Source organism: Diadema setosum, chromosome 12 (assembly GCF_964275005.1).
Source record: "Diadema setosum chromosome 12, eeDiaSeto1, whole genome shotgun sequence".
In the NCBI taxonomy this organism is placed as follows: Eukaryota; Metazoa; Echinodermata; class Echinoidea; order Diadematoida; family Diadematidae; genus Diadema; species Diadema setosum.
In genome coordinates, this window is record NC_092696.1 from 17,137,586 (window position 1) to 17,190,134 (window position 52,549).

A 52,549-nucleotide genomic window follows, 5' to 3' on the forward strand; every position below is an offset into this window, starting at 1 on the left:
ATCATAGAATACCCCCAATTAAATCTTCTGATTATCTTTCAAAATAATTTTGGAATTCAACAACACTAAAATTAGTTAACATTAAGAAAATGTCTATGATCCACGTACATGCAATATTTAATGATCTCTTTTCACTTCATTTCACGTCACTTCATTTTAAATACCAACTTGAATTTTCTAATTTTGCTGATTAACATCTATTGTGCATCAACCGCGATGCAATCCTAAACAATGACCAGAAAAGTTTGTTTATTCGGAGACTGCAAACTATAAGCCCTGCTTTCTAGCAGTCCCATCCATTTCCAACGATTTTGATCCCCGCGATACTTTTCACGAAAGTCACATCTACACTGCATTTCAGTGCACAGACTTTTCCTTGGTTATACAATGTTGCTTTGATTTCATGTCATTATGTGTATTCAAATTTTATTTTGTTGGAAATAAAATAAAAGAAGCGAAAAGCAAGAGGGGGCTTGAAAATAAGCTAGTTGCTCTAGCAATCCTCCGAGGAAAATACATGGCGTTTTCCCCCTTATTTTGGGTGCTTCTGGCTTTATTCCGACGTGTTAGGGCTTATCATGCTTATTGTAGCGTGTTCCTTGCTTCGAATAACACACCCAAGGGAAGAAAAAAAATGAAGGGATAAGGGGGTTGGTACATGAGAGAATCACTCAACTTTCTGAATAAGTAGGATAAAGAGTGGGGAGTGCTCTCAGATCTGTTAATGCTATATTCAAGCATGTTTTTTCGTGTTCAATGAAATGTTGTTGAAGTGTAGTTATATAATCTTTCAAACTTTTCCAATAACTCAGTTTCCAGTTCCACTTTGCGCATTAGAGAAAGTTCATTCGTACAAGCAGATATGATTTTTTTTAATTCACTGAGAGAAGTATCCGTGATGCAATGACTATTCCCCTGTAATCCTTATAAATGGTGCTTCCATTACATGCAGATTCACCAGGCAGCAAGCCTGGTATTTAGCAATGATGATTAATAGAAAAAGGTTGTCAATGCATTCGATATAAAACAATGATATATATGCCTGCCGAGGTGTCAACTGGCGGACTATTCTGGTAACCTCTATATACGCAAATTCATTCATTCTTTAAACATGAATTCCATGATTTGTCGACAAGCTTATGCATTATTATGCCGCTTGAACACGAGTGAAATGGCCAACCTAGAACACAGAAAGGTCATTTGTATAAAGATGTGCACATGAGCTAATTGAGGACTGGCTTATTGTGTGGCGAATCCTTCAAGAAATGATAACTTGCTGGAATGATGGGTGACGAAACGATTTCTTTGGCTAAGGAGTATACAGGTGGTGGTTTTAGAGGATGTTGGTTTCTGATCCAATAATGAGCAGAACGAGGAAGTGGCATACAGACGTTGATATCTAATTTCGTTTTGCCTTCTTTATAAGATTCCGCCGTTATTTTCAGAAAGATGTACCGTTCTCTAGTAGTTGCATGCTATTACTCAGTATGGTATTGAACAAAGCGGTAATCTTCCAAATGAAAAATTAGTCCAGCATCCGTTAACTCGTGAAACTTTACAGCAAAAGCCTATTAGAACCATGCAATCTCTCAATCGTCCTATAGCCTAATGAGCTTATGGGCCTACAGCTATACATTCCGATAGTAGTGCACCGATAACAGAATATCATGCTCGGCATACCTGCCTTCTGTGAGATGAATAGTCTGGTCAGAAATCAAACGTAAGATAGGGCTGCAAAACTCTCTTTATTATATCACACATGTATATATATATATATATATATATATACACGTGTGTGTGTGTGTGTGAGAGAGAGAGAGAGAGAGAGAGAGAGAGAAGTCACAATATGATGAATAGAAAACAAAACAAGCCCACACAGACAAAACACAAATATTCGGTGGTAAAAATCATGGTTTACAAAAATGGGAAAATCGCATACATGGGGTGCGCTAATTGAAGTTTCAGTAAAAAAAACACAAAAACAAAAAAAAAACAAATAAAAAAGACATTAATAATATTTTTTTTTTTCTCGTATTATCCATGAAGAAAGAAACGCACGGAATATCATATAGAAATACTAGAACATCCTGAGTATTATGATAAGAGGCAGGAACGAAAACTTTGAAGATTACCATCGAGTTTAGCATGCAGAAACCCGAATACTTCTTCGGGCTTTCTCGAACTTCCAGACGTTTATAACATGAACATATCCCATTGGCCAATGTATGAGACGACGATCATCGGATGATATATCGCTCGCGTTGACTTTCAGGTTGATAATTGTAACATGAACTGTTATGGCCGTATAAATGCCAGCGACGACGTGCTCCTTTACAAGCCCACCCATACTGCCAGCGGGGAGAGGCTGCGGGGTCTACTGCACAGACTATACACCATCTGTGTTCTCTGTGATGGGCAACACGATTGGACGATGCAATAATCAAAGACAATAGGCTACACGCGCCATGGATCGCCTTTCTGTCCCCCCCCCCCCCCTTAATCCGAAAACTCTGCTAACACCACGATCCCGTTAGTTGAAGCATGAGCTACTAACAGAGAAATAGTAGCTCCATGGTTGAAGCTATTAGTGTCCTTCAAGTTGCCTCGTTGCGTTGATGGTATTTTGCTCGACCGATCTCGCACGATTAAAATAGGTGCCCACAAATAGAAGGCTTTCATGGATAGGATAATAAGCAATAATAAAACAGTCATATACGACAGTCCCTCCCTCCCTCCCCCCCCCCCTCCCCCCTCCAAAGAAAAAGTATAAATTAATGTTATATCCTTAGACGATTAACAGACTGATCTCAACATAGAACAGTTTACTTAAATTCTGTCATGGTTCTATACACTCAACTGGAGCCTGAAAGCTTGGCAATGTATTGTCTCTTTTCCATTAAATAGTCAAATTTTGCAATATTTATTATGTGCCTTAAGTTTAGTCTTCGTTTCATACATCATAAATGATAATTGCGATTTGAATTTGATTTTGATTCATTGGTTTCTTTACAATATTATCATAGAAAATTGAAACAATTTGTAATGACCGCGAGGGGTACATTAGTGTGTGAGTGCGTGTATGTGTGTGGTGTGCAAAATAATAATACAAGGTACGCTTTAGCGCGCCATAAACACACACACACACGCACAGATCTGTAAGATTTATACACAGGAATTAAGTCCATATCTCAGCATGTTACCATTCGTCTTCCGAAGATTCCCTAATCCGAAAAATGAAATAAGGTTCGTCATATTGATTATTCCGAAGATTCGTTCATCCGAAATGAAATAAACGGAGGTTCGTTTTCCGAATAAGATTCGTTATAATCCGAAAACAAATAGGATTGGTATAATTTCAAAGATAAGTTTGTATGTTACGAACCTTCTTTTCGTTTCCGGACTAACGAAAACCTTTCTACACACTGAAAAATAAAGGTTCAAATTTGCACCCTGGGGTGCACATTGCACCTTTTATTATGTAAGTAGAAATCAAACATCTTAATATTATATTCGTACCTATAAGATGAATGCATATCCATCAGAGTGTAAGTTTGATCTTACGAGTAAAACCTTGGTACTTCGTGGGTCCAAATTTTCAATTCACAATGTATTAATGTTTATGGTGCACGTTTGCACCCTTGATTAGCACAAAACTGAGGGTGCAAATGCGCACCCCTATAGGTCAAAAATTCAGTGTATTACACCTCTAAATTGCTTATTGTGGTGCAAAGTTGCACCCAATAGGGTGGTTGTATAGAGACAATTTGGAGGTTCAAATTTGAGCCCGTATTTCTTAGTGTGTATTTGTGTTTCGGATTAACAAACCTCCGGAATAGCGAACATCACCCATCGCATCTCATCCACCTATAGGACCATTTTTTTTTCTTCAAAATATCATAGCGTCATTTTATGCAGTATAGTCGAGGGTGTTGATTATACCCGAGTTAATCCTTATAGAGGAGGTTCAAGAGATGGAGGCACAAGACAGTGTCATGTCTTATTCCCTTTTGAACCCCTCTTCGAAGTTGGCACTCAAAAATATTTGAAGTCTGTGTCATAGAGAATCTGCTTCATTATAGATAGAAAGAGTTATTGGTTATAATTATGTCTCACGCGTTGCAGAATGACCAGACACTCTCTGAGGAAGATTATGTCTTGATGATGGTAACAATACATTTTGCCATCACCTAACATACTTACAAAAGATGACCGATATACATAATGGTCTTGTGGTAAAGGCATGGGGATGCGCGAGTAGATATTGCGCAAAGGTAATAAAGAAAAAAAAAGCAAAAGCAACATTACTCGACTGGGCATGTTTGGCAGCACTAGTCTATCATACTGATCCTTAAATATCTGTATTTGAAGATTACCACATCAGTTTTATCTGTCAGAAATATGCAGAAAAGTGATAAAACGGCTTTCCAGGAAGATACAGTTTTAAACACTTTCACAACATACAGCACTCATTTACATTTTTGCAATTATTTCTGGACGGGATTGGTTTATGTTTTTAAGTTGTATCTTCCGTTGACATTTCATTATTTTCATTCAATTAATAAATTAGTAGAATATAGCCGACATTATATTAATTTTATGTTAAAATGAATACTGCTCAGAAAGACGGCGGCTTCAAACCTTGATCTTACAAAGGCACAAAGTGCACCTGTGGATCATTGGTAGAATTCTTTTTTGCAACCCTATAGGAAAACTGACAGCATCATTGAATAGCAGCCATTAGTTGAAACACCATGTTGCTCTCCTTAGTTATCCTATCAAGCCCAGGCGAATTTTTGCTGCAGAATTTATCATCTCGTTACTGTCAAATTGACACCTCTGAATTTTATTTCTCATGTTTGGAGAAAGATTAGATGGGACTGGTAAAATTTCAAATGTATGTATATTTTGTGTCACATAGATTTGGTTTAATTATTGCGTTTGAAAATATCATGTAATGATGGAGATAAAGATTTGAAATTAACTGAATCTACACAAAATCAGAAAGAATTATTCACGCATTGCCACTCTAAAAGAAACAGAAGCTTTGATTATTTAAAGTTTGATTATCAATTTACGAATCAAAACATGAACATTTAAGAGGGTTTTGAAGACAATGTATGGAACGGAAATTAATTGAATATGAAAAATTAATTATTACTTCAATGAACGACGTTGTTTTTACTTTATTTTACTTTCCGAAAAAAAAAAAGAGTTATTCAATAGTATCATGATAAATAGATACAGGACTTTTCATTAATTAACAAATCGTTGGAACGTTATGTTTTTGGAACTGATGGGTTTGGAATTGACGTGGTGATGTCATTCAGTGTTTGTAGAGCGCGTCAAAAGAGGGTCATGGGAACCAAAGAAATGTATCTTAAAATTCCATACGCTGGATTGGCGCATTGATGTCACAGGACACTAAATTTCAATTTTGAGGACGTCAGTTCGAATCCTTTGACAACAACGGCTGTGCCTTATTTGTTGTATGAGTGGCATAGTCTTGTATGAGTGGCATAGTCACGATATTTTTTTTTCTGTTTCATCCTCCCTGTCAATTCTTTCTGTCAAGACTTCCAGCTATTAAGTGGCACCTTTAATATGGATTGTTATTTACTTTATTGTTTTGTTTGGTTGTCATGTGAAATGATTCCAAAGTGAGAATCGAAGCGTGGGAAGGAGATCAAACTTCAGCATACATATTTTGTCGATGGCTATCAGCGCATGCGGTGCACGTCATAATATTATTCATGTTAGTAGTATAATACAAAACTTATATTTAGAGTTACAGTATTAAACATGGTCGTGAATGAGAAGTGTCGGTTTGAAATCGGGTTATAGTTATCAGATATTGGTCTTTGGATGAATTTTATAGGGTAGGGGAGATGACGGTTCAAAAATTTCAACTCAAAAAGAAACTTAAGGAAAGATAAAAGACAAAATGACATTGCCATCAATGTTTTCTTGATCAGGGACTATTCAAACGTCATTTAAGAGGGCTGTAATAGGAAAAACATTATATGTAGCAGATTAATATAATGTTCAGAAGCGCCGACGGTTCAGAAACGCCGAGTGTTAAATCCCAAAATGAAACGCGTTTAGTCAGTTGAAAAGGAGGAAGACTTTAAAGTTAATAAGGCAAGTAAGCCTTATCAACGAATTATGAAAATACGAACGCCAGTTGGTCATTCAACACACCTTCTTGTTCACATGACCGTGACGTCACTGACGGAACTTACAGTATTGACTGATGCGCTGCGTAAAGTCAAGAAAGACGACTGGCTATTCTTGAATCTGTACGGAGGAATCACCTTTAGGTTTTCTCTTTTCATGGTATAGACCGTCCATGCTGGTGCTGAGTCATGACTTTCGAAGTAAGGATGCAGCAGACACTTTAAAGAGAGTGATGACCAAGAGTGGACAAAGGCAGCTTTACCACGTGAGACAAGTCCTGCAGTCACGCAACCAATGGGGGGTCTAAGAGCCCCTTTAACCCCGTGGTTCGTTAAGTCACAAGTCGATCCATGCACAAAACATATCCACGAGTCGAGTATCAAAGATAGGGCCACATACTGCTTTAAGTAGGCCTAAATGCCCTATTAGGAAAGCGAAAAGGTTGCCGTGGATTCACTTCAACCTTTCAGCTAGTCCACAGCAGGAAGGTTGCCAAAGGTTGCCGAACAGCCGCAACCTCCCCGCGAACAGGGTTACCGCAAAAAAAAAAAAGAAAAAAAAATGGGTTGATGCGAATCAGCGGTAAGAAGGGCTTACCGAAGGTTTTACTTTTGGCAAGGTTTTCGCAGGGAAAGGTTTCCACAGCGCAAGCCTGCGGCGGCCTTTTCAAATCACCTTGATGATAACAGAAGGTTGCCACAAGGGTGCCACCCTAATTTACATAGAGGCTGTTAAAATGTTGCTACAGAACAGCTTGAATAGAATTCAAGTTCTTTCGCTTATTTTCACAAACCCTATAGGGCCATGGCAAAACAATATAATTTGTCGCAATCGCGTAAATGACGCGCAACTTTTAATGAAGTTCCAATTAAACTGATCTGTGTAACAAAAGTGATAAACCGTGATAGATTATTTAGCAGTTGCATCCATCCCCTTTTAAAAGTGAGTTAACTTTAAATTCATGGATTTAGTATTCTTAGATCGCTGCCAGTTAACATCGCCTTGCGAGGTAGCCCCCCTTTCTGATTTAGATGGATGATTGTCCCATTTTTTTTTTTTTTTTTTTTTTTGTGGGTAGAAATATATGTACTGTTTTCTTTTTCCTTGCTTGTGGGGGCTTTTCTTTGGGTTGGGTTTTATGTAATGTGAGTGTGTGATGCGTGTGCGTGCCTATTGCGTCGAGACTTGGTAGTTGTGGCGGATCCAGAGGGGAGCGCATCGGGCGCCCCCCCCCCCCCCCCTCTTTAATTTTTGTTAAAACGAATAAAAAGAAAAACTGGGGGTCGCGTGCGCCTCCCCCCCCCCCCTTTTAATTTTGTAAAGGCGCCCCTTCTTCATGAAATTCCTGGATCCGCCCCTGGGTAGGTTTGTATAAATGTAACATCTTCGGCTTTGTCAGCTCTTTTTTTTTATGCCAACTTAGAAACACGAAGTAGCATTTTTATGAAAACTTAAAAATAAAAACAAAAAAAAAAATCAATTCGCTTTTATGTATAGAGACACCCATTGCACAGCACGTATACTGCAATAGCCCCCCCCCCCCCCATCCCGAAAAATTAGACTATTGTGAAAAACCGAGTAGAGACATCTACTGTAAATTATAACATATCGAAAATCAGTATGAATACGTGATGCAGGGTATGATCATGTGCCAACCTCGGAGAATGAACCATCCGACTATTCTGCAGCTGATATGATCTAGAAACCTATGCGATATTTATTATTAGCAGATATTTTCGAACCAAGCTAACACCAAAACTGTCCATAATGTCATATAATATGATCACGATTAATAGCAGCTGGCCTCTGCAGTTTATCACTTTTCTACACGTATACTCTGTCCACAGTGGAACATGTGATATATTGTATCCAATACATTATTTGAATACAACATTCGTATCCAGCTGTTACAACTCACGAATTAACGTTTGGTCGATACAAAGACATTATGACAAAAATCGATTACCTCGAGTCTCTTTCGTAATCCCGTTGACCATCATCCTGGCATCGGGATCAGCGCAAAACGGCGCGGGATGGTCCCTCGCTGGACAGTTGCTGTATGGGTGGAGATCTCTCGATTCAAAACCTTTCTAGGTTCTAATAGATTACATGCAACCACATTCAGGGTCCGCAATATGGAAACCATTCATTCATATCAAAGCATCCCACGTGTTTAAATTTTATCGTTAAGAAGAAAGATAATACTCCCTATCTTTCTTTCGAGGAGCTAGCCCACGACATAACTTACCGTCAAAAGCCATTATGCCGAGATCATTCACGGGTATCGGAGATAAGAAGAAATCAGTGATGCATAAACGTTTTGCAAATGGGAGTTTCGTCGTCAGCTAGGATTTCAGTATCATACTGTACCAGCTCCCAAAGGTGACATATGTCTGATATTATTCACCGTCGCACAATCACCGCTGAAGAAATTGCGTGTGAATGGAATTAAGTAGCGATATGGTGCCGAAGTGAAATGTACATTGCTCGTGAACTTCGGTACGGAACGCACTTGACATTGGTCTAATCGCCTTGCCACGATTGTCCTCATGTCTTTCTGGCCATGTGCACTTGCACGTAACTCACGTAGGCCAAGCCATATTTGGACAGGACACACCCTCAACCTATATTTGGGAGGAGAGTTATTGTGTTTTGTATGGCAGGCCTCATGCATATTAACGTATTGCCAAGATATGGGCGCGGCCAAAACGGTCAGGGCGACCGACCAGACATATCGATCGGTATATCGATATCGAAACCGCAACCTCAACTTGAATGACATCTTATCCCTGTTCATTTGAAATTTATTACAAGAGGAATGCTTTCTACAATTTACAATGTAAATAAGAACAATTCAAAACTCATAACACATGCTTATAAAGTATCTCAATGTAAGAAAATTATCGGTGGGCCATGATAAATAACATGTCAAAGATATCATTTTTCTGGATGGATCAGTGGTCGCGCCACCGCATACGGTACGCAGCGCAGGGTAGGGGAGGGTGGGGGGGGGGGGCGGTCAACAGCCGCAACCAAGGTACCGTTGACAAACAACATGGCTGCCTGCATTAATCTCTCACCATTTCCATATTCGCAAATTCTCAAAAGTGCATCTTGTTGATATCCCGAAAGTATGCATCTTAAGTATCCTCATACAAGCAAATTCTTCACCTGGGAGGAACTTAGGTAAGTTCTTTCTGCCTTTATCCGTGGAAAATGGTCAAGTTGCGTTCGTCATCTCTGGTAACGCTATATAGTCGTACACGTACTGTAGTCCCATATGTTACATTTGGTGTGGGTAGATCTAGTAACTTATAGGACATGCAAGACTAGTGTAAAATTTTATGTTAAAATTGACCTTGACCCGTATCCTTTCGAACGTTCACTGGCTGTCTAGCGTTGTATAATAAAAGATGATTAGGATGTTTAGTAATGGAGGCTCCTAGCTGTCCATTTCATTTTCCAAAGTAAAATGCAAACACAATCGGAATCTCTTCCCTACCTCGTCCTGGATCTGTCGATTAGGCCTAACAGTTACAATCTCTTGTAAAAATTTTAATTTAGAAAAATGCATGTAAAGTAGGCCTAAATTTATTGACCATCAACCATGTTCGATGTTGACTTAACATCAATCCAGATCCAAACTAAATTTTACACCTACCCGATCTAGCTAGTGCAGTGGTTGCAATATTCAAGTTAAACCAGTTCGAGAAACCCACTCACAAGGGGGGCCCCTCCTTATAAGTAACCCGTCCCCCTTATAAGTAACCCCCGGGGCACCCCTTATAAGGAGTCTCCACGCTTTTTTGCAATGCAACGCGAAAATGAAAGGACTGCGGCAATTCGCTTGATTATGTCCATAAAGCTTCACAAGTTTCCTAGTTACTCACGAAATTTGAGCAAAATCGGTTCGAGGCATCATATCTAAAATCATAGATTTAAATGCGATGTCAAACGACCCATGCGAATGCTGAAATGCGAGCGATTACTGCCTCGAGTGTCGCCAGGCGCGGCGGCGCGGCAATGTTTGAGTGCAGACGTGGCGACTGACCTCCGTACTCAGTCGCCACGTCTGCACTCAAGCATTGCCGCGCCGCCGCGCCTGGCGACACTCACACCAGTAGTCGCTCGCATTTCAGCATTCGCATGGGTCGTTTGACATCGCATTTAAATCCATGATTTTAGATATGATGCCTCAAACCGATTTTGCTCAAATTTCGTGAGTAACTAGGAAACTTGTGAAGCTTTATGGACATAATCAAGCGAATTGCCGCAGTCCTTTCATTTTCGCGTTGCATTGCAAAAAAGCGTGGAGACTCCTTATAAGGGGTGCCCCGGGGGTTACTTATAAGGGGGACGGGGTTACTTATAAGGAGGGGCCCCCCTTGTGAGTGGGTTTCCCGAACTGAAACATTAGGCCTAGATGTCAATTATCAGTATATTAGGCCTAAAGTAATTTATTACATATGTGCAGTTTGATGTTTCCAGGTTAGCATGCCTGTAGTACGGGGCATAAAACTGCACATTGCTTGAATATGAGACCGTTCTGAAGCGAATAATTTTCACACAACAATAGATGTAACATGTACTCTTAAATGAATCCCACAAGGATTGGAGCAATCATCCCCCAGCATTCCCACTGATTCCCACTGATCAGTTACTAGCCATTGGGCATCCCCTTTAATATCACTTACACAAATGATAATGCTTGGATGTTGGAAGCCTACTTCATGTCCCCATAACCTATCATTTCAAATTCAAAACGAAATCTCTTGTGATTTTGATATGACATCTTTTAATCCGAATTTAGAATCTCAGATGGAATAGATTTGTTCTAATTCTTGATTTCTTGATCTAAATATATTTTACTCATCTCTGATTCTAGGCCTAGACTCTTTAATGGAGATCTTCTTTCTCTTTCTCTTCTCATCAGTACAGTCCACCTTGTCCATACATAGAATCAGGTCTAATTGTAGATCTACCTACCTGGCATACATGTAGATAGTCAATAGGCATAGGCCTAGCCTAAATACTAGGTCTATAATGTACAAGGTACTAAGCTAGACAGTGTAGATGATATAGATCTATATGTGAAATGTTATGTTGTACAAAATGTGATGTGTGTCATGTGTCTGTACAACACAACTTGTAGCAGTAGGCTGTAGGCTCTGAGTCTGATGATTCACATGTCTTTGTGAGGGCCATATATTGTATGTTTTCATCTTGATCCAAATCGAGAGCAAAAAGGAGTTATTATTTTAGTAAATTTGACTGGGTGAAAGATAATTCAGAAAAGATGTGGTTTCATATAAATTGCATTCTTGGCATTTTTGAATCGCTACAGGATGGAATAATGAATGCTCGCAGTAAATATTTATCTCATAGATTTTCTTGAGTGTGAATATATTTTTCGTTGGCGCTGTCAATATACGTCAAGATTATGTGTAATTTGTTTTTTTGTGCCTGCATAAATTTCTTCTGTAACGAAACAAAATGATATCTTTATAAATGTCTGTTTGTTTTGTACACAGCTGTCTCACCAGTGCTCTTGGGGTAAGTGTGATGGAGATTGATAGAACTCATCATAGTGAAGTATCCTTTGCATTTTGTGGGGTAACATTTTGAGGCACATGCAACAATCTATTCTGCATCAACAATTTAGTAGATGACTGCTACAATGGGTGACAACCTAACAAAACGGATCAATTGATCCCTTTGTAGCTCAGTACAGATGTAACTGCTAAGTAATAGGGGATAAAGAAAATAAGTAGTGATTGGGTAACTCTTGAAACTTTGTGAATATTATCTCATATTCTCACCAAATAGCAATCAAAAGCGGAATAAAAAAGAGGAAGAATTCTGTGCCATGGATTGGTATGAAGAAGGTAATTTGTGTCCATGAATAGAGCTGTATTGAATGCTCATTTCAGTGCTTGGAGTTCTGTTGTGTTTTGTTTTCATTCAATATTCATGTAAAAACAAGATATTTCAAAGTCCAATTTCAATCAGTTCAGCTCATGATTTTTTGACTGAAAGGCGGAGGGTATAATGTTGTCTTTCATTCTTTGGTCTTCATGTTTCCATGTTTGTTTACGTATCCACTAATTAGATGATGTATCAACAAATACATATTACTATTTGTGTAAATTTCACAAAATAGTATTTGTGTCTCTTTTGAGGGTTTTACAGTTGTAGTCTTCTTCACAATATCATGCTCATCTCAAACACTTCTTTTCTGTTGCCTCTGCTTCCAAAGTATCCCAATGGGACGCTTCGAAGATGCATTCCAGCGGATCACATGATCAGGAAAGATGGTGTCAGCTATCGGGTGAGTGAAGCGATGCCCTGGTACAGAACATCCAGCTCAAATTTGAAGTCAGATGAGATGAGCACTTGAACAGAGTGAAAAGGGAGAGTTCATAAATCAAACTGTTGGGTTTTTTTTTTTCATTTTTCTTCTTCTCTTTCTTCATCATCTATTTCATCTTCTTCTTCTTTTTTTTTTTCATTTCCTTGTGCCTTTTTCTCCTCTATGGCAAGTTTACTATAAAAGAGGATATCTTGATGTATATAAAGAATTTAGATAGATAAATACGGATATTGTATCCATTTTTATCAATTTGAGATATTGAGATTAAAGCTGCTGAAATGCAGAGGAAGCAATACAAATTTATTTCATAATTTCAATCATATTGTCAAAACTATTTCTTGTTAATTTAACAAATTGTGCAGTATTGTTGGGAAAAAAAAAAATCTTCATCTGGTCATGACCTTACTCATAGAACATTTGAAGATGTTGTTTGATTTTTGGAATTCACTTGATCATATTGCCATGATTGTGATCACAAGTGTGATTATAATCGTGGTTCTGACTATGATTATTTTTATGGTTCACAGTTGTGTTTCTAATTATCTTTATACATGTAATTATGAATATTATCACAGTTCCTATTGCAATTGTGATTGTGTTTATGATTATGATAATGATTACACTGATACTTTAATTAATGCTATCAATGGTTGTGATTATATTTATATTTTTATCTTTGCAATTCTTTGCGCATACATTGCATTTGCGGGAATGCATGGCATCAGGGCTCACATGCCTAAGGGTAACAGTAAAATAATTACATGTATAGGTCTACTTTTATAAGCCCTATCTCATGCATTGCTGCCCTAACCATATCATACATACTACATGTCATCGATGCCATTTCCACCTGAATGTATGAATACATAAAGGTACTGTAATTGTGATGTTTTGTTTGGCTGAATGAATAATAATTGCAACTGATTGACAAATTGCCCTACATCGATGTAAATAAGCACTGAATTGATCAGTGTTTTAGTAGGAGCCATGATAAAAAAAAAAAAATAAAAAAATCATGGGCGTACAAACTCAATTCAATTCAGTGCTTATTTATGTTGATGTAGGGCTATTTGTCAATCAGTTGCAATGAAAACATCTCAATGGAAGAATTTCATGAATTTGAATGATTGAATGATAATACAAGTAATTATGATTACGACTACGTACGTCTACATTGTGTAATAAACAGGAGATGTTGAAGCTGATAGACCTGAAGTATTTCAACGAGGCTCTCCATCTGTCTGTCAACATGCACACGGCGGACTACAACATCAACGTCCTGCGAAAGAGTATGAACCTCCTCAACCACAAATTCCTCACGTATGTCACAAAACTTTAACTGACATGTGATTGTTTGTTTCATTTTGTAGCTTGTACGGTTGATGATGACCCGTTTTTACTAGCCATCGAAGGACGTACTGTAGATTGTAGTTTGTCTTTCATATTTTTCATGTTGATTGCATACCGGACAATGATGAGATATGATAGAATAGCTCAGTTGTGTTATTTGTAGGAAAGGTGTGATGAATGCAAGAGGTTACAAACAACCTCTGAAACCTAAAAAAAAAACCAAACAACAACAACAAATGCCCATTGTGAAGCAGTAATGAATAAAATCAACTGAACTTTGTGCTGCTATGAATTACAACTGAGCTATCCATCAAAGTATTCCTTGGTTTGATGTGTCAGACTTGTCACACTGTCTGAGGTCAAGGGTCGTATTCAGGGCCAAATTTGCAAGTGCACATTTATGCAGTCGACTAAGATTATAAACCCAACATGAACTGATGAAAGTAGAGCAGCTTGGGTACAAGAATAAATATCAAACTACCCGGTACGTAGATATTTGTGCGCAAAACATGAGAGAGAACATTGAATGTAAGCAGCACAAGGAGAGATACGCTGCGAATATTGCTTACTACGTGCTCATGATGTGCACTCCATGCACATGCAATTTCTGCAGTATTCTCAGATTCTGAGCTTCCAACATGCTCAAATTTCAAGTTGTGGACCACCCTGATAATAATATTATGGAATTATACATCTATTCTGCTCAAGCACAAGCACAGCTGCATCTGTTGTGTGAATTTTCAGTGGACTTGGGTGGTATTTATCGGCTCTTTGTAGTAGATAGTGTGCCATCGACTGAGGGAAATCACTGTGTGTGATATCAGTGCACTTTTACAAATGAACTAGATGTTACTTTTCAATAGTTTATGCCACTACAAATTCATAAAACAAGTTTTTAGCTTATGAAAGACACAGTCTAAATCCACATCTTTTCTTCTTCTTCTTGTCAATGAATTGTACTCTGTTGAAACATGCCGTATTGCGAAGCAAAATTAGGTGAAAAGCTTGGCATAACCGCTGCACTGACTGGCAAAAATTGCAACAATGACATCACACCTGTGGTTCAAGAGATGTTAGACGTGGACATGAATATTCATGAACTGTTTCCCCTCATTAGCACGGTCACACCCCCCTCTCAACCAATCACCATTCACCCTGTACAGGTTTGATGAGCTGAATGACGTGCGGGTGGCCTTCCAGGTGTATGAGGCTGGAGACATCAAAGGAATGATCATTGACAAGCACACCCTCATGCGGACCCTCAAGGTAACATTATGGCCACTCCCCTCTCTTGCCTTGTTATGGACTTTTCCAGTCCATTTCTTTCAGTGGTCATGTGGGAGAGTCTAGTTAGCAATTGGGGGTGGAGAAGTGATTACAGATGAGGGAAAAGGCATGGATATAAAAGATTTGGCAACTGAAAGATCATGTTTATTGTCAGCTTCTGTGTCTTTGTATCAAAATCAAAATGATTAACCCGTTGAGGACAAACTGATTTTGCTACAACACACGTTTTCCATAAGCAACTGACCGAGTATACTTGGGACTCGTCCTCAACAGGTTAAAGATGAAACATGAAAACTTGAACTTCTTAAAGTGACACACTCAAGCAAGCCACATTCTAATAAAATAATGCTTGAAAATAAAAATGAATCAAGGTCTAACATACCAACTGGAAATAAGCAATTTTATGAGGAATCAATGTATGGAATTGACAAGCTCACACAAACGAAACAAGAAAGCCACAAGCTAATAAAAGAATGTATGAAAATTGAAATGAATGAAGGATAAGCAAAGAAAAGAGGCAAGTTCTGCTGAAATGGTGTGTATGATGGAAGAAATGTGAAATAATTGTGCAGTTGTCTGTGCATAATGTAGTGTGATGCAGCATAGCATAGGAAATCAGCATGTAAAGCGTCAATTTCTTGTGTGACAACTTCCTTGCAGCTGTGTGGGCGCACCATTGCACCCCTCAAATTGATGCACCGTGTCAAACACATGGAGGAGAGGTTGGACGAACCTGGCCGCATACAGTTCTACGAGTTCCTGGACCTCATCGTCCTGTGAGTTACCCACAATGCATTTGTTTTAAAAACACCTTCACCTTTGCATGATTGAGGAAATAGATGCATAATGCTAGTGCATTTAATCCTGAGTTCTTGACTGACCTGTGGGGCCTCAGTCAAAGGAGTATAAGGAAAAGCCTGTTGTAATGAGCTCCCCAGAAACATGAGTTTTGACCTTGTTATACAGATTCCTCATGATAAATGTTCAGTAAAAGAGACCAGCTAGATGCAAAAATGGGAAATTGAGACTTTACTTTTAATTGAGAATTTACCTCATTCAAGGCAGTACCCTTTGTTTTCATAAGCTAATCCTTTATAATGACATTTTCCTGTTTGCATATTGCCGAGAGAATATTAGTTGGAATGCAATTCATAAAATTCACAGCAGGTGTCAAGAATGTCACAGAAATTTCAATGCCAGTTTGTCACGTAACATGATCATGTTCGGGAGCTTGAACTTAAGATTTCACTAATTGAACTGGGATGATGTTTCCTATGTTTTAAAGAAGATGTCTTATTTGAACATGTTGAATCCATTTCTAATCTTGATAGTTTTTTAAGTGTCTTGGAAATTAATAGGAACCTCATTCTCTGTTATGGCAAATTAATGATGACATATTACATGGTATCCTTGACAGTCATTCACGAAATGTGGGTTCAAAGAAATGTGGTTTTGGAGACATTTCATGCAAAAAATGAATGTGGAATATCACATTAACCACACGACACCATGTTGGAGGACTCAGTGATTATTAGATCATGGTATAGTCTCGCCATGTCAGTCCAGTTTCTCGTAAGCTCCAATCATATTTTGAGTGCTGTTTTCTTGTATCAGAAATACTTCCTCCAAGATACATAGGGTAAGCAACCCTGTTTGCAGCAGGCCTTGTACAGGGTGCCTATTTGTAGCAGGGGCCATTTCATTCATCGATAAAAAGGCACAATCAGGTGTCACTTCCCATGACACTTGTGAGTAACTCCTGCTTGTGTTCTAAAGTGGGACCTAGCCCATGTTACATTGAGTAAAAAGGCCGGGCTCGGCCGCGCATTTGGCCAAGTTCTGGAGGCAGTCTCGGCCACGGCCAAGCCGGTCCTTTTCTCACTGTAACGGCAAACTGGGCCAAATGCGGTACCAATAAGTGCGACCGGCATGCTCCAAATAATAGTTGTCTGTTTACAAGCAGAGCGCCACTACGACAAAATATTGAAAGGTTTGCATTAAAAGCCAGGGCCGAGCCCGGCACTGTAAACGGACAAAATTGTGGGAACGAGTACCGCAATTGAGGCCGGGCTCGGCCGCGGCTCGGCCCAGCCCTTCACTGTTTAGCTGTTTAGCTGTTTAGTGATGAATGAAACTGCCTCTGCTGCAAATAGGCACCCTGCAGCAAACAGGATCATTTACTCTGCTCTCCTTTAATTGACTTTCGTCAAGTCATGGTGAAATTTCGATGATTTTGATCCTGAAGAAATTAACTTGTCATCATCATTGAATTGGCAACACTGAATTTTTCTACTGTATAATTGGTGAACTTTGACCTCTATCCAGGTGCTCTCTTACCAAAGACGTTGTACTGCCCGATACCAAATGTGGACCCCTGGACAAGACATGGAGGAAGTTGTTCGAGGTAAGAAAATTTACGGATAAATTTACGTCATGTAAAAAGAGCATACATGTACATTCTCCCGCCGCCCATCATTGAGTTGTGTCTTCGACACATACCTTGTTTACATTGTGTTTCACCTTAGGAGGGTTAACCACTTATCAGTTGGATTACTGTATACGCCATATGTTTAGCGAATCTAAATTTTTGTGAATCGAGACTTCCCGACGATTTCGCAGGTGGTTAAATTCGCGATCATGGAGTACTGTACTGAACAGAGAAATGTATACGTGTGTGTCACGTTCATATCAGGATCAGAGTCATCATTTCCGTGTGTCTTTCATTTTGCGAATAGCACCTGACTTATGAAATTCATGAAAATAAAAACCTCATGAAATATTTGGCATATATACAGTAGATGCCACTTCTCTTGTGCAGAACTTGATCTCTTTGTGTGTGTGGGGGGGGGGGGGGGAGGTGTAGGGACAGCCCCCACCTTTTGCACACCACCGCATTTCTTGGTTTCGCTTTCCCCTCCCAGGAGAGACCTCAAAATTTTATTATAGTGTGTGTGTGTGTGTGAAGGAAAGTTTTAGGACTGCCTTTGCAATGTTTGCAAACTCTCAGCAAAGGATGCACATATTCTGACTGAAGAGATGGAATAGCTACAAGTGGGGGTGCATGTTAGTGCCTCAAAGCATGCATTTTAAGAGGAATTGTATGGTAATATTCCGGCACAAGCTTCAAGTCAAAAGTGGGTCTTCTTGTCTACCCCCTCTCCAGCATGCATGTACACTCCAATTGGTGGAGAATTGTGTGAATGTGGTTTATGATGATGAAAGAATGTTTGTAAAATATACTTGATTGTGCATTTTTTTTTTTTTTTTTGGAATGTACATTGTAGTCCAACCTGGGCATGGGCATACATTATGTTCTAGCTTAAAGTTTAAGAATTGATGCATTGCAGAGAAAATTCACAAGGACAGACTCTGATATTAGAGTTATCAGGCAAAGAGGCTATATAGACTTGTATGCCAGTTGGGGGACACTTTTTCTGTATGGGTCCTCTTTCTTCTGGGACTGTGTGATAAAGTGTGAGTGTATTGTTTAATGATGTATTATTCTTGCACTTTAATTTGGTGAGAAAACTGTCTCCTCTTCTCCCTCTCCCCCCTACATTAAAGGACAAGTTCACCTTCATAAAAACATGTGGATTGAGAGAATGCAGCAATATTTAATAGTAGAACACCTGCGTGAAAGTTTGAGTAAAATCAGACAATCCGTTCAAAAGTTATGAATTTTTGAAGTTTTATTTCCACTATTGCTGGGTGTGAAGACTACTGCAGCTTGTAATGTTATATGTGTAGAACGATATAAAGAAAATGTTAAGATTCAACATATTTTCACTTTTCTGGCATGATAAAAAAGCACATGACTTGCCTCTTTCATAAAGCATGGGAAGTAATATTACCCTTAACATATGTCAATTACAAGTTGAGGGAATGTGTACTTTTTTGTAAAATATGAAACTTTGTGGAATTCTCTGTATATTTTCCTTATATCACTCTACGCATGTGACATCATCAACTGCAGTAGTCTTCTCATCTAGCAGCTAGTGACTGCACATAAACTTTAAAAATTCATTACTTTTGAACAGATTGTCCAATTTTCCTCAAACTTTCACTGATGTGTCCCACTTGTATTTGTGCATTATCTCAATCCATGTGTATATGAAGGTGAACTTGTCCTTCAAAGCTTTTGAACTCTTGACCTTCCATCATTGAGCCGTGAATCATCTGGTGATGGCAGAACACCTTAGCCCCCTCTCCTTGTCCTTTCCCATCACCCCCCCCCCCCCCCCTCTTTCTGAGGTTTGATTTGTCAAACAGCAGTAATCAAGACTTGTGGTCTTGTAAGTGATGTGAGCCCCACCTGTAGGTATACTGGAGAAGGAATTAGGAAATTTGATATCAGCTAGAGATGAAACACGTATGCCTAATCATCTTTGGACGAAACCACCCATTGTTCTATTGTTGTATTGAATTAAATCCACGTTCTCCATAGAATAGGCATTCAATTTCTGAGGTAAAAGAACTCATGTGTTCCAAAGTTGAATTCCACCCACTAATTTTTCATCCAAATTTCATAGCATGGTTTATGCATCAAAAAAAAAAAAAAGAATAAAAAAACCCCACTTCATTCAAAGTATTAAAAAAATGCAATATGGGTATCTTAATTATTAAAATACAATAATTGCTTGAACAAAATGGCATGCTGCTAGTATTTAGTGATTGATTAGGTGATTCACATTGAACATTGATGACTTCTTTTTTTCTTCTTCCTGTGTAAAAGCTTGATGACTTTGACAGGGTTTTCTCCACGTGGGACGAGCGGCTGGAGGAGCACCTAGACCGAGAGTTCATCGGGACGGAGCGCAACTACGGCCACGAGATTCTCGGCAGCAAGCGCATCCCGCGCGAGTCCTCAGTGGACCCAAGCCTGAGAAAAGCTCAGGTGAGCCCTCATCTCAAATTTATGTGCACCAAAACTGTTCAAACCTCGATGAGATGCGACATCAAATGAGTCATTAACTCTGAAGCCCCCTTTCATTGAATAAATTCCACTCCATCGCATTTGTCTGGTTTCACTTTTAAAAATAAATGGTGGGGTTTTTTTTTTTCCATGTTTCATTTCTCTTAGTTCGTACACAGCTGACTTCTCTTGACACTTGACACTTCTCGCTAAGTATTATCATCCGATATACATGCATCTGTCCACATTCCTGACATTTGACCCTTCTTGTGCCCACAAACAGTGGGTTATATCTTGCCAAACTCTTTTGAAGGCATATAGAGACTTTTCTCAAGAAATTGGGATCTCAAGGAGTTAGACAAGCCAGCCCAGGCGATGCAAGACAACAGTCAAAAACTCATTGTACTCCAGAAGAGGAGGGTGTTGTTGTTGTTGTTGTTTTTTTTTTTGTTTTTTTTTTGGGGGGGGGGGTTATATGTGTGTATGTGTTTACTTTCACTTATCTTTCTTTTATCAATCACAATATTTTGTAAATCTTGACTTGCAGTTGTAATTGAGAGACTATAGCAGCATAATAAAAAAGCATTATTCATAAAGGAGGCAGCATTTTCACCTGGTATTATATCAAATAAATCACTTGACTCTCTATAAACTGTGAAAATAGAACTGCTATGAAATATATCGTGTGTACAGTACTTTTTTTTTTCCCCACAATCCAAACAAAAATGAATGAATAAAGGTGCGCTTCCATTCCCGACGCTACCGAGAGCTCAAGACTTCGGTGACCCAGTCCCACGGTCAGGTCCGCGGCACCAAGGCGGGCCACGTCCGGGCGAGACCCGTCTCGGCGCCAGGCGTGGATGACTTCCGCATCCCTGTGCACTGCCCCATATTCGAGAAGCGCCCCCACACCGTGGCAGAGGTAAGGTCACTGTGTCATCTACTAACCACTCCGTGCCTTTGATTCCGATATTACAAACAAGTTCAGGCTGTCATGCACCCGTAGCCCTCCTTTCGTACTTGATTTGTCACCGTGAAACTTCAAAGAAGATGACCATTTTGTATCGCAATAGATTACATCCGAACCGAAAGTCCAAATTCATCTGCACCGAATCGCACTTCCTCAATACCTTTGCCCTGAATTTTGTGCGAAACAATGCTTTGAGAGATGACAGCGTCATCGCCTACCGAGCCAAGGTGATTGATGGCATTAATTGGCTCGAGAGGGATAGAAACTGAAAGTCATTAATTGATCTTACTCCAACTCAAGGGGAACTTCCTAGTTGGGGGGTTTTGTGGTGGCATTTCACTCGATCACCAGGCCCGTCATTTGAAACAATTTCAGGATTGATTGATATCTCTTTTGAAGGCATGTGCCACCAAGAACCCTATGCTGTCACGGCACTCTCAACACATCCACTTTTTCCTGGAAGCTAATCTAGCGTGTCATGCATTTTTGTTGTTGTCGTTGTTGCTACCATGTTGATGTTTGAGCATGTAGTTTTGATGTGACAAGACGGTCGTATCAATCTGTCCAATGCACAATTAGTAGTTGTCAGTGTTGACGCTGATGCCAAGACATTATTATGCTGTAAGAGTGACAGCTCACTTGGAGGCACAATGTATCAATGTTTCAAAGTGGCAGTGTGCGAATAGGGAGGGATATTTCACTAGGCTTTATGCATTTTCTGCCCCTCCTCCCCCCTCCCCCCCCCCCAAAAAAAAAAGAAAAAAAAAGAAAAGAAACGATAAAGTACTGTACAGTATAAAAAAAAAAGAGAGAGAACACAGCCTCTAATCATTTGTATGCAATTGTATGTATATTTAAAATCCTCAGTTCATTAAAGGTTAATGAGATGGAAGATTTTAGCTTTTCCGTTTTTTGTTGTGCATTAGTACATTATGCCTGTAGAATAAAGTATGTGCTACATCTTTACCTCGTAGTCTGAATTTCAACTGTGAGTGCATGTTTTAGATGTATGGTTTTGAAAGTCTTGTGGTCACATTATTCAAACTTTTGTGTTGCATTTTTATTGAATATATATTGTTGCACTGTGGATTGAACCATAGCCAGTTTGTTGTGTATCACATGTTGTGTTTTATGCTATACCCCCCTCCCCTTTCCCCGTTTGTTGTACATGTGCACTCTATTATGTGTGCATGTGTGTGTGTGTGTTTGTGTGTGTACAGTCAGTAGCAGACACAGCAGTTGCCTGTTTTCATGCCATATTTTGACCTTTAACCTTTGACCACACATATTTGGGGGTCACATGTCACCCCTCACAGTCCTCATCCACCCCTGCACCCTCACTCTCATCCTCTCGAATCGCATCCGCACACTCAGACTCACAGAAGGTAAGCCGCCGTTAACTTTTGAAGGGTCACACTCGGGAGAAAAGTTGTCATTTCAATGATGATTCAAGCAAAAATAGCTCAAAGTATGGGGGGTTAGGATTTGTGTTTAACCAAATTAGAATCATGAATTGAAATTACAATTATGAATTCAAATTCAAATTTGGAGGTGATTCCTAGTGAAAAAAAAAAAAAAAAATCACTGCAATCACAGTATGTGCTTGTGTGTTGAGCTCGACCTCTATTAAATGACATAGTTTGGGAGGCGGAGCTTACATGACCTTGCCACGGGCACGGGCATATAAATAATTTGTACTGGAGTTTGATGCATCATAGCTGCCACTCACAATCCGGAACTCAAACTTTTGATTGACATGATGCAGGATTTATGATAGGCGATACGCCTCCCTTTGAGAAGTCACATTCAAATATGATTTCCAAGGTACCGTGTGCACGGCTCCCACACGCCTCCTTTTGAGAAGTCACATTCAAATAAGTTTGATTTCCGAGGTACCATGTTCACGGTCCAATCATTCTAACAATGAATTACAATCATCATTCTTAATCTTCATTTCAGTGATGATTTTTCTCTCGCGTGTAACTGCTCTTTGAATCATCATTAATCCGTCAGATATTGTTTTGTTTTTGTTTTTTGTTTTTTCAATCTTTCACCATTTGCTGGAGTTGAAAGGTCAAGCATACCACTATAAAGAGTAGGCAGCAGTTTATTCAAATTCATGAAATTCTTCCGTCGAGATGTTTTCATTGCAACTGATTGACAAATTGCCCTACTTCGACGTATGTACGCCCATGATTTTTTACCATGGCTACTACTAAAACACTGATCAATTCAGTGCTTATTTACGTCGAAGTAGGGCAATTTGTCAATCAGTTGCAATGAAAACATCTCGACGGAAGAATTTCATGAATTTGAATAACAAAAGCAGTACCCGCTGCATGCTATAAGGATTAGAACCAGCACTTGCTGTCGGGCGAAAGCTCGGTGGTCTAGTGGAGATGACGCCTGTCCGGTGATCAGGAGGTCGTAGGTTCAAATCCTGCTCGAGTATGTACGCCCATGATTTTTTATCATGGCTACTACTAAAACACTGATCAATTCAGTGCTTATTTACGTCGAAGTAGGGCAATTTGTCAATCAGTTGGAATGAAAACATCTCGACGGAAGAATTTCATGAATTTGAATAACAAAAGCAGTACCCGCTGCATGCTATAAGGATTAGAACCAACACTTGCTGTCGGGCGAAAGCTCGGTGGTCTAGTGGAGATGACGCCTGTCCGGTGATCAGGAGGTCGTAGGTTCGAATCCTGCTCGAGTATGTACGCCCATGATTTTTTATCATGGCTACTACTAAAACACTGATCAATTCAGTGCTTATTTACGTCGAAGTAGGGCAATTTGTCAATCAGTTGCAAAGGCAGCAGTTTGTTGCTGTTTTTTTTTTTCCTCCTGTGTGAACCAAACTGTGTTCACAGCTAAAGTTAGTCTGTCAGTATTACATAACTTCAGTCGCAAAAAGTGAGAGACTTGGTAATATACCATGGCCACAACACTATGAATTCAATGAATACAAGCTAGGGCAATTTAATGTCACTGTAATTTTGATATATTCGTGTTAGGTGAAAAGAGGGATGGTGTTGACACTACACAATGTCTGCACAAATCTTTAAAAGTTCACCTTGTGCTGGAGGCTTGACTCATTAATCATTTCTGCTGCCATTTTTAATAGTAGTGAGTGGAGTTGCAATCTATTTGATCATGGACAGGTTGACAGATTGTCCAATGACTTTGCGGAAAATTGTTTTCCGTTGTGTCACGCTTGGGACTTGTCAAAATTTCACCGTGCATCATTTGGCATTGTGCCTTGAGTGCACAGTACTGTCGTGATATTCGTTTCGAGTCTAGATTTTCCAAGCAGCCCATGCCAGCTGGCTGTTACTGAGCTTTTGAAACTGAGTGCAAAACAGCACATCTGCGACCTTTTCTTGTGATTACAATGGACTGTTTTATTGTATGCTACACTTTCTCTTGCTATGCACAAAAATAAAGCAGTTTTAAAAATCTGCTATAAAAAATCAGCAGTTTAGCATAGCTTTGAAGTGTCTTAAACTTTGCAAAATCAACTTCACCCACAGATTATTCAGCTACCCTTTATTATTGTTGTAGTTGTTTTCAAATGCATTATGATCATCAAGACAGTCTAGTCCTTTTTAGTTTCCCCATCTTTTGAGTTTTCATTTTGTGCAGTGTGTTGTAAAAGTTGTTTTTTTTTTTGTTTTTTTTTTCTAATGAGACAATATTGACACTATCAATGTTATGTCTTTGCAAGTCACTGGCACCCGCAATTATTCAACTGTGTATTGTTGTTGTTTAAATATCAATCACCAAGTTTAGTCCAGTTATTTCATTTATTTTTTTTTTTTTTACTGTGTCAGTTCCCATTTTACACGTGTTGTAACAGTATGGTTTTATTCTGTAAGTAGTAATATCGGCAATAATGTCTACTTTGCAAAATCACTGGCACCCACAATTATTCAAATACCCACATTGTTGTAGTTATTTTTAAATGCACGTTGATCACCAATAGTGTAGTCTTTTTAGTTTCCCCCGAAATTTTAGTTCCCGTTTTACCATGTGTTGTGGTATTTGTTGTTGTTGTTCTAGTGAGCCAATATTATCAGTGTAATCATGATTGTTGTTATTGCCATTATTGCAATCATTATTTCCTCACAATCATTGAATTATAATGCATAATCATTATCAGGTAGAGGGGTATCAGTTGATGTTAAAAATCCATGTTGACAATCAAATATAATGATCAGGGTTCCCAGCCCATCAGGGAAATCAGGCAAATCAGGGAAATTTCTTTTACACTTTTCTAGTCTGGGAAAAATCAGGGACTTTGAGAAAAATGCCTCAAATCAGGGAAAAGTCAGGGAATTTTGACTTGCCCCAAATCGATAGTTGTCAGTCAGTCTCTGTTATATTTTGTTGCATATCGAAACAACATCACTTGAATGACTGGCTATGTGAAACTTGAAATGAGTTGAAGTAATCATCATGGAATTTTGAGACTTCATCATGGAAAAATCAGGGAAAACTCGGGGAATTTGTTTTCTTGAAATGCTTGGATCCCTGATGATGACAGTGACATTTCATTGAAGAACATACTCTACCTCTGATTGAGGCAGATAATGTTCATGTACACAAACACACTCATAACAAAATTTGGGGAAAAAAGTGAGCCTTTATCCATATTCCTCCTCACTGTACTCTTTGAATGTACTTTCCAATTTTCCAATGTGTATTTCAAATTTTGTAATTTGTTTTTCAATTTCCTTGTGCACATTTCAAACTTTGCAATGCATATATTCAAGTTTTCCACTGAAATATGTATTTTCATTTCCAATTTAGCATGCATTTCCATGTACACTGTATTGTATTTCAAGTTCCACTGTGTGTTTCCATACTTGTACATTATCTGTATATTCCACTGTGATTTGATGATGATAATGAAACAGCATTTATATAGCGCCATTTATCTGTTGAAACATTCAAAGGCGCCCAGCTCCCACAAAGTGTCACACATCATCCACAAAGTTTTTCGCAGTAAATTTGCAGTAAAGTTGTTCCATGCATGGGTATTGCAATGTGTTTTTCAGTTGTTGATGAGTAATTACATTGTATGTTGGAGATATCCTGTATTTTCACCATACTGATCAGATGCTATCTGTCTTTGTTTCTTTCATATATTTTTTTTTCTCTCTCTCTACTCTTTGATGTTATTATTTCCAATGTTTTCATACTAGATGCATTCATACAAGTATGTTGAATAAACTGTATTTTCCAATGTCCAACAAAGTGCAAAGTATGATCATACGTCTCTGAGAATCTGCAGGTTAAATGAGTAGGCTAATTCCTTGTGTCAGTGAGCACAATATAATGTGTCACTGAAATTCCAGTGTACCTTGACGTTAGTTGCCCCTCTTCTTTTTTTTCCCATGGAAACACATTGACACACAGTCTGACCTGGAATCTGTGAGGAATGTCGACCCCCGGCTAAAGTTGCTGAAAGCCATCCATGACAGAAAAAGTGAGTGTAATAATTTCTTCATGTTCTATTCAGAACTGCATCCCTGTGCATCTGTGTCCAGTATATACTAATGAGAAAGATTAACAATTCTACAGAAGCAGAAAATTTTCTCTGATAGCTTTTGTTTAATATTAAAGATTTTTTTTTTAAAGAGAGAAAAACAGGTTTTTCATGCAAAGTTTGTTTGTACACATTGCATCTTATGACAAGATGTGAACAGGGAAACTGCTTAAGATCAAACCTTTGAAAATCAGATTCAATGCCAATCAGAGACAATATGAAAAAAAAAAGAAGACAATTAACAGTTCTCAGAAAACCAAGAAATAGATGACAACATGTACAGAATTTATGAGGACAGTAAAGTCTGTGCATTTTAATGTTACTGGTACATAATTGTATGTTGAATGCTGATTGCTTCAACATCATTCAGTCCACTGGATAGATAATGATGCAGCACTAGCCACACATATATTATACACTGTATATGTGACCCTGCATCATAAGAGTCACAGAAAGTTGCCAGACATGAAATTTTAGTTAAGAGCACATTCTAAAAGAGCAGACTTTAAGCTTTAAAATGATGTATAACTCAAATCAAATGGACTCTCCTAACCTATCTAAATATTGGAAAGAAAACACACACTCGGGAAAAGTGTGAATCGAGAAAAGAGGCTCTGAAGTGCAGTGTCTATTCAAGCGCTAAATCTTTACCAAGCCGTGCTGGCTGTGCAATGAATGGGACAAAAAACAGGATGTAAACCACCAAACAATGAAGGGATTATCAGATTAAACTGAAATTGAGCATGCCTTGTTAACACATTCTGTTTATAATTGATGCCAACTTTCAAAGCAGTAGCATCACCCTTTCAAAAGTTATTAGAGTTGAAAGTGAAGAGTATGTACAAGGTTTTTAAGAAATGAAAAGGGGACTTTAAAAACACACCTAATCACACTATTCTACCAAAAAAATGTTCAAGATAAACTGCTAAAAAAACACACTTTCCTGCCTGTTTTATGATCCCAAATTTTAGCATAATGTAGAAGAAGACTTAATTGCTCTTTCAGAAAATATGAAAAAGTCAAGATCGGTTAGGTTGACCCATTTCACCTATTTTCAGTCCTCACACGAAATGAGTGTGTGTGACTTTTTTTTCGTTTTGTGGTGCATGGTCACACTATTGTATATTGGTAGTTATTGTCATGTGTGAATGCGCTCTGGTTGAAACGGAGTAGACGCAGGGGCCAGAGATGTACAAGTGTATGACCATGTTAATCCGTTCTATACGGGACCCTGGTATCCTGTGTATTATGTCTATAGGGATTTCAGAAGTCAGTATGAAACAGGTTATCACCCAGTGAGGACAGTTTTGATTTTGCTACAACACGCATTTCCCATAGACATCTGCCCGAGTATACTCGGGACTCATCCTCAACAGGTTAAATGCATCTCTTGCTCCGACTGATGTTTTAGTGTTGAGCGGCACCAGGCAGAAGATTTCTAGAAACATTCAATTTGTCCCTTGCTAGAGTTGGTAACAATTTTTAGGTGAAAATGCTTGTGACATCTTGTTTAATGTTTACGATTGGTGGTGTGCTTGTCATATTGCCAACTGGTAGCAGTACCTTTTAGAATGTGCCAACATTTTAGCATGTCTTCCAGATACCTGTCTGTATTTCCAGGGCCCTGTTTTATGTTAAAAATTGATTATATTGTTGATTTCAACTGTAAATCTTAAGCAGCCTCTGTGGTAAGGAAATTTAAAATTGATTTTTTTTTTCTTTTGATAAAATGGAGCCCAGGACTTATATTTCTGATGTAAACTTTTGGTAGTTCATAAATGACTAGACTTTTGTGACTACAAATCCAGATTTTTTGGCTGCGAGCAAGATGAAATCCAGTTGTTTCCTAGCCTTTGAAGTACAGTTGTAGTCATTAGTGATCATAGTTTAGAGGCAGTAACATACTGTCACTATATTTTCATTTTGATTGTGACATATCAATGTTGTGTGTGAAAGGCATGATACGCTTTAATATTCCATGCTTTTCTTTTACATTTGAACTTGTCCAGTTTTGATGAAATATGTTGTCTCTTCAGTTCTTACTTTTTACCACTAAAATAAAATTGAGCATGTGATGGACTTTCATATGAAAAAAAGAATGATTTCTAGGTTTAATCCTATGGCATAATTAGTATTCACTTTGTTTTCAAATTGACTCACAATACATTATTACCAAATGAATCTTAATCTTAGCAGATTGGTTTATGTGAATATACATATCTCTGTAACAAATATATTGTACCATGGAAGAAGGAAGAGAAATAACGGTAGTCTCGACTTCTGACAAAGATAGATAATGCAGCATAGGGGTAAACTGTGAAAAACGTTTTAATGCTTGAAAAGTCTTGAAGGTAAGGCTATACTGTGCAAATAATACCTTGATGTTTGTCTAGGCTGAGATTGACTCAGAGTCTCAAAGTGCTTAACAACAACCTGCAAAGTTTTGTTTGCGCTGGGGGGTCCCCGTTGTCAAGGTGGTAGTCAAGGATATTACCGCAGCATGGCATTGCAAGCTCCCTGTGGAACCTTGAATGCATGATGAGCGTTTTGCAAGAAGTGCAGTCCAAATATCATTTTCCACTATTCTCTAATGACTGTACCATTGTATACAGTTGTAGTCATTTGCCCCAAATCACAAAATGTTGCCTGTCCCAATATTGCCTATACATGTAGATGTATTCTGCTCTTCCCAGTATGTACCCAGACAGGTTCCTGTAATCCCACAGAGAGTGTTTTCTTAAATGCTGTCATTGTTACCTGGTCATTGTAATTCAACCTTTGATATTTTTGTCGTCAAAATTTTATCATCATTTTATCAACCACATGAGATACAAAGTCATTAAATTTGAATTTTAGAGACTAACTTCATATGAATTCATCTTTGATGCATGCATTTTGGGGATTTCCAATCTATGGTGTGATCTGTTTCAGTGTCTTCAGTTTCAACCATCTGTAGCCATACAGAATTACCGCATTAATTGATATCTGTATGCCTTCATCCTTCAGTGGATGTGATTTAATAATCTAAACTATTAAAATGTACATGACCACACCATGGTTTGTCTCTTCCTTAATTAGTGCCACCTAGATTCACTTTCTTGACCTATTCGATCTTGTAGTCCTTGTTTATGTACTAGACCTGCATTGCTCATGTGGGCTTGTTTTATTACATTTGCATCATTAATTACTCAAATTGTATGATCAAAAATATGATTTCCTTCTCTTTTTCCTCTTAATTCATGAAAAGTCTATTAAAGTGAAACAACCATTTCTTCTATTTTTCACAATGAAACCTCTAGCCTATTAAACCCTGTTACTAAGATCCCACGTTTACACATAATATACAAACACTATTTGCACAAGGGCAAGAATGAGGATTTGATTGTACAGCCTCTCATCCAACAAGTAACCTGTGTGTGAGGAAACCCTATGGGGACGTTTGTTTGTACGATTAGGTCCTAGTGTCGGGGGAGTTAAAAAGGCAGTCGGTGGAGCAAAACAAAGGCACTTGCCAATAACCCTGGACCACTGAAAGAAATGTTTGCACTGCTGCTACATCTTGTAAGGGCATTTTGTCTCCCTCGGCTTTTGTGTATTCTGTCAAGAATAGAAAAGAAGACAGCGTTGATTGTAGGCCTGCAGATTTAAGCAGGATTTGCATGTCTTCTCCACTCTGCTGTTTTGTAGCTTGCACTACAGTTGTACATGTCTCGTTTATCATCATCTTTTCATGCAAGAATAAGTGGCTGTAGGACAATTGTTTCGGAGATACAAAGTCCGTAACTATCGGCGATGGTAGTGGCTTTTCTCTTGCGGAAAACTTTGCAAGGTTTTACTGTCTCCCGTGCATCAGAAGTAAGTAAATCTTCAGTATATGACAGGCCGCCATGTAATGTGTCATATTTCATGGGGCTGAGCATCCTGCCTCCAAGCAGAAAAGGGATCTTCCCATAGCCATGATCACTAAAGAAAATTTTTGGTATCATAGGATTTTAGTTGGAATCAAGCCAGGGATCTAGCTCTTTCCACTTGTATAGCTATGAATAGGATATAACGATTATTAACCCGTTAAGGACGGTTTTATTCTGTAGATACAATGTGCGTTTCCCATAGACACCTGCCCGAGTATACTCGGGACTCGTCCTCAACAGGTTAAAGGACAAGTTCACCTCCATTAACATAAGGATTGAGAAAATGTAGCGATGTTAGTAGAACACATCATTGAAAATTTGAGGAAAATCGGACAATCCGTTCAAAAGTTATGAATTTTTGAAGTTCTTGTGCAGTCACCGCTGGATGAGAAGACTACTGCAGTGTATGATGTCACATGCGTACAACAATATAAGGAAAATATAAAGAGAATTTCACAAAATTTCATCTTTTGAAAAAAAGTACACATTCCCTGACTCGTTACTGACATATGTTATGGGTAATATTATTCCCATTGCCTTTAGAAAGAGGCAAGTCAAGTGCTCTTTTATTATGCGAAAAAATTGAAAATATGTTGAATTTTCTTTACATTTTCTTTATACTGTTGTACTCATATGACATCACGAGCCTTAGTAGTCTCCTCATCCAGCGGTTCCAACACAAAAGTTTTAAAAATTCATAACTTTTGCATCGATTGTCCAATTTTCCTCAAACTTTCACTGATGTGTTCTATTAATATTGCTGCATTCTCTTAATCCTTATGTTAATGAAGGTGAACTTGTCCTTTAACTAACTAAATGAAACAACCAACTACTGTAAAACCAGACATGTTTGTGTGCATTTTGATTTCGTGAATTTCGCAAGAGTGAAGATTTGTGAAACTGAAATGCATGTGAAAGTTCTTGTCCGTGCAACTATTTGCATTGAATGCCCGGATAGCAAAATTTTATGCCACGAAAATATCCTGCTTTAGACAGTAAGCTATGAAATTGTATACAAATTGACCACCCTAGAACCACTGGTCAATCTCAGAGCTCTTAAGGCTTCAATGTAAATTTGCTGCTTATGGATACATTGTACATATGTCGATCGCTGTGGTTGTCTTATATGGGCAATTCTAGCGTTATGGACATTACATTCAGAGGATTTTTTGTGACTTTGTGGGCTTATTTCAACAACTCAGCATTATCATTCTGAATCCATCCATGATTTTAATATTCTAACCCAGTCATCTTGAAATGTTAACAGTCTAAGTTTTGATCAGTTACTATAAATCATTTGGTAGATATTACACAAAATGCTTGCCGGACATTACATTTTTGGACACGATTATTTCAACCTCCATGTGGATATGTTGAAAAATTTATGAATCAGAACATTAAGTAAAACAAAATTTTTCTTCTGAAATGAATGCTGAGGTCCTGTGTAAGTTGTAGATTAATAATTGTGTACAACACATTCAACATTTACTCTGCAGGTTCACAAATGTAGCGTTACGGACATTATAACTTTGTCCACTTTTTAAAATCCCAATATTCATACTTTAACACAGTTTGTATCTCAGGCAAGGCTAATATTAGTGGTGGGTTTTTTTGTGTTTTTTTTTTTTTTGGTTCATTCTTAACCATAAACTACTTCGACATAAATGCTGAAGTGTTGCTGAATATGGAATAATGAGAGTCAAAGATTGTGTGTTTTTACAAAAATTGTCAAAAAATTTTGCCCCAAAATGTGGTTTTTTTTTAAAGGAAAAAATGCCTAAATGTACTTCAATTGTAGCAAAATACCACTCAAATGAAAGAACTCGACAAGTTCTAGCATCTGATATTAAATTTGTCCCTGTAGCTCATGTTTTTCATACTTTTTCGTGGAATTGCCCTTATAATCCTTGTATCCCACATTAATTTCCTGTTCATAGGTATGTGGGTGAAATTTGGACTTGTTGGCATTAGAAGGGTTACATTGGAATAATGTAAGTGTCCAAGTGTCTCCAGGACTATCTGTCTGTAGCAGTCACCTGCTCTAGAGTACCACCAAAACCTCCCCAGGAAAGAAATAAAGTGTTGGTGACTGTCGTCCGTTTACCAGCCACCCATATAATACTGTTCCCCTGACCACCCCTCCCATGGGCAATAGTGCTTCACTGTTTATAGTACTCGGCAGCAGACCCTAGGTTTAGCTCTACAATATCTACTAAAAATCCACTCTATTTGTCTAACAGACACCATTTTTTCTGAAACACTAACGACTTGCAGCTTATGATTATTTCTTGCAATAAATTGTTCCTTATTATTTATTAAATATATACATATATATGTTGCTGTATTGCTGTAAGTTTCTTGCTGATTGCTGTAAGTTTCTTCCAAAAGACTTGGCGGTGAGGATAAGCTAGGTGCCTTGGCAAAGGCCAGTACTGCCTGGCTTAGACCCAAACCTCATTTATGTGGTCTCATCTCTGTGGTCTTGGGTAAACCACTCAGTCCTGCTGACAGCTCTGTTTGGATTCTACCTGGCATGCTGGAACACTAGTTGATTTATTCATGTTTGTGTTCATTTTTATGCAGTAAAAATGGGAGAAAATTGTAAAATCTCAATGTACATTGTAGGGTGAAGTGTGACATAGCACGACTTTCCTCCAACCCCCCCCCCCCCCTTGCTAAATCATGAAAACACTTGAGAAAGACTGTTTGTTATTCTGAATTTTTTCTTCTTTCTTTACGCTATCTATAAATAGCATTGCAGTCTGCACCCTCTTCACTCGATGCGCCAGGTCTGAGGTTCAAACCTCCCCAGAGCATGCTGCCGGCCGAGCTCGAGGCCAGCAAGCGGCAGCAGCCCCCGCCTATCTACGGTCAGGGGGATGAAGACATAGCCAGGCCGATCAGACGCAAGGCCAAGCGGCCGGAGACACGGCAGGTGGTCACCGAGAAGGACGTGCGAGACAGGCAGCATGTCCTGGATAGCCTCCAGTATGAGATCGAAACACTGGTACGTTAACAGTTTGACAGAGTTGCCTAGGCCTGCATACATGTACAGTGTAATCCACCTCCTTCAAAAATATTTGAAGTATTTGTCAAACTGGATCTGCCGCTCAGATGCGAAGACAATTGACTCGTGTCTCATTGCATAATCACCAGCGACTTTCCAGGGAAGATATGTCTTTGTGATGGTAGTTACTTTTCGCTATCCCTACTTACAAAAGATGGGCGGTAGACAATGGTAAAGGCACGGGGGTGCGCGAATAGAAATTGCTCAAATATTGCTGAAATAGATATCAAAATTACTTGACTGTACATGTCTGTACGCTAATCTGACATATTAGTTTATAAAGAACTATACTTGAAGATGATACCATATTAGTTTCATGTTGCGGAAATAAGGAGAAAAGTGATAAAACCGGCTTTCCATGATGGTAAAATTTCGAACACTTTCACAAAATACAGCTCAGATTTATACACTTTTGCACATATTTTCGAACGGAATTGACTTTTGTTTTATATGCTTTATCATTAGGTGAAATTTCATTGCATTTGAAACGAGCAGCATATACCCGATATTGTGTTAGCGTTAAAAATGAATCTTCAGATTGCTCAGAAAGATGGCGGATTCAAGCATCAAACATCAAAGGCACAGATGCACCTGTGGAATTCTTTTGTCCATCCATAGAAAACTGACAGCTGATTGAATAATTATAGTCGGTTGTAACTCCATCCCTCGAACCTCCTTGATCCAAACATGAATGTGACAGGCACACATACATGTACATTTCTCCATCCATGATTGTACTCCATTATTGCAAATTCAACCACTTTTGAAATTGAAGGGGAAGTCCCGATGGATGAAAAATTAGGCTTTATTTATGTCATTATACAGTTTAGATTTAGGTTACATCCACGGTTTTAGTGAATATCATAATTGAGTGCTTTAATCAAGAGCATGTGCTTTGCTCGAAATGCCTGTGAGTAAGATGCATGCATGTATGTACATGTGAGTACATTTGCATGTGTGTGTGTGCATGCAAATAATTTAATGTATTTTGTCGCTGGGGTGACAAGACCTTGTATCTGTAATTTTTGTGAAAATGACTTTTTTGGATAAATGGTCAGTTATTCAGTTAAGTGATGTCCTGTCCAAATCATAGATGTCTTACCCCAAAAATGAAGCCACCACAGCATGTCAAAGGAATGTCTATCCCATTGGATACAGTGCTTTGGCTGCCACGTTTTTTTGCTCTCCTGAACATTTGACATTTTGTAGATACGAGGTATTGTCGCCCCAGCGACGATTTGTGTGTGGATTTGCGTTGCATCTATTTTGATGTCAGATTCATGTCTCTTTCATCATTGTGTGCTCTTTTCTTCTTTTTTTTCGCTCACTCTCTCCTGCTGCCTTCATCCACCCCAGGAGGAGCGTACGATGCAGAGCCTCCACAGCCAGCTGAAGAACCTCCTACCCCACCACCGCTTCAAGAGTGCCTCCCTCAAGCAGCGGGAGGCGGAGGAGCTGGAGAATGCCAGGCTGGCAAAGATTGAGGCGGAGGTGAGTTGGAGGGGGCCAAAGATCGTGGGGCAGCGTGCCTTTGATGCCATGGAAGAGGAGATCCTCTTTATTACACAATCCGATCTCTGTTATCCGGCCATGTGGGGACCGTGCAGTGTCCATCCAAATGAGTGATTTGGCCAGATCCGCTTCCCCTCGGATTTAGCAGTGCCCCCAAAACCTGGTCTGATTAGGGTAAAACTTTGGCAGGAACAGATTATGGTTAATCATCCTAATATCTCGGTCTGAATGATGTACATGTACCTTTGATACATTTCCACATGGTTTTATAGCTTTATAACTTCTTCCTGTACACTAACATATATGTGTTTTACCTCATATTTCTGTATCAGAATCTTCGAAGACAGAGAAAAAGGGATGCCAAGAAGGCAGCAGCAGAGTCTTTACAGCGTCTGGTCCACCCCACCCCAAGGGCATACCACACCCTCCATGACAGGACGTGTGACGCTCGCAGTCAGGGCCCAGGCAGCACACGGCACAGCACATCGACCTCCAAGCGGGGGACCAAGCCCCTCCTAATGCTGGACGGTCAGAAGGTTCTGGTGGACGGGAGCGAGTCATCGCTGCCAATGGAGAGGACGACACTGGACAACGTCAGTTCCACAGGCAGCATCGAGGACGCGGCCAGCAGCGTAGCCCAGACCACCGACATCGGTCACCATGCCCCGGTCCTGCCCCGGCCTGGCCGCAGCACCACCAGCCACTCGTCGTCCTACGACCCGGCCAAGTTCCGCGAGTCGCGCATGGGCACCGCCGCGCTTCTCCACAGCTACTTCCATGAGAGCGATGCCACCAGCGAGGACGTCGACGATGATGAGGGAATAGGCACGCTGCCTGCCAGCGAGATGAGAACAGACACCATGGAGGGGCCCCGCCCAACGGAAGAGGGTGACAAGGATGAGGAAGATGCGGGTGTTGGGACAGAAGACCACAGCATCGGACGGAGATCTAGCTCCATTAGCATGACAGACGAGAGCGGCAAGCAGAGGTCGCGGCGGCCGGTACAGAAGGTCAAGACGCCACTGGCGCAGAACCTGCAGTTCGAGCGCACAAAGCTTACGCGCAAGGTCAAGATCGGGGAGGACGAAGAACTCTGGCTACATGGGTTCCCGCTCAGCGAGATTGACCGGCTGACCTTCAAGAGCACAGATGACCGCTCTGAGCTCAATCCCCTCACACAGAGTCTGTCAAGCATCTACAGTAAAAACTAGTCTTGAAGACATCTGATGCACCCTTTGATACTATATGTGACCATGCATCACAAAACCAACAAAAAGTTGCACGCACTGATTTTGTGTGAGGACTTCAAAATAGGTGAATTGGGTCAACGCAGCCAATATTGAGTTTTTCATATTTTCTGAAAGAGTAGGTCCTCTCCTACATTATACTAAAGTTTGGGATCATAAAACGAACATTAAATTGTGTTTTAGTGTTTTTTCTGGAACACTTTTTGGTAGAATAATGTCATTAGTGTCCCCTTTTCATTTCTTAAAAACCCTATCCATACTCTTCCATTTCAACTCTAATAACTTTGAAAAGGATGATTCTACTGCTCTGAAAGTTGGCATTAATCATCTACAGGATGTGTTAAATAAGCATGCTTGATTTCAGCTCAATCTGATAATCCATCCATTGTTGTTGCTCCCGTGGTTTACATGCCTTTTTTTTGATATTCCAGTCATCGCACAGCTACCATGGCTTGGTAAAAATTTAGCACTTGAATATACCCTGTACTTCAGAGCCTCTTTTCTCGGTTCACACTTTCAAGAGTGTGTGCTTTCTTTTCAGTATTGAGATAGGTTTAGGAGAGTCCAGTTGAATTGAGTTATTTTAAAGCTTAAAGTCTGCTCTTTCAGAATCTGCTCATAACTAATAAAAAATCCATATCTGGTGACTTTTTGTTGTTTTTGTGATGCAGGGTCACTTACAGGCATCCTGTGCAGTCACAGAGATAAAGATCATATTTATAATACAAAAGAGATCAACATTCCATTTTCTGTGTTATGTATGTCAAGCGCTATCACACACCACATTCTAATTGACTCTATTGACTGGAGTAAGATCAGTTATGGTAGAGGTTCCATGAAAATACAAAGTAAACTGAGCAAGAAAGTGAAAGGAAAGAAGAAAAATATATATATATATATATATATTTCAATCAAATTATTGTAGGCTTATGATGAACTGGTATGTAAAATGAGCAAAAATATTTTTCTAATAATATTTTTGTGTACAGATCAGGTATTGACATTGTCGGCTCCAATTCTGTAAGTGCATATTTGCTACCAGTGTGACTATTTGGTGAAACTGCACAATTCTGTTTCTTATTCAATGTCCAATTCTAGTGAAACTTCTACCGTGTTGTTCATGTGATTGCACATATATCTATAAAATTCAACTTGGACATGGTGAGGAATTAAAGGGATATATAGTTTTAGTTGAGGTGAGTAACTTTTTTGCGAGATACTTTTAGAAACCACTTTATGAAATGTTAAAAAGCATGCAATCCTTGGAGGAATCCAATATTTATTTGAAGAAGATCGGTTTTGAAATAGTTGAGATATCCAAAATCAAGTAAAACAAGTAAAATAAAGCGATCCTAATAAGAGGCGGGTCCCACCTTTATTGTTTTGGATATCTCAGCAATTTCAAAACCAATTTTCATCAAATAAACTTTGAAATCCTCCTAGAATCATATGCTCCTTCATATTTTATATTTCTCAGCTCACAAAATTACCGTCAAAAAGGGTTGGAAACCTCAAACGCAATCTCAATGGAAACTGTACCATCCCTTTAATCTTTTACTGAAACCTTCATCGCATAAGCCGCCAGTTGCAGGAAAATATAACGTCCATGTTGTGAAAGGGTCGTGCAGCATACCAAAAGCTCATTGTGAAAGAAGAAACCCAGCACAAAGTTTGTTTGTTTGGTTTGTTTGTTTTTGCAACCCTACATTGATGAGATATTACTCTGTTTCTTTGTAATATTTCATCATAATTCAAAGCAGCATCTTGAGAGGAACTCTCAAAGAAAAAATTAGGACCTGAAAAAAAAAAAAAAAAAAAAAAAGGTGAACAAATGAAAGAAAAAAAATTCCTGTGCTTCCACGATTTGACCAAAGTGAGCTGTTTTAAGTTTCTCGAGATAGAAACTGCTAATTTTGATGCCCATCCCCAGATCTCGAGAGATAGGGAGAGAGAAATGAAATGATAGAAAGAGAGAGAGAGAAGGGTGGAGAGAAGGGAGAGAGATAGAGAAAGAAGGGCAGAAGGAAGAAGAGGAGACAGGGGGAGAGAGAGATGAGTAGAGAGAAAGAAATAAAAAGATCAAAGGAGAAAAAGACAAGGAGAGATAAGAGAGGGATGAATACTGTATATGCCATATATTTAGGGAGTCTAATTTTTCGTGAATTGGGACTTTCGGACAATTTCACGGTGATCAAATTCGGGATTGTATAGCACAGTACTGAACAGGGAGGTGTATGCGTGTACTGTACATCACATTCATGTCGGGATCAGAGTTAATATTTTTGCATGTTTTTAAATTCGCGAATTACAACAGACTCGTGAAATTTGCAAATATATAAAAAACCTTGCAAAATATTTGACGTATGAGCCCAACCATATGGTAGATACAAAAACAAGGAGAAGAGAGAAGGAAATGAATGAGTGAAACAGAGAGGGAGAGAGATGAATAGAAAGAGAGATGTAGAGGAAGAAGAAGATACGTTTGTCTATATACATTCAACAATAGGACCTTTTCATGCATATCACATGTAACGTGATATTCTCAGTTCAATTGGCATATAATAATAAAAAGCACTGTTATGCTTATTGTATAGAACGACTGAGTCGTGACGGCCACATGCGTCCATATGACGGCCATCCAGTATTGTACCCCAAACTTGAACATGCACTCCAGTGTAGCCAGTGTATAGGCTGACATTGATGACGAGTATCACTTGTTACATTTGTATGTATGGATTTTTTTTTTTTTTTTTTTTACTAGAAGGAAGTATTCTAGTAAAAGTAAATATTACCGGTTCGTGGGGTGATTTTCAGCGGGATTGCTGAATTTTCAAGTCTTTCATATTTAGTTCCAAGTTTAATGCGGTCTGATGCAGATTTGTGTGAATCCGTCCATTCCAAAATCATTTTGAAAATTGTATTCATGCACAGAAGTATTTTATGAATCTGCTGGCAGAGCAAAGCTGTCTCTTATTTCTAAAACTGTATAACTGATTTTTCTTTCTTTTGATAGTAAAAGAAAAGAAAAAATCAGTTATGTACAGTAGTGTAATAATATTATCATTACTTTAGCTGTATTATTATATGTGTATTTTCTTCAAAAAGCTGGCTTCTTTAAGGGAAGTCTTAACATTGCAGGATTTTAATGCTTGACCAAAAAGATATGTTTATTAGTTTCTTGCAAACAAAATTTTGCTTGATACTATGAGGAGTGGATGTTTAGAAATAGTCTGAAGCATATCACTAATCCAAGTAGCTCATCTGTGTTGTGGCCGTGTAGGACCTATTCCCTTTCACAGGGTTACAAATTTTGATTATAACTTTTATAATAGAATCATGAAGCATGTTGATATTGAGTTCTGTAATAACTGACGAGATATTGTACAGTAACTGTGACCACTGTGAAAGTCATGGATTCATGCTCAGTTTTGATCACTAAAGGTAATCATGTGATATGAAGTGTAAAAACTAAAGTGATCATACTCGGGATGAGAGACTTTATTAACCCCCGGCCCCCATTACAAGCATTTGGCTATTAAACAATTTTCTGCCTCACCTACACAGCTAAGCTTAGATGGAAAATTATTCACAGAAAATGTTAAAATTTCATGTTCCTGGTATTGCTACAGTGGGTGCCTTATGTAGTCATAGTCTCTATTCTGATATTTCTTTTGTTATTCACCAAACATTTGCACACCTAGCAATGTTGCTCAGCTGCATAATACACCACTGATTGCAAATATCCCTATACATCAGTGGCATCAGCTGGTCGTGTTTTTCCTGTAGCTCCACAAGTTCCGTCCAGGTGATAGGCTTTCGGGTGACATTGAACTTATGCCTGGATTCAATTCTTGAATAAGCCAGTTCACAGTTCCAATCTGAGCAGGTGCAGAGAAAGGTCATTGCAGACCTTCTCTTGAAATGGATTTGCAACTGAGGTATTCAAAACCTAGATAGGGCTTCATGACAACTGTGTTATAAATGAACCAGGTGCAGATTGGTATTTACAGGTGAATGTGCATTCTTTTCAGCAACATTAACAAAAGCCATTCATGCAGCATTGACAAGTAAATTGCCACTTCCTGCATGGCTGTTTTCAACTGCTCTTCTTGAAGACTATTCCATGTTTTGCAAAGTCTGTGGTTGGAGAGGTCATTGCAGACTAGTGCTAACTGTGAACTGGCTTATTGTTGTACATTTCTACAAAGTTACATTGTGATTGTAATACTCTGTTTTTAGTATTCTTGGTTTGTTTGGGTATGGATGACAAGTTGTAGCATTTGTTTGCTTTGGGGGTCAGTATTTTTAAGTAAAAAATTGCTGGCATTTGCCTGCTTTTGTAAACAAACTTAATTCCAAGTTGTGTGAAATGATCATATAAATGTGTAACTGCCATTGCCTCAGCATTGTAAAACACCCACTTGGTAGTTTGAAGTGGCAACTGATGTTATTGCACAGTGGATATGAGTTGCGTTTTTATTTTTCACCTTGCCAGAAATGTCTCAAAGAGGGCACATCTCAAGTTGAATACTGACTTTTTGTTTCCTTCCCTAGGTCATAAAGCTGTGTTTGAATCAAGAATAGCTGCTGATTATGCTCAGATGTCATTGTTATGGCAGTGTCAGAAAAGTCATTTTCAGGCTGTTGTGTGTGTATGTACAAACATGTAGTTGAAAAATATATTGTGTTTTTGACATATAAAGAAAACACATGCTTTGAGGTTTCTTTAGTATTTTTGTCATTCCTCAATGAAAAGGCAAAACACATTTTATAGAACTGTTTTACATGGTATGTAGCACAATTTACAGTAGAACACTTACCACGCCAATACAGATGCTGCATCTTAACTGTAAATTGGTAAACTTTACTGTATGATGTGGACAAACAAAACTGTGGTTCAGGTGCAAGTTCTGTAAAAGTCTTGCAACTCCTTTTTGGAGTTCATTTGTAATTTAGTGTCTTGTGTTTTCGAAATTCTACTGCAATTTCACACAAGCTAGACCCTTGTGAGTCTAAAATACATACAGGTTTGAGCTAGAGGTGGAAGGAGAGGGCATATTACATAGAACCTCTGGTTGAATGCTGATCATCAGCAGGTCATTTTGTGTATGGGGCTGTTCCAAAATCATGTGTGTGATTGTCAAAATGTTCAGCACTGTATTTAGCAGGAATAGAAATTGGAGCTGCAGCACATCCCACTACAGTCCACACTCCAAGGGGGAACATTCAGCAAGACTGAACATTAATACTTAATGCAGGTGAGCCTCATAATAGTGAGGACCTATTCGAAAAGCTACAATTTCTTTGTTATGTATATCTGGTCCCTGTTTATGAAGAGTTATAATTGATTATAAAGTTGATTTCTATTGTAAGTCTATAGCCTGTGTTGTAAGGAAATTTATAAGCAATAATTTCTTTTGATAAAATGGGGAAAAGGTTTTGTACTATATCAAGGCATAAAAACAAAGAATTATATAGAGTTGGGACTGGCAAAATCAGCTTGTTACAAAAGGGTTTTGTACCTTTTTAAAACGAGGTTCCACTGTATAGTTTCATGAGTTAAGGAAAAAGAATCCAGCAACCACAATGTCATACAGCGTCTTGGGCAGCCAGCTTATACGGTAAAACACAATATTTTCATGGCACAAAATTTTCGCGAATTGGAGCCAACAGCCTTTATTGCGGCATGAAATTTTCGTGAGTTGCCTCTAGCATTCAATGCGTGTAGTGTAAACAAGAACTTTCGCATGCATTTTAATTTCACAAATCTTGTCTCTCGCGAAATTACAATGCAAGCGAACATTCCTCGTTTTATTGTACAGTACCTAATAGTAGAGAGGAGTGTTGGGCATGTGTGCTGCAGTTGAATCGAGTGCAGGGGGTGGTTTTTGAACCCTGGCTCCTCTTGTGGAATGTACAGCACACAATCCACTGAACCATGACACTCACTTTTAATAATGGTTGCTGTTGCTCTTTTCTTTCTTTCTTTCTTTTCTTTGGGGGGGGGGGGAGGCATTATAGAATTAATGCAAGTACTTGTGTTGATTGACTTGTATTAAATTGTCATGATTGTCCACTATTGTATTTTTATTTCATGAACTTGCACCATGAATGCAGGCTGTATGTCTGGATTCACAGTACTCCAGGAACAAAAGAAAACAAAACAAAAAAAAAATCATTTTTTGCTTGAATGATGTGGGTGATTTCATTGATTCTTTAGTGTGCCTTTGCACTAAACTTTATCAGGGAAGCAAACTGGCTTTGTTTTGCAGTAGTGAGTATTCAAGCACAAACAACATTTTGTAAAATGCCCCGGCAGAGCTGCATCTATTTCGAGAGAAAATAAAGACACTTGCAAGAAAGAAAAGACCCCTTGTACAATTTATCTATATTTTTGTTTTCATTCTTATTCTTCAAAATGAATCAAGTTAACATACATACATGCATACACAAATGCACACACAGACAACAAACTTCAGCTAATTTGCACTTAGTATTTAACTTTTAGGAATACATGTATATTCCAATACTTATACATGTACATGTATTACACTTTAAGCAGTAAGTTCTATTTCATAATTGTGACAAGATAAAATCCAAGAGGTGATAAACATGTATACAATTGTAACTTCTTTTATTTTAATGACAAAATTAGGGCATTTCCCTCAGAGAATGTGACGTGCATTGATTACAAATTATTGTGCATGTAAAACTGACTTTAAATAGATAAAGAGATAAAAATATATAGATCTAATTCAAGCAGAATTGTGACAGGAAGTTCGGAAGTTAAAATGATCAATTCCTTTGATTCTCGGTATTGCTTTTCACATGCCACATTTTCATAAAGCATGAACTAATCTTTTACTTGCAGCAAAGATATTCCCATCCAGCAGACTCGCATTCTACATTGTAACAAGCTCTTTGGATCAATGAAAACAAAACTTTTCAAAATTTGTCCAATACGCATGATTTTTACGAGGTGGAGAAAAAATACAGTGAATACAATATTGAACTGAACATTGGGGGGGGGGGGGCAAGAAAACTTACTCTGTTACAATGTATAACAAAAGAGTGTGTTATATCAGTGTTGTTTTAAACAAGCATTCATTACAAGCACAACAACAGCTGATACATATTAGAGTTGGCTGTGGAGGGAATCCCCATTACAAAGTCTACAACCAAGAGGGGCGTGTCCAAGAGAAAGATTCTGTGCCTTGTACATTCAACACATACCATCAAATTCTATATTGGACAAATAGATATTACGTTAATGTGAAATGCCATATAAATGTCAAAACATAAGTACAATGTACATGCAGTACATTAAAAACTCAATAGCAGAAAGGTGGTGTTCTTATGACATTTCGTTTGGTGTTCGAAACTTAAATCAACAAAAATATCACCTGAAATTTTCAGTTTTTTGCAGCAGTAAGTTGGTTTTAAGTAAAAGGCAACATTTGTACAGCATTGACGAAGGTACTTGTACTATCACTCTCCACGTGAATTTAACATGGCACAATGATATACACAAAGTACATAAAACAGATTCCTCGACATACTTCACAGTAACATCTATGCTGGCAAAGTGCAATGAATACTTGGAAGTTTGAATTTTCATAAATACAAAACATAAAATCAAATATCTAAATGAATTACTTGATGGAAATACAAGTCATGTAACAAACCAGTCCCATACACCAATATCTGAGTTGGTTTTACAAGGAGATGGTCTCTCGGTGGCACTAAATTGAACGACTTAATGCTGATGTCAAAAATCTCAATAACTAAGCTTTTGTTTTTGTGCTTAAGGGGAAAAAAAGTCAATAGAGCACTAACAACACATTCGTTTCCCCTAAACAATAGCTTTGGTTTGGAACAGAATTGAAAAGAAAATTATGATATTATTTCATCTAGAAGATTAGACTCAAACCTAATTGCCATACATTCTATGTCTCCTAAGATTAGTGAACCCTCGACTAGCAATCCTGTTAAATGCAGACATGAGTACATGGCAAAGGCATGAATGACAGAAATACTTGCAGGTTACTACATGTATACATACATGTACACTCCTACATTCACATTTGTTTGGGTGTGTCACAACACTGGAATGGCTTTGATGCCACTTTCTTGTACGATACCTACACTAAACACACCTTCAACGACACCTCTCTTTCAGACAATGTGAAAATACTGACAAAACCAAGCCATAAGTTGATATACAAAAGTTGATACATGTCAAGAGGTGATTATTCACAAGGCAACAAGGACCTTCTGGCACTAAAAAGTAGCAATATTCTCTCTTATGTTTATTTCCCTCCACATCGCACACTTGTGAGGCGAGATTTGACATAATTCTTAGTGTTACGCTGTAAGTGAATCTGAAAATCAATGTTCCCATCTTGAATGAACAGGTCATGTTCAGGCACGTAAGTTCGGCAAGATTACAAAATACAGTTGTACATTGGAAGACTGGCTAACAAAATGTCCTGCCTACAGTATACACTCTGTACACTGACATTCTGAAGGCAGTCAAATTGTGATCTACACTGTATCAGTAAATTTAAATTTTTGACACAATATTGTCCATTCAGTGTAGGCAGTGGTTCAAATCATGCTTAGAATAAAATGAATGAATAAAATGAATGTATAAATAGATAAATAAACAACTAAATGAATGAATAAATAAAATACATAAATAAATACATAAACAAATTAATTAATTGAAAATAAACAAATAAATAAATAAATAAATAAATAAATTGAAGTATTACATTTAAAAAAAATCACTATATGCAACGGGTACCCCTCACCCAAAGATTCAAGAGAGTTGCATGAATGTACGTATTTGGAAGGCATCTCTTACTTGAGGATTACTGCAGTTTGACTGAATATTTGCAACACATGATCACTTGAGACACACATATTTACAGTGTGAAAAAACAAAAGATGTCATAAACTGTTCATCCAGTCCAGTCTATATTCAATTAAGACCACTCTGTAAGTTGTATCTACAGTCCCAATAGTGTACACAGTATCTCAATTTCCAATCCCGATTTAATGTGCCGGCAGGTTGCTGTTCTGTTTTACACCTAACATGCAACATTTTAATACTGCAAACGCATGTTTCCCTTGCAACTGATTGACAAATTGCCCTTCATTGATGTTCCTACAATAAGCACCGATTATTAAGCGTTTTAGTAGCAGCCATGATAAAAATCATGGGCATACATACTCAGATTGGACTCAAACCAACAATCTCCTGATTACTAGACAGGCTGGGTCTAATCAACTGAATAATAGGTGCGTATTTAACATTGATTACGGGCAATTTGTCAATCAGTTGCAATAAAAATAACTTGATACAAGAATTCATTAATTCGAACACATTTCCCTGTTAATGCTCCCAAAATACCTAGTTGACTTTACATTTTACAAGTATCCACGAGTCCCATACACACTTTAAAAAATGCTTGCATGTACCGTACATCTCGTGATCAGTTACAAATTACCCTGTCATCTTCAATAGAAAAAAAAAAGGAAAACAGAGAAAATGCATCAACTGGATAGGTGAAAAGGCACAGAATACCCAGGTGACAAACTCTTTCAATATATGTGCATGACGATAAACATTGACAAAATGCATGATTTCTTACACTGAAATCATTACACTTGTATCTCTACAAATTATGTATTGACTGAATACAAGAACATGCATATTCAAGACATTTTACCAAGAACTGTTTGTAAGTTTGGACACCAAGCGTAAAACAAATTTGAAACAAAAATTACAAATCCTACTAACTTTCATGACTTTGTGTGAGACCACTGCTTTAAAACAATGCTGACCAATAACAAAAAAAAAAAGTAGGGCCTATACACCTACAATGTATGACATTTAAACTAATCATAGAGAGAGGGCAATGAAAGACTTGTTAGCAATTTCAGAAATATTTCTGCCAGCTTTTACACCAACACCCTTTCTTGGTTCCCAAGCACCCAGACCCATAGTCTGGTTTCCAGACCCTTTGCCAACTGGACTCTGCGGCGACAAAGTCGCCGTCCCGCAACAAATCAACTAAACCTACCCCAGTTCAATGTCCTGAATAGCGAAATAGTATGAGCAGAGGGTCTGGAAGCCAGACTACCAGACCCATAGCAGAGAGGTGCCAGCAGTCTTCTGAATGGTTCTTCTACACATCATCTCATAGAGATTTTATAAACATTCTTGAGGGCTACCATACAATTTATTTACTCTTTTCACAGAAACTGTTCTGTAAGGTCATCTGAATTTTCCATGCAATACATTGTATATGATTCAACAACGGAAAAAACATGTACAATGCCCATAAACACGTAGTGTCCATAAACAAATACAAAAAACAAAAACAAAAAATCACTGGATAGGCCCCTATTTAAAGTCCAATAGCCCAATTTGGCCTAGGGCAGTCACTGCTGGAGTGCATGTGTGATTTTAAATGAAATCCCCTTTTTCCTCTACCCCTTCCCCCCCCCCACCCCCCCCCCCCCCATAGCATAATACAAAAATTGGTGCATTGTACATCATGCTATCGGCTCTGAATCCTGGCACTGATTATCAACCAATAGCTTGTGAAAGCTCATACGTTGTAGAGTTTCAGAAGTATACACAACTTAACATGATTGAGTTTTAAGATCTACAGGTTACTACAATAAAAAATAACCATGTAATAATATACATGAATAAATAATCAAATGAATACAAATAAATAAATAAATGAATAAATAAATAAATAAATAAGCAAATAAACAAATAACAAAAAATAAATAGTTAATAGATAAGTAAATACATTTAATAAGATTAATAAATAAACTGCAATATGCGTTGAAGAATACACAACAATATAACTACAACCATTCTCCAAACACATACTGATATAAATAGAAGCATTATTATGAATATGTGCACCTGTATACATTGGTTATATTCTGCCAGCAGATGAGATATTGTATACAATAGCAGTATTAAAGGTATTAGCCCACATTTGTAAACCTGCAGGAATTGGTTTCATAGTTAGCACGGAGTTTGGGTATGATTGCAGTAACACCTGTGCAAAATTTCGTTCCAATTAGTCCATTACTTTCATAGAAATAAATGAAAATGCACCGTAATCCGTACGCATGCGTATAACGCTCGCTAGCTCCGGTCCACGTACGTGTTACATGTACAATGTACGTAGCTATAGCCCGCGCTCGTAATTCGATTTTGGGTCGGGTTGACCCGGTTTGAAAATTGATTTTAAAACGATGATTTTCTCTCTTTTATCGAATGGTATAGACAAAGAGCGACAGGTGAGGTATGTTACTGTTATAACTTCTACTTGAAGTCATATTGGACCTGTTTAATGCAGTTTTGATTTTCATGGGTTTGCAAATGTGGGCTAGTACCTTTAATATCATAATCTGATTGATCGATTGATTGATTGATCGATCGATCGATTGAGTGGTTGTGGGGTTTTTTTAATGCATTTTTTCCAATGGGAGGTCTTTGGCCACAGTAGTATCAATGGCTGCATCACTTCTGAATACAACTTATTAGCACAGAAAGCCTCACCACTTGTGACCTACCATAAGTAAAAACTGACTATTTAAAAGCTAGGAACAGGAGACAAAAAAGAGAAAAAAAATGACACTGCTCTTTTACTGATTACAGAAAGGAAGGAATGGCATTAGAAATTGATAGTAGCAGAGAAATAAAAACCTTCATATTCCACATACTAAGAATCTTGCTATACATAGGATTGGTCAAGAGCTGATCACATGATAGTTTTGCCCATCACATCACCTGAGAAGAAAAGTTCGTTACACTCTATGATGATAGTCATTTTGTTTTGCTGATCTCTTAGTCCACACAGTCCTAACGCGTGATATAACTTACAATTTTGAGTACGAGCGAAATAATAGTGCGTTGCACTGTGGTCTATCATTTGACCTGGGCCAAGTGATAGACCACAGTGCAACGCACTTTATTTTGGTGCCACGCGCGGGGCGCTGAGCAAATTCATTGTTTTGTCATCTACGGGCATACGTCTACAGTAAACTACATAGCCTAAGCCCTGTGGATACCCTAAGACAGCTAAATGCTTTCAGATGTGGAATAAAATGGGAATATCTATAGGACCCTACATGTGGAATATAAAGCAAATAATCAACTTTTAGTTTCAGGCAATGAGGCAAACTATCACTTCCTCAGCGATCTGAATGGCAACGCTATCTTTCCTCAGCTGCGCTTCGGAAAGATAGCTACATCAGATCGTCTCGGAAGTGACAGTTTGTCCCATCACCTTCACCGACGTTGATTATTTGCTTAATACCCGAGATATTCATCTCTTTTGTAGAATTCTCTTTTAAAAGGAAAGCAGTGCCCTAGGACATAATCATCAATACAGACCAGGTCAACCCCAAAAAGATATTGAAGGGTTCAATCTTTACCCATTCCGTACAGGAACCTGGTGGCCACCATATTAAGTCTATGGGCATTTCAGAATTCAGTACGGAACGGGAGCCAGTTACAGCAACTTAATTTTTTTGTAGTTACAGATGAAGGAGTACATACATGCAGTTTCTGTGTGGGTTAAATTGATATAGAAGTCAATTCTGCGAGTACACAGAACCAACAGCAAGACAAATAAGTTAGTGATCCGTTGACAATAGCAAAATGGTACAATGAAACTACAACTCATAGTAATTTACAAATTCACTCATTCGTTGTTGTTTTTTCTTCAAAGGACAGAAAAGAACATCTCATATAACATCTACAAGTTCAGCATACAATAATGAGCAAGAGAAAGATGAATATCGTGAAATATATTTTCCTTTCATTCTTTCCTGATTGCCAATTTCCAATGTGGGTAATTTCAGCAACTGTTATTCAGCAGCACTGCACTTTAAAGGTACATGGTCCCGGTGTCTTAGTCAAATGCGTACACGGGCGCACGGCGCAAGTTTCCTATAGAGACGTATGCTATCAACTCCTCTTTGGCGCTTACGCTGTGGCCCACTTCCCTGAGTCCGAAGGAGTCCAATCCACTGTAATCAGTGGTCCGATCACAGTTCGGCTCATGATTCGGCTGAGGGGGATGACAGCGTTAGCAAACTTCTTTTGTGATGTCATAATAAGAAGCACATATGCATGCACCCTGGCATTACTACAGACTGCGTGATGCGCAGAGAAGACAACGAAGGCAATGTTACCAAGCAACACCTACACGCTTTACTCTTGATGACAGCTCAATTTCGGCAATCTTCGTATCAATGCTAACGGTGATCGGCAGTATCATCAACAGCGCCCTCTACACTACCGGGACTATGCACCTTTAAGAGTGAAATAATCATTATTGTATAACTTGGAGCAATTAAGCCAATATCTACAGGCACTGATGTTTACACAAACCTCCTGCTCATATGAGTACAATACAATTTCCTGGTGAGGAAACATTTCTTGCACCTTCTACACATACAAACGAGCATGTATTTCAATAGCCAACAATAACTTCTGCACTGAACATAATTTCTCAAACTCCATGCTCAGTGAAATCCAATCACAGGCTGCTCTCATATATTACTTTACATATTACATAGCTTAACATGCATTTAGATCTGCATGCTAGACAGACATCTGTTTTTGCATGCACAAAACATCAAATACACTGTACCCAGTATCAAAAAGTACCACAGATGTACAATGTACAGTGTGTAGGCTTACACATTGCATGAGTCTGCACACTAAAAAGCCACAGAGAAAAATAATATTTTGCACATAATTAGCTGAAAGAAACATTTATCCCACTTTAGATGGTCACACTTTAGATGGTTACACTATCAAGCTGACACCCTGTACAGCATGAAATGAAAGTAAAAAACTGACAACATTGCACAAGGTCTCTTCAGTCCCACACATATTAATCAGTTTAGGTGTATGTCATTGCATATCAAGCCAGCCAACCCTTTTCAGTGCCACACATTAGTCAAGTAGTATTATTCATTATACACACAAAAGGCCTTTGATAGAAGACAGTTGAGGTCACTTCTATGCGAGCTGGTCATTTCCAATGAAACATTTCTGACAAATGTCCCTCAAACAAAACACTGTTTTTGTGATTGCACTGCCAGACTATTCATTGATGCTGAAAGACAATACAAATTTCTTGTCGAAGAGTAACACGCTTGTTTCTTTCATGTCAGTCACTTATCTGCATATCCAGACAACAGGACCAAGTTGTGACTCTGCCATATGTAAATATCAAGTTTGTTGAAATCTACACAAATTGTGAATCAATGATTGAATTTCCATGTAACATGAATAAATTAAAAAAACAAATCACATGATAAAATACAATTAAAACAAGAATAAAAAAATCAAAGTTTTACATGAATATCATCAACTCACCCCCCCCAAAAAAAAAAACAAAAACACAACAACAACAAACAAACATAAACAATATTCATTGCAATCACATTACTGCAGAGTGTGACTAGTTTGACTCAGTGGACCCGTCCATTCCCTTAACACACAAAATAGATTCTGATTTACCCTGTGAATGTTGCGCAACAACTCCATTGTTGCAGAAAGACTTGTGGAAAATGGTTGGCTTCCATGACCAAAGTACCTGGGTTGACAAATTCTGGGCTTATATGAGGTTGTACCTTTCTGGGGTAACTCATCCTGACCAATAAACTTCAGATGCTAGAATTACAACCGTAATCTGTAGAATTATTTTATCACTTGTACAGACTTAAATTTCAAATGTCCCTGCACTTTGGATGTTTTGTTATCTGTTTTATAGAAGTGTTAAACACACTATACTCAACTCAACTCTACTTTTCGAGTTAGAATGACTGGAACAACTCCTTTTCCAGGAAAACAAAAAATCACTATTTCAATCTTTCACTTGTTCAAGTTGAAAATTCAAGTTGAGAGATTGAATTCTCAAAGTAGTCTTTAAACTAACCCTCATAACATACATTATGTAGCAGATTACACTTTTTGCCAGGAATATATAGATCATTTTAATAAATCCCCATGACTTAAAATGGAGTGCTGTAAAAGCTGTTATTTTCATGTGGGTTTAATTTTCATGAATTTTGTGAATCACTCTTGTATGTCCACAACTTCAACAACACATGAAAATTATATGTCGCTATCTGATATTGATCGCATTACATTTGCGGCGTGCAAATATCAATATGCTACATTTCGTGGCATTTGGCATCTTCCAAGCCTGGGCGAAACCCTGGCCATGGCTGGTCAGCTACACTCATGATAGTATGTTTAATGTCACGCACATTCCTCCTCATCAACGAACCTCAAGCGCGAGATTGCAGTGTCTTGGTAGCTGGCTGTGCATGCTGTGCATGCTGTGTGTATGTAGTGAGAGTGATAGCCTCAGTGTCAAATCGCAAAAAAAAACAACATCTTGCAAAAATGTCTGTGACCTCCTCATTTCTGATAATATCTGCACGCAAAAAAATAAAAGCTTTTACAGCAATAGTTCAACCATGTAAAAAATTTTAAATCCTTCAGGAGGAATAAGCTGTAAGTTTTCTCTCCCCCCCCCCCCCCCCCCATATATGAAGCCCATAATAGTTTGCTGAAAAACGTGTCAATTTCATTTATTTCATCAATTCTACCTTGGTCTGGATGTCACCACACCTGGTCACCACATCTGGTCACACGTCCAAAAATCTGGGCAGAACTTTCGGACGACATTGCATCGCATATGTGCTAATTACACAAGTGCAAGAAAACAGAATCACAAACTGTTAAACCAAGTGAGGCAATAACACCTTGGCTATATACATTTGCAGATCTAGTCATTGCACAATATTGAAGAGGCTCCCACATACATAAGTACATTAGTATACAAAAAACAGAAACAAGCACCAAAGAAGAAGAAACCTGGAATACACAAGGTTAATCATATCTCCTCTATCACTGACATATTACAGGTGGAACAATACAGGAAGGATACCAGAACACACCCGATTTAAAAAAATCACAAAGCTTAAATTGTGATAATTTGACAAGACGTAGCATTGCAAATGCAAACAAATGATGAAGACTCCACACCACTAACCATCTATAGCTACCAAAATTTGTTGGAAAAAATGAATTAAACTTCTAATAAAGTTAAATATCAAAAGCTTTCTTCTTTCA

At 38.3% G+C, this 52,549-nt stretch overlaps 1 protein-coding gene across 1 annotated transcript; it reads left to right on the top strand.

Moving 5' to 3' along the window:
* Positions 1–9,241: 9,241 nt before the first annotated feature.
* LOC140236051 (uncharacterized) lies at positions 9,242–36,371 on the top strand. Its single transcript, XM_072316025.1, has 14 exons — positions 9,242–9,360; positions 11,706–11,727; positions 12,431–12,502; positions 13,734–13,864; positions 15,058–15,160; positions 15,842–15,957; positions 17,507–17,585; positions 19,914–20,075; positions 20,833–21,015; positions 22,380–22,448; positions 26,488–26,557; positions 33,282–33,535; positions 34,952–35,086; positions 35,440–36,371. Exons 1-14 carry the CDS (start codon positions 9,308–9,310, stop codon positions 36,316–36,318), a joined length of 2,328 nt encoding a protein of 775 aa, XP_072172126.1. The 5' UTR covers positions 9,242–9,307; the 3' UTR covers positions 36,319–36,371.
* The last annotated feature ends 16,178 nt before the right edge of the window (positions 36,372–52,549 follow it).

Bases quoted from the DNA above. Each gene is read 5' to 3' on its own strand.
- LOC140236051 (XM_072316025.1), top strand. From the start codon at position 9,308: ATGCATCTTAAGTATCCTCATACAAGCAAATTCTTCACCTGGGAGGAA. The intron at 12,503-13,733 runs GTGAGTGAAGCG...TGTAATAAACAG, and splicing joins AAGATGGTGTCAGCTATCGG to GAGATGTTGAAGCTGATAGA. The intron at 20,076-20,832 runs GTGAGCCCTCAT...GAATGAATAAAG, and splicing joins CAAGCCTGAGAAAAGCTCAG to GTGCGCTTCCATTCCCGACG.